The 67093-nt window shown below is 53.7% G+C and overlaps 9 protein-coding genes across 9 annotated transcripts in view; 5 read left to right on the forward strand and 4 right to left on the reverse strand.

Annotated features, from left to right (window-relative positions):
- Positions 1 to 1403: 1403 nt before the first annotated feature.
- EAH_00010410 (hypothetical protein, conserved) lies at positions 1404 to 3563 on the reverse strand (the record flags this gene model as incomplete). The annotated part of the gene is made up of 1 exon (XM_013395141.1): positions 1404 to 3563. One exon carries the CDS (start codon positions 3561 to 3563, stop codon positions 1404 to 1406), a length of 2160 nt encoding a protein of 719 aa, XP_013250595.1.
- A 1167-nt stretch (positions 3564 to 4730) lies between these two features.
- EAH_00010420 (hypothetical protein, conserved) lies at positions 4731 to 13138 on the forward strand (the record flags this gene model as incomplete). Its single annotated transcript, XM_013395142.1, has 2 exons — positions 4731 to 9418; positions 9700 to 13138. The coding sequence occupies 2 exons, from the start codon at positions 4731 to 4733 to the stop codon at positions 13136 to 13138; spliced, it is 8127 nt and encodes a 2708-aa protein (XP_013250596.1).
- Positions 13139 to 14608: 1470 nt separating this feature from the next.
- On the reverse strand, positions 14609 to 16405 carry EAH_00010430 (hypothetical protein, conserved; the record flags this gene model as incomplete). The annotated part of the gene is made up of 1 exon (XM_013395143.1): positions 14609 to 16405. One exon carries the CDS (start codon positions 16403 to 16405, stop codon positions 14609 to 14611), a length of 1797 nt encoding a protein of 598 aa, XP_013250597.1.
- Positions 16406 to 18791: 2386 nt separating this feature from the next.
- EAH_00010440 (chitinase class I, putative) lies at positions 18792 to 22989 on the reverse strand (the record flags this gene model as incomplete). Its single annotated transcript, XM_013395144.1, has 6 exons — positions 18792 to 20004; positions 20358 to 20500; positions 20915 to 20984; positions 21398 to 21515; positions 22234 to 22414; positions 22843 to 22989. 6 exons carry the CDS (start codon positions 22987 to 22989, stop codon positions 18792 to 18794), a joined length of 1872 nt encoding a protein of 623 aa, XP_013250598.1.
- Positions 22990 to 27584: 4595 nt separating this feature from the next.
- EAH_00010450 (phospholipase A2 activating protein, putative) lies at positions 27585 to 36216 on the forward strand (the record flags this gene model as incomplete). The annotated part of the gene is made up of 17 exons (XM_013395145.1): positions 27585 to 27599; positions 27860 to 27956; positions 28337 to 28488; positions 28843 to 28981; positions 29182 to 29280; positions 29661 to 29846; positions 30758 to 30819; positions 31018 to 31073; positions 31344 to 31416; positions 32112 to 32352; positions 32781 to 32889; positions 33391 to 33709; positions 33900 to 33985; positions 34497 to 34634; positions 34919 to 35013; positions 35840 to 35856; positions 35983 to 36216. 17 exons carry the CDS (start codon positions 27585 to 27587, stop codon positions 36214 to 36216), a joined length of 2118 nt encoding a protein of 705 aa, XP_013250599.1.
- Positions 36217 to 36767: 551 nt separating this feature from the next.
- EAH_00010460 (hypothetical protein, conserved) lies at positions 36768 to 43795 on the reverse strand (the record flags this gene model as incomplete). The annotated part of the gene is made up of 11 exons (XM_013395146.1): positions 36768 to 36866; positions 37887 to 38319; positions 38844 to 38897; positions 39090 to 39177; positions 39460 to 39556; positions 39924 to 40315; positions 40483 to 41969; positions 42349 to 42442; positions 42913 to 42994; positions 43229 to 43379; positions 43728 to 43795. 11 exons carry the CDS (start codon positions 43793 to 43795, stop codon positions 36768 to 36770), a joined length of 3045 nt encoding a protein of 1014 aa, XP_013250600.1.
- A 1412-nt stretch (positions 43796 to 45207) lies between these two features.
- On the forward strand, positions 45208 to 52883 carry EAH_00010470 (hypothetical protein; the record flags this gene model as incomplete). The annotated part of the gene is made up of 6 exons (XM_013395147.1): positions 45208 to 45718; positions 45930 to 46134; positions 46561 to 46756; positions 47136 to 49634; positions 49998 to 50646; positions 50881 to 52883. The coding sequence occupies 6 exons, from the start codon at positions 45208 to 45210 to the stop codon at positions 52881 to 52883; spliced, it is 6063 nt and encodes a 2020-aa protein (XP_013250601.1).
- A 1801-nt stretch (positions 52884 to 54684) lies between these two features.
- Positions 54685 to 58203, forward strand: EAH_00010480 (hypothetical protein, conserved; the record flags this gene model as incomplete). Its single annotated transcript, XM_013395148.1, has 8 exons — positions 54685 to 55163; positions 55284 to 55420; positions 55549 to 55826; positions 56049 to 56258; positions 56597 to 56678; positions 57031 to 57150; positions 57424 to 57896; positions 58138 to 58203. The coding sequence occupies 8 exons, from the start codon at positions 54685 to 54687 to the stop codon at positions 58201 to 58203; spliced, it is 1845 nt and encodes a 614-aa protein (XP_013250602.1).
- Positions 58204 to 64800: 6597 nt separating this feature from the next.
- The window catches only part of EAH_00010490 (hypothetical protein, conserved), a gene marked incomplete at both ends in the record, with an annotated part of 3365 nt that continues 1072 nt past the window's right edge, over positions 64801 to 67093 (forward strand). Inside the window, 5 exons of the mRNA XM_013395149.1 lie at positions 64801 to 65472; positions 65775 to 65818; positions 66068 to 66452; positions 66718 to 66885; positions 67044 to 67093. The exon at positions 67044 to 67093 is cut by the window's right edge and continues 17 nt beyond it. Of these exons, the coding sequence (XP_013250603.1) occupies positions 64801 to 65472; positions 65775 to 65818; positions 66068 to 66452; positions 66718 to 66885; positions 67044 to 67093 (1319 nt within the window). The remainder of the gene's footprint in view (positions 65473 to 65774; positions 65819 to 66067; positions 66453 to 66717; positions 66886 to 67043) is intronic.

The raw sequence follows: 67093 nt of genomic DNA on the forward strand, positions 1-67093 counted from the left end.
AGCGATTAGCTACCTAGCCAGCTAGCTAACTACTCCCTCCCGCTAGCTAGCTAGCTAACTAGCTAGCTAGCTAGCTACTCCCTCTGGCTAGCTAGTTAGCTAGCTAGTTAGCTAGCTACTCCCTCTGGCCAGCTAGCTAGCTAACTAGCTAGCTAACTATTCCCTCTAGCTAGCTAGCTAGCTAGCTAACCATTAGGCGGGGGCGTTGTTGTGGGGTTTGCGCACAGAGAGGTGAAGGCTGTGGTGGATGACTTAGAGGCGCAGCTGTCAGCAGCAATAATGCTGCGTGTAAGTGTCTCCTCTGCTGCTGTCTCCTTTCTTCTGTCTCCTCTGCTGCTGTCTCCTCTGCTGCTGCCTCCTCTCCTGCTGTCTCCTCTGCTGCTGTCTCCGCTGCTGCTGTCTCCTCTGCTGCTGCCTCCTCTGCTGCTGCCTCCTCTGCTGCTGTCTCCTTTCTTCTTTATCTTTGTCTCATTTTCTTCTCTCTCCTTTCTTGTGTCTCTTTGTCTCCTTTCTTCTTTATCTTTTTTTTCTGTCTCTTTACCCCCTTTTCTTCTGTCTCCTTTTCATTTTATTTTGTTTGTTTATCTCTTTTTGTTTGTTTTGTTTGTCTGTCTCCAATCGAACGTTAAGAAGCTGTTGTTATTTCTGCTTCTGCTGCTGCTGCTGTTGCTGCTGCTGCTGCTGCTGTTGCTGCTGCTGCTGCTGCTGTTGCTGCTGCTGCTGCTGCAGGATGTGGGGGAGGCTAGGGCCTTAATAAAGCGGCTGCGTTTATACTGCCGCGTGCTGCATAGGATGACGGATGCAGATTTTGCTGCTGCATGATTTGCTGCTGCATGATTTGCTGCTCTTTGTTATTTGTGTAATCTGCTTCTTCTTTCTGTTTGTCTCTTCTTTTCGTCTGTCTGTCTCCTTCGCTTCCTTCCTCTACTTTAACTCCATTTGCCTCCTGTAGCTGTCTCCTCTGAGCGAATGGCTGCGCTGCAGCAGGTGCAGCAGCAGCAGCAGCAGCAAGAGTAGTAGCAGCTGCTGCAGCAGCAAAAACGTTCGCTGGCTGTCCGAAAGAGGAAACGGAGACAGTCCCTCTCCCTTACAGATGCAGTAGCAGCACCACCAGCAGCTGCACCACCACCAGCTACAGCAGCAGCAGCTGCAGCAGCAGCTGCAGCAGAAGCTGCAGCAGCAAATGAGTACCCTTACTTGCGGCAGCGAAGAATTAAATTTCTGTTTTTTTCTTACATTGAAAATGAAGAAGTTGCTGCTAAGGTGCCTATACACCCCAATGTGCTACAACACGAGCCCCAGTCTATCACGCTGTTCTGCAGCAGCAACTGCAGCAGCAACTGCAGCAGCAAATGGAGCTGCTCCTTGTGGGTTAAAACGACACGATAGCAACAGCTAGCTTCTCACCTGTTACTGCTGCTGTTGCTAGCGTTGCTGCTGCTGTTGCTGCTGCTGCTGCTGTTGCTGCTGTTGCTGCTGCTGCTGCTGCTGCAGAGACAGCGGATGGTGTCTTCTAGGAAGAGGGTCTCGTCAGGCTCTCCATCAACAGCCTGCAGCAGCTTCTCCCTAATGCTGCGATAAGATATATACCTGCTATCTGCCTGCTGCTGCTGTTGCTGCTGCTGCTGCTGCTGCTGCGGCTGCGGGTGGGCTAGCCAATCGAAGAAGTCGTTGATTGCAGCCGCTACGGCAGGGCACATGGTGTTGCTGCAGTCTGCTGCTGCTGCTGCTGCACCCGGAGCAGCAGCAGCAGCAGCAGCAGGTGCCGTCTCTAGTAGGAGCTCCATTTCAAATGCTGCATTGAGTTGCTGCAGCCAAACAGTTTGCCAGTCTCCGAAGCGCGACGGTGCTGCTGCTGCAGTTGCTGCTGCTGCTGCTGCTGCTGCTGCTGCTGCTGTGAATGTTGCTTCATGGGCCGCGCTAGTGCTGCTGCTGCTGAGCAGCAGCTGCTGTCGGACGCGTAAGTGCTGGTGCAGGTGCAGCAGCGGGAGGGAGATGGGGGGCGTTGCTTGCAGCAGCAGTCGCTGCTGCTGCTGCTGCTGTTGCTGCTCCTGCTGCTGCTGCAGCGCTGCAGCATCAACCCACGGGAGGAACACCCTATCTGTCTGCTTTGTTGCTGTTGTGGCTTCATCAGCCGCAGCTGCTGCAGCATCAGGTGCCGCTGCTGCTGCTGGTGCTTGTCCCAGCCGCAGCTGCTGCTGCTGCTGCACTGCAGCAGCAGCAAGAGCAGCAAATGCAGTCGATCTTCCGAGAGTCTGTACAGCTAGCTGCATGGTGCTGGGGTTGTGTTTTGCTGCAGCTGCAGCAGCTGCAGCTGCTGCATCTGCGTCTGCGAGAGCTGCAGCAGCAGCAGCAGCAGCTGCTGCTGCTGCTGCAGCACCAGAAAGAGACACGAAAGCACTTCTTTCTGAAGAGGTAAGCTGACTCTCCACCGCCTCAAAGGGACAGCAGAACGGCAGCAGCGGCAGCAGCAGCACCCACTCTTGTCTATACACCCGAACTTGTTGCAGCTGCTGCTGCAGCAGCAACTCGCTGCGCCGCCACAGCCGCCTGTCTTTTGCTGCTGCTGCAGCCTGCTCCCGCGCCTGCTGCTGCTGCTGCTGCAGCTGCTGCTCCGTTGGGGGCGAGTCCAGGCCACACAGTGCTTGCAGCTGCTGCTGCAGCGCAGCAGGAGAAGTGCTGCACCGCAAGACAGCAGCAGCAGCGTGCAGCAGCCACTGGGGGATCAGAGAGAAGTCCAGCTGCTGCTGCTGCTGCTGCTGCTGCTGTCTCCTTTGGCGCTGCAGCAGGGCTGCCTTCAGCAGCAGCAAACCATACCAGGGAGTCCTACACTTTCTGTCTCTGCTGCCCCACGCAGCAGCACTTCCCGTCGTTGCTACTGCTGTCTCTGTCTTCGCTGCTGCTGCTGCTGCTGCTGCGCCAGCAGGAGCACCTGCAGCAGCAGCAGCAGCAGACCCCACAGCAAAATGATGAGAAGCAGCAAGGCCCCAGCTTTGCTGCGCTGCCTGTTCTGCTAGGCGACCAAATACCCCTACAAGTGTTCGGGTGTACATACACCGTGCTGCTGCTGCTGCTGTTGTTGTTGCTGCTGCTGCTGGGACAGCAGCCGCACCGCTGCACCTGCCGTCAGCAGCAAAAGAAACGGAAGGCACTAGCAGCAGCTGCAACGCTCCGCTGCTGCTGCTGCTGCTGAACAAGCTAGAGCGACCCCACGAGGCAAGGCGCTCACGCTGCTGCTGCTCTGGCTGCAGCTGTTGCTGCTGCTGCTCTGGCTGCTGCGGCTGTTGCTGCTGCTGCTGCTCAGATGCACAGGGCTGCCGATTACGAGTTGCTGCTGCTGACAGCAAGTACCTGCTGCTGCTGCTGCTGCTGCTGCGAGAAGCAGCAGGAAGGAATGCTGCGGCTCGGGCGAGCCCATAGTAACGAGCCCCTTCAATACTCCTGCTGCTGCTGCTACTGCTGTTGCTGCAGCGGGCAGCAACGTCTTGGGGTGCTGCAAGAAGAACAAGCCCACCTGCTGCAGGCTGCAGCAACTGTAGCAGCAGCAGCAGCAGCAGCAGCATCTCTGCCAGACGCCTTCTGGGCTGTGCCTATCACAGCAGCCCTGCTGCAGCGACAAAAGAAGGAGCGGCGGTGTATGCATGCAGCAGCAGCATCAGCAGCAGCTGCAGCAGCAGCAGCAGAAGCTGTCTTCTGCTGGTTTGCTGTTGTGCGTTCTTAGTCCTCCGACTGCTTGCTACTTGCATGCTTGTCCCTGCTGCTGCTGCTGCGGCTGCTGCAGTTGTCTTCGGTGTTTGCTGCCGCGTGCTGCTCGCTAATAGCCATTGTCTCCTGCTGCTGCTGCTGCAGTTCTGGTGAACATGCTGTTGCTGCAGTTGCTGCTGCTGCTGCTGCTCCCGCCAGTGTTATTTGTGCAGCCTCTTCTTTCTGCCTTTTTTATTATTCTGTGAGTTCTTACCCCAGGGCCTCTGCTGCTGCTGCTGCTGCTGCTGCTACAGCTGCTGTTTCTGCTGCTGCTATTGCTGCTGCTGCTGCAGTCGCTGCAGATGGCCGCCTTGCTGCTTCTTCTGGACCCGCTCTTGCTGCTGCTGCTGCTGCTACTGCTGCTGCTGCAGGGGATCGTTGGGATCGAACAAAGGGCCCCACACTCGGGCCCCCCTGGCAGCAGCAGCAGCAAGAGCACCTGCGTCAGCAGCAGCAGCAGCAACGGCAGAAGTGTTGCTGCTCATCTATGAATGCGCAGCAAAGAAGTGGTATTATGCAGCATCTTAGTGTTATATTTCTGAAAGGCGCGCCTCCCTTTTTGCATGCGCTGCTGCTGCTGCTGCTGCTGCTGCAGGCCGCTGCCGACAGTCAGCAGCAGCAGCAGGAGGAGCTACTGCTGCTGGTGCTGCAAGACACAAAGAAGCCGAAGGAGTTATCCTTCTCAAGTTTATATCTTTCCTCTCTCCTCACGTAGAAGTTTTGCGCCTCCTGGCAGCAGCAGCAGCAGCAGCAGCAGCCTCAACGGCAGCAGCAACTGCAGCAGCAACAGCAGCAGCAACAGCAAAGATAACAGCAACCCTGTTCGCCCGTTGGGTTGCAACTGCTGCAGTCTAGAAGGGCTCCTTTTAAGTAGCTTCCAGCAGTAAGGAAATGTAACGCCCAGCAGCAGCAGCAGCAGCAGCGGCAGCAGCAGCAGCAGCAGCGGCAGCAGCAGCGACAAGAACAACGGAAGCGCGGCAGGAGGAATGGCGCTGCAGGAAGAGCAGCAACACGAAGAGAAAGAGCAGCAACAGCAGCAGCAGCAACAGCAGCAGCAACAACAGAAGCAAGTGCACGGGAGCAGCAGCAGTCCTAACAGTGGAGACAGCAGCGATGAAGAGGCTGTCGGAGCAACAGCTGCTGCAGCAGATGCTGCTTCAGCAGGTGTTGCAGCAGATGCAGCAGCAGCAGCAGCTTTGCTGTTGCCGCCTGAAGGAGCACTGATGGAAGGAGAGGAGAGCAGCACTAATCCCCCCGTGCTTCCTGCTGCTGCACTAACAGCACCCACCGCAGCAGCAGCACCTGCAGCAGCAGCACCTGCAGCAGCAGCATCTGCAGCAGTAGCACAAGCCGCAGCTCCAGGAGCAGCAGCAAAAGCAGCACAAGCAGCAGCAACAGCAGCATCACCTGCAGCAGGAGCAGCACCTGCAACGGCGGGAGCAGCAACACCTGCAGCAGCAGCACCAGCAGAATCAGCATCAGCAGCAGCAGAAGCAGCAGCAGGGCGCGCAACAGCAGCAGCAGCATCAGCAGTGGCATCAGCGGAGAGTCGCCTCCTTCCTGTTCCCTCAGCGAGCGGCGTTACCCCTCTCTCCAGCAGCAGCAGCAGCAACAGCAGCAGCAGCAGCAGCAGCAGCAACAGCAGCAACTTATTGTTCTTGAGAGCAGGCTGGCTGCAGCGGCAAACCAGACACACAAAGCGCTTTGCTAATCGCTTTCTTTTGCTGCGGGGGTCTATCCTTTACTCTTTTAAAAGACTTCCCTTTCTGCGTTGCTGCCCCCTCAGCAGCAGCAGCAGCAGCAGCAGCAGCAGCAGCAGCAGTTGGGGGGTAGTAAAGGATGAGGACTTGGCTTCGTGGGTAGACTTTGCTGCTGCTACTTGCTGCTGGCAGCTGCGCAGCAGCAAAGTAGCTTGGTTTTGTTATGATAAAGCAACAGCAACTTTTAGGTGGACCCTTATTGCACCCAACTTGCTGCTGCTGCAGCGCATGCAGCAGCAGCAGCAGCAGCAGCAGAAGGGGCAGCACCAAAACGCAGCAACCAAGGCAGGGCTCAGGGGACGCCCCACACCGGGGCTAACCAAACGCCAGAAGCAGCAGCAGCAGCAGCAGCAGCAGCAGCAGAGAAATGGGACTGCTGCTGTCTCCTCGTCGCAGTCATCAGCTGCTGCTGCAGCAGCAGCAGGATGTACAGACACGAGTGAGGATGAGGAGGCTTCATTGTTGACCTTTGCAGCAGCAGCAGAAGCAGCAGAGGCAGCAGCAGAGACGGCTGCAGCAGCAGAGAGTGCGGCAGCAGCAGCAGCAGCAGCAGCAGCAGCGGAGCGAGAGACAGCAGAAGCCCTAGCCGCATGCACTGAAGAGGTAGTGTTTGCTGCTGCTGCTGCAACAACAGCATACGACTGGATGAGGTTAATGGATAGCTGCTGCTACTTAGGAGACGCATCTGAGGTGTACATACACCGCAGCTTATCTACACCATTTGCGCTGTCTCCTCTTGATGGTTTACCTTCTTGGTTGTTTGCTGCAGGCTGGTTGTATCTTGCTGCTGCTCGCCGCAGGTACGAACAGCAAACAGCAGCAGCAGCAGCAAGAGAGGCGGAGGCGGCAGCGGACCAGCAACGGCAGCACCAGCAGCTGCTGCAGCTGCAGCAGCAGCACAGCGAGAGGCTGCAGAAGTGCTCTCAGCAGCAATCCCTGCTGCCTTCCGCTGCCTGGCAGGCTCCTGCACCTGCTGCAGCAGCCACTGCAGCAGCAGCAGCAACAACGGCAGCAGCAGCACCACTACCACCACCCACAGGAGACAGATTGTTTGTGTCTCTACGTCTGCTAGCCCTTCATGATTTGCTGCTGCCGGATGGCTACGGGGTGTATTGTCTCCTTGAGTATCAGTCTTCTGTCTCTTTCTTTTCTGTATTTGGGGGCCCCTCTGCTGCTGCTGCTGCTGCTGCTGCAGCACCGCCTTCAGGGGCGAGGCCGTGGGCAGCCACTCTGCAGCAGCAACAGCAGCAACAGCAGCAACAACAACAGCAGCAGCAGCAGCATGGTTTTGTTGCTTCTCCATCACTCTTTCAGAAATGGTTTAAGAGGGCAAAGGGCTCAGCTGCTGTCTCCTTCTGTCGGCGTTTGCTGCTGCTGCTGCCTCCTTGCTGCGTCTCTCTCCCCGTCTTCTATCCGAGGCCGCAGGAAGATCTGCTGCTGCACTTCGTTGCAGCTCCCTTGGAGCAGCAGCAACATCAGCAGCAGCAGCAGGTGAGGGCAGCCAGTGGGCGCGACCGGGGCAGCAGCAGCAGCAGCAGCAGCAGCACACTGGCAGCGGCAGATACCACAGCTGCGCTTTCATCTGCTGCTGCTGCTGCCGCAGCTGCTGCTGCACCTGCAGACCTTCATTCGTCTGAGGCCGCGTTAGTAGCAGCAGCAGCAGCAGCACCTCCGGTACTGCGGGAACCAACAGCCACCGCAGCAGCAGCAGCAGCAGCAGCAGCAGCAAACGAGCCAACTGCGAGTTCGTTATCCCTTCGTATTGGAGCCGGACAAGATTATTATCTCTGCAGCTTTAGGCTGCAGCAGCAGCAGCTGGGGTGTGGGGCCCCTCGTTTGCTGCAGCTGAAGGGGTTTTGTGTCTCCTTAGCGAAGCACCCGTTGCTAGAGAAGTGCAAGACCATCCCTTCTGCTGCTGCTGCAGCAGCAGCTGCTGCTGCTGCTGCTGCTGCAGCAAGGAGGAGCGGCATTGTGTCGCCGCGTGTTGCAGCAGCAGCAGCAAAGCAGTTTGTGACGCAGCAGCAGCAGCAGCAACAGCAGCAGCAGAACGAGCTGGAGGAGCAGGAGGAGGCGGCCGGCGATGAAGAGAGCGTGTGTGTGCACGAAGCAGCAGCAGCAGCAGCAGGAGCAGGGGCCGCATGCAGCAGCAGCACACTGGTTCTTGAGGCCCTTCTAGGGGGCTCTTCTTGGCTGCAGCTGCTGCAGTACCGGCCGGAAGCATTTGATTCTCCACAGCCTTTTTCTCAGTTTTGTCTAGAAGAAGGAGAAGGAGCAGCAGCAGATGCAGGGACATTAACACCAATACAGCTTGTGGGGTTGCAGCTAAAGCGGCTGCAGCGGCTGCAGCGACGCTTTGCTGCTGCAAGGAGACAGTTGGGGTGTCTCTTCGAGTTCAGCAGCTGTTTTGTCTCTTTTGCTGCTTTCCTTTACCTTATGGCTGTCGTCAGCAGCGGCCCTGCAACCTCCCTTGTGCTGCTGTTGCTGCTGCTGCTCCTGCTGCTCCTGCTGCTGCACCCGCGAGCCGCGCAAAAGGCCCTTGCTGCAACACAAGAGCTCCCGCTGCTGCTGCTGTTGCTGCCGCAAGAGGTGCTGCCGCTGCTGCTCTTTAAATGCCCAGCAGAACAAGCTGCTGCTGCTGACGTGGCGAGGCAAACGGCATTAGCTTCTGCTGCTGCTGCAGCAGCTGCTGCTGCTGCTGGAGGAGGAGGATCCGCAGCAGCAGCAGCTGGTGCAGCAACAAAAACAGCAGAGATACTCAAGCAAGGCCCGTCGCCCTCAGCAGCGGCAAGTGCTGCTGCTGTTGCTGCAGCCTTGCTCATGCTGCACCGGCACCAGCATCTGCTGCTGCTGCAGCCCACCGCAGCAGCAACAGCAGCAGGACACTCCGAGGAGGCCAGCACTAACTGCAACTGCAGTAACAGCAACAGCTGCTGCAGCTGCAGCAGCCTGCTGCCTGTTGAGGGAAAAGATGTGGAGCAGCAGCCACTACAGCTGCAGCAGCAGAAGCAGCAGCAGCAGCGAGACGCGAAGCAGCAACAGGAGGAGCAAGGTCAGCAGCAGCTGCTTTGGTGCTGCTGCTGCAGCATCAGTTGCCAAGGGGGGGAGGCAATGAAGGTGCTGTCTCCGTTGCTGCAGTCTGTGCAGCAGCGGAAACAGCAGGAGCAGCAGCAGCGCTGCAGCAACAGGGGTCTGCTAAGCCGCTGCTTCTGGGGCTTACTCGTTAAAGGATTGCTGCTGCTGCACCGTATGCAGCTGCTGCTGCTGCTGTCAGCAGCAGGAGGCTGCCCTGGGCCTCTCACTGTGCAGCTCCTATCAGCCACAGCGAAACGCTGCAGCTGCCACAACGCCTTGCAGCAGCAGCAGCAGCAGCAGCAGAGGCAGCAGCGAGAGGGACAAGCAGCACAGCAGCAGAAGCAGGCGCAGCTGCAGCTACAGCAGCAGCAGGACCGGAACCTCCCCCAGCTGCTGCTGCTAGACCCCCCAAAAGAGCAGCAGCGAGGGACCCCCGGCTTTGCTGCAACAGGTGCAGCCACTGCAGCAGCTGAAGCAGCAGCACCAGCAACAGCAGCAGCAACAGCAGCAGCAACAGCAGCTGGCAGCGACGACAGCAGCAGCAGCAGCAGACGTGCTGCCTTCTGCCTTGTTGAGGCCCAGTACAGGGGCTCTGGGGGAGAGTTTAAGGGAGGCTGCTTCTTCCGTATGGCTTTAGACACGCCACAGCAGCAGCAGCAGCAGCAGCAGCAGCAGCAGCAGATGGAGCAGCCGCAGCCTCAGACGGAAGCAGCAGCTGCAGCAGCAGGGTTTGTTGTTGCAGTGTCTGCAGAGACAGATGAATTCGGCTGGGCCTACGGAGACAGCTTAGAAGGCCCCTGGGGGAAAAAGGAGACACCTACAACTGACGTACGCAGGCGCCGGTAAGCTGCTGCTGCTGCTGCTGTTGCTGCTGCTGCTGCTGCTGCTGTCTGTGCTGCTGTGCTGCTGCTTTCTCTGTGGCTGAAGCTGTGTATGCTGTCGCTGGAGATTTGTTGCTGCTGCTGTTCTCCTTGGCATCGAGGCTTTGCTGTAGGTTCCGTTATTTTTGCTGCTGCGGCTGCTGCTCCTGTTGCTGCTGGTGCTGCTATATCTTTGTTCCTGCTGCTGCTCTAGACAGCAGCATTGTGTGCTGCTGCTTGTTGCTGTCTCCTTTTCGCTTCAGCTGGCTGCCGCCAGGAACTGTAATGCGCGGCCGCATAGCGGGGGGCACTATGCAGCTGCAGCAGCAGCAGCAGCAGCAGCAGCAACAGCAGCAGAAGGCATTCACACCACATCAGAAGCAACTAGCGGAGGGGCCCCATGTGGGTGTACAGCAGCAACCACAGCAGCAGCAGCAGCAAGTGTTGCGTCGGCAGAGCGTGGAGGGTGGATGTTGCCCAAGCGAAGCTAGCTGCAGCAGCAGCAGGAGCAGCAGCAGCAGCCGCCGCAGCAGCAGCAGCAGCAAGAACAAAAAGGCTGTCCTCAGTGAAGCAGCAAGAATGGCGTCTTCGTGGTTAGGAAAAAAGCTGCGGGCGCACACTGCACAGCGCCCCCGAGGGGCTGCTGCTGTTGCTGCGCAACAGCAGCAGCAGCAACAACAACAGCAGCACCAGCAGCAGCAGGTACAGCCCACCGTGTGGAGCCTTCCTGCATGTGTTGAAGACGATTACTTCTCAGCCGCAAGCACAGCAGCACAAGGCACTGCAGCAGCAGCAGCAGCAGCAGCAGCTTCAGCAGCAAGTGCAGCAACCCCACCAGCCCCCACGCACAGCGGCAGTGAGAGCAGCAGGGGTTGCTTGGATGCACAACAACCTGCTGCTGCATCTGCTGCTGCTGCAGCAGAGTCTCTTTCGGATGCGGGTTCAGTAAGCTGCGCTGCAGCAGCATCGGAGGCAGCAGCAGCTCTAGCAGCAGAAGCTACTGCTACTAATGCTGCTGCTGCTGCTGTATCAGAAGCGGTGCCCGCTGCTGCAGTGAAAGATGCGCCTGACTCCGAGACAGAGGCAGCAGCAGCAGCAGCGGAAGATGCTCGTACAGCAGCAGCAGCAGCAGATGCTCCAACCGCAGCAGCAGCAGATGCTGGTCCGCCTGCAGAAAAGCAAGGCCAAGCAGCAGGAGATGAGGAGACGGAGGCAGCAGCAGCCACAGCACTGCCGCACGCAGCAGCGACGAAAGAAGGAGCGCAGCCTGCTGCAGCAGCAGGTGATGCAGCAGCAGAGGTAGCAGCAGCAGCAGAAGACGCGAGAGGGGCAGCAACGGAAGGGCCGTCAGGAGAAGCAGCAGCAGCAGCAATAGAAAGAGAGGAGCAGAGCGGAGGCACTGAAGAGCTTGAGCCCTGTGCTGCATCTGCCGCAGCAGCAGCAGCAAACGCAGAATCAGCACAAAATGCTGCAGCAAAAGAAGCAGCAGAAGCAGCAGAAGCAGAAGCAGCAGCGACTGCTGCAGCAACAGAAACAGCAGAGGCCGCAAAATCAGGGTCTGCAACACCAGCAGCAGCAGGAGAAGCAAAGTTACCAGAGCCTGCTGCAGCAGGAGACGGAGCAGCAGCAGAAGCAGCAGCAGCAGCTTCTGCAGCAGCAGCAGTTGAAACACCGCATGAAACAACAGCAGCAAAGGAAGGAGCTGCTTCGGACACAGCTGAGGGCACCAGGGATCTTTCGTCGGTCGCTCCAGCAGCAGCACAAGGTGCAGTGCCTTCAACAACCGCAGCAGCACCTCCTGCTGCTGCTGCAGACGGCAGCAGCGGAGGTGGGCTGCGAGGCTTTTGGTTTGAGTTGCTGGGGGTCCCCGAGATGAAGGGGCCCTTCTCCTCGGCCTCCTTGGCAGAGCAGCAGCAGCAGCAGCAGCAGCAGGCGCGAGAGCAGCAGCAGCCACAACAGCAACAGCAGCAGCAACAACAACAGCAGCAACAAGGCACTAGAGGAGGGAGGAGGCTGTCATTATCGTTTTATCGAGATAGAAAGCCTGAGCAGCAGCAGCAACAACAAAAACTACAGCAACAGCAGCAGCAGCAACAGCAGCAGCAGCAGCAGCAACAGCAGCAGCAGCAGCAACAGCAGCAGCAGCAGCAACAGCAGCAGCAGCAGCAGCAACAGCAGCAGCAGTTGCTACAGGACGTGCACCCCCTGCAGGAGATCGGCCCATCCGCTGCTGCTTTGTTGGTGCTGCAGCGAGAGCAGCAGCAAATGACTCCGCAGCAGCAGCAGCAGCAGCAAACTGAGCGAGCAGTATGCCGGCTACACCGGGCTGAAGAGGCTCTGTGGCTGCAGCAGCAGCTGCAGCAGCAGCAGCAGCAGCGGGGGTGGTGGCCTTGCCCTAGGCTTCCCCTTTGGGCTGTTCCTCCTCCTGTATCTTTCTGCTGTCTCTGTGGTGCGGATCTATCATCGCGTGCATTGAGAGAAGCAGCAGCAGCAACAGCAGCAGCAGCAGCAGCAACAGCAGCAGCACAAGCAGCAGCAGCAGCAGAGGACAGCGCTTCGGTTGAATCGGCCTTTCTGCATGGATCCCTCAGCAACACCCTCAATGCTGCAGCAGCAGCAGCAGCAGCAGCAAAAATGCCCAGCATTCCTTGTGCTGCTTCCCTGCTGCACCAGATGCTGCAGGGCCGCTGCACTCCTTCCTCTCCAGGTGTACAGGCAGATGCTGCTGCTGCTGCTGGTAACTACCCCACAGCTTTGTGTGCTGCTTGCTACACTCGGGTACTAAGAGGGCGTGCAGCAGCAGCAGCAGCAGCAGCTGCTGCTGCTGCTGCCAACGCACTCCGAGGGCATGGCCTCACAGGAGGTCGCACTCATCCAATACACTGCAAGGACTCATCTGCAGCAGCAGCAGCAGATGCTGCTGCTGCTGCTGCTGCTGCAGGCAAAAGTGCTGTAGTGGGCGAGACGGCTGCAAATGCAGCAGCAGCAGCAGCAGCAGCAGCAGAAGGCTGCTGCGAGTTGCGCCATTCCCCGGAGAACAACGAGCAGAGCAGCAGCACGAGCAAACCTATCATCAGCAGCAGCAGCAGCAGCAGCAGCTTGGATGTGTTTGCTGCGTATAGAGAACTAAGAGGAGCAGCAGAAAGGCTGCTTGATTGCGTCTGGCATGCTGCTGCTGCTCTTGAGAGGGCTGTGAATTTGTTTTGCTGGGGGAGCGAGGACGTAACGTGGCTGCTGCTACTGCTGCTGCTGCTGCTGCTGCCCGTGCTTCTGCTGCTGCCCCTCAGCCTGCTGGGGGGTTTCTTTATCTTTGATCTCTTCTATACGGGCCTCAAGCGAGGCATCTGGAAGCGTCATGCTACTGCTGCGCTGCAGCAGCACCTGGCAGCAGCACTTGCTGCAGTAGCGGGGGGACCTATAACGTTTTGGTGCTTCAAGCTGCGGCAGCAGCAGCAGCAGCAACAGCAGCAGGAGCGACAGTGGAAACAGCTGCAACAAGAGCTGCTGCAGCGCACCGGGGTGTATGTCCCTGTGTCTGTGTTTGCTGCTAGCTACAGTGAAGCAGCTCTAATAGAAGAAATAAGAAGGCTGTCTCCTTTTGCTGCTCCTCTCGTAGAGCCCAACCCCTGGTGGCTGCTGGGGCTGCTGCAGCACTCCCCCACAGATGTTACACACGACACAGCGGAGCAGCTGCTACTCTAGTAGTCTGCTGCTGCTGTTGCTGCTGCTGCTGCTCATGCTGCTGTTCATAGTTCTGCTGATTTTGCTGCTGATGCTTTTGCTGCTGCTGCTCCTCACACGGAGCTGCAGCGGCGGTGCTCTGCTTGCGCACTGGCGTGGGCAGCAGCAACAGCAGCAGCAGCAGCAGCAACAGCAACAGCCACAGCAACAGCAGCAGCAACGGCATAATAGAGCAACAGCAGCAACAAGCACGCAGCGCGAGCTGAAGCAGCAACAGTAACATGCTGCTGCTCCAGCAGCAACAGCATCTGCTGCTGTTGCTGCTGTATCAGGTTATTTGTTGGTTGTATTTGCTGCTGTTGGAGACACAAAAAGAGACAGCAGAGAAATGTTAGTGTTTGCCTAGCGGATTTCAGCCGTGTGCTGCACCGGGTCTCCAACTGGTGCTGCTGCTGCTGCTGTTGCTGCTGTAGCATCTGTTGCTGCTGCTGTAGCTGCTTCTGCACCGTGGCAGCATAGACAGAAGGAGACAGATAGGCAGAAGCAGCGGGATACAGAGACAGACACACGTTAACAACGACAGAAGCAGCAAGAGTAGCAGCAACAACACCTGCAGCAGCAGCAACAATACCAGCAGCAGCAGCAGCAAAAACAGCTGCATCAGCAACACCAGCAGCGCCCCCAGTATCAGCAACAGCACCGCCAGCATCAGCAGCAGCACTATCAGAATCTGCAGCAGCAGCAACAGTAGCAGCAGCACTATCAGAATCTGCAGCAGCAGCAACGGCAGCAGCAAGACAAGCAGCAAGTGATAAGAAGCAGGAGATAAGAGTTGTAGTATTAAGAAAGGGACCCTGTAAGGACCTGTTTGTTAATAGCCAGCAAAACAAACAAAACCCCAAAATCAAATGGTGCAGCAACGCTTAAAGCAGCAAGGCTCGTTGCCTCTGCTGCTGCTGCTGCAGTGCTGCTGCTGCTGCTGCTTTTGCTTCTCGGAACAATGGCTAGTGCAGCAGCAGATCAACCTAAAACAACCCCATAAAGAAGGGGAGACACTTCGAGACAGGAAAAACTGGAATGATAGTGCTGCAGCAAACGCATGCAGCAGCAGCAGCAGCAGCAGCAGCTTACCTGCTGCTGTTGCTGCTGCTGCTGCTGCCTCTGTATCCTCAACACTGCAGGGGAAGACTACAATACCTAAACGAAACCTCTGCACATGCAACTGGTTCCGTTACATGCATGTTGCTGCTGCTGTATCTGCTGCTGCTGCAGTTGTTTCTGCTGCCGCATCTGTTGCAGCTGTTGCTGCTGCTGCTGCTGCAGTTGCGGTTCCTGTATGTTTTAGAAGGCACACCGAAGATTGAAGACGCTACAGCGCCATGCTAATACCTGAAAAGTGCGCTGCCGCATTTGCTGCTGCTGCTGCTGCATTTGTTGCGGCCGCTGCTGCTGCTGCTGCTGCTGCCGCTGCTGCTGCTGCATGAGTAATAATCAAGCATAGAGGGCATTGCCTCTTGCTAGAAGCTGCACAGCTGAAGCAAGAAGAACATCTTCTTCTTTAAGAAAATCAAAGAACTCTTTATAGCTGAGGCTGCTGTCCCCATTTGTATCTGCTGCAGTAAAGATAAATGAAGCAGCAAACGGCAGCAGGTGCTGCTGCAGCGGTGCTGCTTCCAGCCATCCAGCCCCCAACTCCCCTGCCCATGGGGTGTCAAGCACAGCAGCAGTAGCTCGGACGCTGCCTGCTGCTGCTGCTAGCTGCAGCAGCTGCTGCACGTGTAGCTGCTGCAGCAGCAGCAAACATAAGAACTCCGCTGCATCCAAAGTATTGCTGCTGTCTTTATCAGAGATAGCAAACAAAAATGAAGCTTCAGTGTGCTGCACAAGAGACACCAAAAGCCCCTCAAGCACCTCCACACGCAACGCGTTGCTGCTGTTGCTGCTGCTGCTGCTGCTGATGCTGTTGCTGTTGTCTTTAAGGGCAGCAGCAACAAAGTTGGGCAGCATCTTCCCCATGCGGACAGTTGCTCTCGCATGAACTATCGCAGGACTCAGCACCGCAGCGTGTTGCTGCTGCTGCTGCTGCTGTTGCTGCTGCTGCTGTTGCTGCTGCTGTTGCTGCTGCTGTTGCTGCTTTTGCAGCTCCTGCAGCTGCAGCAGCATCTTGTCTCTAAGGTGGGTGCTGCTAGCCTGCAGCGCGAAGAGGTAAGGGGTCCCCTCAGCATAGAAGAGAGTTGCTTCTTCAATATACTCGGAGGTAAGTGTCTCCAAATTGCTTTTCATTGCTGCTGCTGCTGCTGATGCCTGCTGCTTGCTGCTGCTGCCAGCAAGTGTCTCCCCCAAAAGAAAGGAGACAGCATCAGTAGCAATAATACCATCAAGAGCAGCAGATGTAACTGTTTGCTGCCCGGCGAGGATCTGCAGCAGGCGCAGCACCTGAGGCAAAGCCAGCCCCTCCTCCTCTTGCTGCTGCTGCTGCTGCTGCTGCTGCTTCTGCTGTTTGATTGGTGTGAGAGGGGTGTTAAGGGAGTTCAGCAGCTGTTTTAAGTAGGAGACAGTTAGAGGCTGAGCTAGTGCTTCTCCTGCTGCTGCTCTCAGCAGCTTTGCTGCTTCTTTGAGAGTAAGATAAGGTGTAAAGCTGTCTCCTTTGTCTGCACTGTCTCCTTTCTTTCTTCTCCCTTGCTGCAGCTTCTTTATTGTTTTTATATAAGGGCTTAGCGGCTCAATACGCACACCTTCAGGTGTGCTGAAGATTCGCCTGCGGCCTGCAGGTATAACTGCTGCTATTAAACTCCATTGTTCTGCTGCTGCTGCTGCTGCTGCTGCTGCTTCTGCTGCTGCTTCTGCTGCTGCTGCTGCTGATGATGATGCTGATGATGATGATGATGATGGTGATGATAATGATGATGATGGAGATGTTGTTGCTGACCGTGCTGCTGCTGCTGTTGCTGCTGCAGCTGCTGCTGAGGTAGACGGTGAGGGGCGAGCGGGACAGGAGACATCATCCCTGCTTGCTGCTTCCACTTCATCACAGTGAAGCTGCTGCTGCTGCTGCTCCTGCTGCTGCTGCTCCTGCTGCTGCTCCTGCTGCTGCAGCTCTTCAGCCCCTATCAACGGCCCTAAGGGCTGTGCATGGGCGGCAGCTAGCACGCTAGTACTTCTGCTGCTGCTGCCGATGCTGCTGCTGCTGCTGCTGTGGACGGCGAGTTGCTGCTGTGTAAAGGGACAAAACAGCAGCAGCAGCAACAGCAGCAGCAGCATCTGGTTCCCCTTCAGATTAAGAAACATTGCTAAAAGGGGGGGGAGGAATGAACGAGATTGACAGTGGAAGCCAACTTCTGCTGCCTTCTTGCTGCTGCTTCTGCTGCACCAAGCACAAGAAGCAGCAGCAGCAGCAGCAGCAGCAGCAGCAGCAAGAAGGCAGCAACTGGCTTGAACCCAACAGCAGCTGCCCCTGCTGCTGAAACAAGAGTAATGGGAGCGACGGACGGAGCAAAGGCAAGGATTAGAGCCAGCTGCAAAAACCTGCTTCTGGTGCTGCCACTGCTGCTGCTGCTGCTGCTGTTGCTGCTGACGCTGGCGCTTGTGCTGTCGACAGTGCTGCTGCTGCTGCGGTGTAGCTGCTGCTTCTGCTGCAGTTGCCACTGTTGACTGCAGCAGCAAAACAAACTGACAGCAGGTGGATAGAGCTGGGGATCTGAGGGGGGAGAAGCTGCTTTGGAGACACTGTAGCTGCAGCAGGAGGATAACGAGCAACAATAGCAATAGCAGCAGCAGCAGCAGCAACGCCAGCAGCAGCAGCAGCAACAGCAGCAGCAGCAGCGAGTGAAGCGGCGACAAATAGATGAAAAGGATGAAAAGTAAATAAGCAACAAAGGAGAAAACCCCAGACAGTCGGCCGTCGAGGAAAAACGTGCAGCTGATATCTTTTGCTGAGTCGGCAGCAGCACTGCAGCACCAGCAGCAGCACCAGCAGCAGCAGCAACAGCAGCAGCAGCAGCTGCAGCACCACTGCTTTGTACTGCAATCTCTGCTTGTTTGCCTCTGTATGAAGAAAATACTAAGGATATTTCAGGTGTATGTACACTGCAAATTCAAATGAAGAAGAACAGCCCTCTCAGACTCTGCCGCTGACCGAACCGGCGGGATGAGTTAGGGTTTAGGGTTTAGGGTTTAGGGTTTAGGGTTTGTGTTTTGGGGGGAGGAGAGTGTGTAAAACGGCCAATAAATAATAATGAAGACATTTAAACGCCAGAAGGAAGGCTTTTAATTCGGGGGTTTGCTTCAAGGGTTTAGGGTTTAGGGTTTAAGGTTTAGGGTTAGCGGGCTGCGGACATCGTCGATAGCACGGCAGCAGCAGCAGCAGCAGCAGCAGCAGCAGCAGCTGGTTGAGGTGTATGTACACCTCACCAAAGCAACACAAATCAATATAAATAAATACGTAGTTTGTTTTGGAGTCTAAAAAGCCCCAACCCCAGCACACAAATGACTCAAACCCTAAACCCTAAACCCTAAACCCTAAACCCTAAACCCTAAAGGCGTGCTTTCAAGGATAATGTGCGCCTCTCCCTACTGAAGTCCCAACAAACAGTCCTCGATATAATCTACACAACTCAGACTTGTCCTAGGGTTTAGTATGGTTTAAAAGGGTTTAGGGTTTACAAGGGTTTAGGGTTTGAAAAGGTTTTGGGTTTGAAAGGGTTTAGCAGGGCTTAACAAGGTTTTGTACCGTTTAAAAAGGGTGTAGGGTTTGAAAGGGTTTAGGGTTTGAAGGAGTTGAGGGTTTAGAAGGGTTTTGCAGGGTTTAGGGTTTAGGGTTTAAGGGTTTTATTCGTTTCAAAAGTGTTTAGGGTTTAAAAGGAGTTGGTGGGGCTTAATATAGCTAAGTACGCCTGTAAAGATGCTCTAGTAAGGTTTAAAAGGGTTTAGGGTTTAAGAGGGTTTAGGGCTTGAAGAGATTTAGGGTTTAGGGTTTAATGCGGTTTAAAAGGGTTTTAGGATTTAAAAGGGTTTAGTAAGGCGTATAAGGATTTAAAGGAACAAGATAGTTCTTATTAGGGTTTAAGAGGGTTTAGGGCTTATTAGGGTTTAATAGCACTTAAAAGGGTTTAGGGTTTAGTAGAATGTAAAAGGGTTTGAGGCCTTCAAGGGTTTAGAACGCCTTAAAAGGGTCAATGGATTAAAAGGGTTTAGGGTTTAGGGTTTAGGGTTTATGGAGAGCACCGCTTCTCCTGTCGCCGTTTTAGGGTTTAGGGTTTGCGTGCACCGCTGTTGATGCATCCCTCCAGAGCAGCAGCAGCAGCAGCAGCAGCAAGAGCTGCAGCAGCAATAGCAGCAACTGTCTCGCCTGCTGTTTCCTGCTGCGTCATCCGCTTCCACTTAGAGCGTATACAGAGGCTAGCTGCTTTGAAATGCGGAGACACTGCAGAAGCAGCAGCAGCAGCAGCTGCAGCTGCTGCTGCCGCTGCTTCTGCTGCAAATGCAGCTGCTGCTGCAGCTGCAGCTGCTGCAGCTGCATTTTATTCTTGCTGCAGCAGCTTCCTCAGCAGCTACAGCAAGACAAAAGAAGCTTCCATCTGCTCAGCAGAAGTTGCTGCTCAGGATCGGCATTTGCCTCCCTGTATCTCCCTTTGCTGGTGCTGCTGTTGCTGCTGCTGCTGCTTTAACTGTCTCCTTAGGGACAAACAAAGCCGCAAAAGATTCCATCTTTGCTGAGGTAGCTGCTCCGGTCTTGCAAGAGGCCGAACCCAGCAGCAGGAGCAGGAGAAGCAGCAGCAGCAGGAGCAGCATTAGGAGCAGCAGCTGCCTGTCCGGCGGCATTCTGCATGGGGTAGCAGCGGAAGCTGCACTCTAATGTGTCTGCTGCAAACTGTCTCCTTTCTTCTTCTGTCTCCTCTCTGGGGTCTCCATTTGCTGCTGCAGCGGCGCTCCCTCTGCCGCTGAGAGCAGGACAGCCGCGAACAAGAGAGAGACAGAAGAGCCTGAATGCTGCTCCTGCTGCTGTTGCATCTGCTTCTGCTGCTGCTGCTTCTGCTGCTGCTTCGGGTGTCTCTGCAGCTTGCAGCTGCAGAGACACCAGGCTGCAGTCTGCCCCTCCTGGTAGCGGCAGCGCCGTTATCTGTGGGGTGGGAGCCTCAGGCAAAGCAATATTTTCTTGTTCACTGTCTGCTGTCTCCTCTTGTGTCTCTCCTGCTGCAGCAGGGGGACGGGAAGGCAGCAAAAACGCCAGCATCGAGAGAAACAAACCCTCAAATGCTGCAGCAGATAAAGGAGACATATCAGATTCACCAGCTGTCTCCTTTGGCCAATCAGGCAGCAGCAGCACTGGTGTGCTGCTGGAGACAGAAGGATACAGTCCCCCGGAGGCCCCTCCTGCTGCTGCTCCTGCTGCTGCTGATGCAGTTGACTGCTGCTGCAGGAGCGCAGGTGGGGCGTTGCCAGACATAATAGCATCAAATCGCTTGAGCTTCTCAGCAGTAGAAGATGTGGGAGGAAGTGTGCCGTTCTGAGTTTGCTGCTGCTGCTGCTGCTGCTGCTGTTGCTGCTGCTGGGCTGCGGGAAACGGGGAAGTGTTTTGCTGCTGATGGGGGGAGATAGGTTGCTGCCTGATTAAGGAAGAAGTGTCTCCTTGGAAGCTCTTTCTTTTGTCTCCTAGTGCAGCAGGACAGCATGCTGATTCCCCCAAGAGCAGCACGAGTGCCTGCCCCAGGCCTCCAAAGGGGTTTGCTGCTGCAGCAAGCGCAGCAGTATCCGCCGGGCTGTCTTGTGCTGCCTGCAGCAAAGGAGGCACCTCAGCCCCAGCCTCTACACTATCCCACCGCTGCAGCGCAGCATGAGGAGACACCAGGCCCCGACCCAAAGGCCAGCGGATGCATTCGTCCCCGTACCTACAGCAGCAACAGCAGCAGCAGCAAAGAAGGCGCGTAGCAACAGCAGCAGCAGTAGCAAGGGAAATGCGCAGCAGCACCAGCAGCGATGGAAACACAAAACAGCAGCAGCAGCAGCAGCAGTGCAGACCCATAGCAGCAGCTGCAGCAACAGCAACAGCAGCAATGGAGACACAGCTGCCGCAGCACCAGTGGGAACACAGCTGCAGCAGCACCAAAGTGACATATAGCCGCAGCAGCAGCAACAGCAACAGCAACAGCAACAGCAACAGCAGCAGCAGGAGTGCGCAAGGGGCGAATCGTTAGCAAGAAGGAGAAACATTTAGAGACAGTTGGTTTGCTGTTTTGTTTACGTTTTCTCCTGTGTCCACAGCCAAAGAGCTGCTACCCAATCTGCTACATCTTGTCTACCCAGCAAATCAGGTTGCTGCAGCAGCTTGCTGCTGTCTCCAACAGCAAAAGCCCCAAACGCTGCATATGCTGAATTCCCTCTTATCTGCATGCACAGCAGCACCAACACAAAACTATAAAAACTAATAAATTATAGGTCTTCAACAGCAAACCTATATAATATATATATATATATATATATATAGCTGCGCATCTACATTTAGAAATATGTTTTTACATATATATTTATATAGAGACAGCTACAGGTAAATACAGAGACAGAGACAAAAATAAGGTAGAGAGAAGCGCAGATAAAGAGATAGAGAGACAGACAAAGACAAACAGAGACAGAGACACGAAAAGAAACAAATAAAGAGACGGAGACAAAAAGAAAGACAGACTAAGACAGACACAAACAAACAAACAAACAAACAAAGAGACAGACAGAGACAGAGACAGAGACAGAGACAGATAAAAAGAGACAGATAAAGAGACAAATAAATAAAATCTTCCCCCTTACTCCAAATGGCCCGCGAGCCCCATAGGAGACACCCGGTGCGCATGGGGCCTCCTCTGTCTCCGTGCAGTGTCTGTACACCCCAATAAAACAAAAAAATACAAATACAAATAAACGTCATTCAACAAAACTCAGATAATTCGAATAACCTTATGTACATGTATACATATGTATGTATATATGTATATATATATATATATATATGTATATATATGCATATACGCATATCAATATATATGTATGTATATGTATATCAGAATATATATATATATATACATCTATGATTATATAGACTTATGCAATATGCATACATGCATATATATATACGTATATTAATTTATTCATTTTAAAGGCCTACTGCATGCAGATAAGCAAATAACAAACGCATGCAAACGGATCCAAGTGAAGAATATCTGCATGCAAGTTGAAACGCATGCAGTGCATGGAGCTGTGTGGGGTGTATCTCCATCTGAGGTGTATGTACACCTGAGAGATGTCTCCTCCCTAAAGGAAGTAAAGAAGTTTGTCTTCAGCAGAGCATAACTCAAAAAAGCAACAAACTCCTGAAGCGCCGTAAACAAACCCTTTCCATGAGGGCTCCTCCCTGCAACAGAGCAGCAGCAGCAGCAGCAGCAGCAGAAGAAGAAGAAGATACGGCAGCAGACGCATCAGCAGTAAGCACAGTAGCAGCAGCACCACATACACATAACAACTCCAAAATCCTACGCAAGCAGACCGCTACAGAATGCGTGCAGAAGAAGCGCCTGCTGCTGCTGCTGCCACTGCTGCTGCTGCTGCTGCTGCTGTTGCATGAACAGGGTTGCAGCACCCTGCTTCTCCTGCCTCGGTGACTGGCCTGTGGCTAGCTAGCTAGCCACCCCCTCCTGCCCCTCAACAGCTAGCTAGCTAGAGCTTGGGAGTTCTTCTGCTATATGCAGGAGCAAACGCATCAAGCTAGGTAGCTAGCTACCTATATGACTGGCTAGCTGTATGAGAGCGTGGCTAGCTGCGTATACACCTGGCTAGATGCTGATCTGTCGGACAAGGATGCTGCCTCTTCGCCCAAGCAGCTTCACGGCTAGCTAGTGGCTAGCTGGTGGATAAAGGGTGGCTAGCTGGTGGCTAGCTGATGGCCAGCTGGTGGCTAGCTGGTGGCTAGCTTGCGGGCTCGCTCTCAGTAGACTCACCAGCAGAGTGCGAGTGCAGCTACCTGCCCAGGAGCCCTACTAGCTGCTCCTTTACCTAGCTAGCTAGCTAAAGGTATCCGTGTATCTATATATCTAGCTAGCTAGCTAGCTAGGTATATAGCTAGCTCTGCCCACCTTGACCCGAGAAGACAGGTTTGAAGTCCTCATGCTGCTGCAGCGCACAAGCGATGTCTTTATGCAGCAGTGCTGCTGCTGTCTCTCCCTTCATGTTGCTTCCGCCTAAAGGAATGCCTCTATAAGAACCCCCACCAGGGAGACGCCTAAAGGCCTCCTCCAAGCCAGAGACAGAGACCGCCTGCAGAAGCAGCAGCAGAAACAGCAGCAACATAAGACGCAGAAGCAGCAGCAACAACAACAGCAGCAGCAGGGGCGGCTCCATTAGCAGCAGCGCCTGCTTGTCCTTCTGTCTACGCAAGCAAGAAACATCACCCACTGTGGCAGAAAGGTACCGCAGCAGCCGATGAAGCAACTGGAATGCTGCTGCACCAGCTGCTGCTGCAGCTGCTGCAGCAGCATATGCAGCAGCAGCAGCATATGCAGCAGCAGCTGCCGTAGCAGCTGCAGCAACAGATGCAGAAACGTACAACAAGTGCTACCGAAGGGCACACAGCCCCACAGGAATCGCATGCACAACCACAGGTAAAAACAGCCGTAGAACGAGAAGCAGAAACAGCAGCAGCAACAGCAGCAGCAGCAGCAGCAGCAGCAACAGCAGGAAATCACCTGCTCAAACTCGGAATCTGGATTTGGATAGGGAGGACATTTGTCCTCGGGAAACAAAGTGTCTGCGTCTTCTGCCTCTGCTGCTGCTGCTGCTGCACTTGCACCTGCAGTTGCTGCTAGTCTCTCTGACAGCTGCAAGCCAGCCATGGTCTCTGCCGGCGTCCCTGCAGCAACAGCAGCAGTTGCTGCAGTTGCTGCAGAGCAGGCAGCAGCTGCTGCTGCTGCAGCAATTCGACCGGAAAGCCTCATCGCTGTAAACTGGTGTTGCTGGTGGCACTGCTGTTGTTGCTGCTGCTGCCGCTGATGCTGCAGCTTGTGCTGCTGTCGTACCTCACCAACCTTCTCCTACGCTCCTTCTTTCTTAATAACGAGCCTCAGTGCTGCTGTCTAAAGCGCCTCTGCTCTTCCCCTTTGTCCCAGCAGTAGCTGCAGCAGCCGCGGCAGTTGCAGCGCCACCAGCAGCAGCAGTTGCTGCTGCAGCAGCAGCAATGACGGCAGCTGGAGAGCCGGTGCAGGAGAGGAGGAGACAACCCCTCTTGCCTCTCCTGGGAGACGTGCCTCTAAAGGGGGAGAGGATCGTGTAGCCAGCAGCTGCTGTCTGCTGCTGCTGGTGCCGCTGCTGCTGCTGTTGCTGCTGCTGCTGTTGCTGCTGCTGCTGCTGCTGCTGATGGCGTTGAAGGCGCTGCACGCTGTGAAGCGAAGCAAGGGGACAAAGTTTTAGAGATGAGGATTTTTCAACTGGGGAATTAACTATGACAGTTTAAAAGGGATAACAAACAAAAGAAGTTAAGGGCGGCCCTCTGCTGCTGCTGCTGCTGCTGCTGCAGCTGCATCGGGGCAGTAGGGGGGATGCTAGCTTTGCTGCAGCGACGGAAAGCAGCACAAATTTCAGTTTAATTAAATTATATATCACTAAAGGGAATTAATAAAAGCTGTATTCAGCTCCTCACCTGCCTATACACCGCAGATCTGAGGTCTAGTGCCGCTGCTGCGGCGAGGGCTGTAGCTGCAGCAGCGGCTGCAGCAGCAAAGGACTCTTCCCTGCAATATATTTCTTTATTTCTTCTTTTTATTTGTTTGCATAAATCTATTTTTATATACAAACAACAAAAATTATTTTAAATCCGCAACTCCAACACTTGGGAGGGGCATGCGGAGCTTCGATGCTGCGTGCACAGTCGGAGGCGCCCTTGATTCTTTTTTGTTTGTTTGTAATATTTATAAGAATAATAAACAAAACGAAATTATTCAATGTTATTAGACTTAATATTATATTCGGTTTTAATTTCAGAAGAAGAGGCAACATAGAGCGCCCCCTTTACCTGGTTATGACTTCAGTATTGCTGTACACCATTGGTCACCTGTTAGCCTTATCGCTGCAGCACCCCACAACAGAGGCAGCAGCTTCTCTACATGATTGTATGGGGAGTATAGAAAGTAGAGAATTTATTGCAGCGGGGCTTGAGGGGCCTCCATGGCTTCTAAGAGCCCCCAGGGCACCTGGGAGCGCCATTAGGGATACTCTGAAGGTATAGAGGGGGCTTAGGAGGGGCTCAGGAGCTTGCAGAGTGTCTGCACATCACACGTTGTGCTTTATACATGGATATGCTCTCAGGCAGCATAGTTTGCGAGCCTCAAGAGAGACCCTGAAGGCCCCTTAATTGCTGCAGTCGTCACTTCGCACTTTTGTTGGGGGCAGCGCGCGAACAAAGGAGCAGAAGAAAGACAAAAGCCCTGTTAAGATAAAAAGTAAAACTCAGTCCGCATACCAAGTGTTTGAGTTGTACGGCATCCATGTACATGAACGAGGATGAGCGGAGACCAAGGGAAGGCGCCGAGGGTCACTCGTCTGCCAGCCAAGCTCAGCGGCTTGATATGTTCTTTCTCTTGCCTGTGAGCCTTTTATGTTTATGGTGATTCGTTTATCTTTCCGGCTGTAAACTGGGTTTCTTTATTCAAATAGACTTCCTCCACAAGCCTTTTCCCGCGTGGTGGAAGAACTTACGCAAAACGTGCAAAACAGTGAACGGCTGGTCCTGCTGCTGCCGCTGCAGTTGTTGTTGTTGTTGGTGCTGCCACTGTTGTTGCTTTGGTACAGCTTCCGCGTTCACAAATGTCTTTCTGTCTGCAGTAGTTACAGGTGTCGGTTTCTGCCGTTGATGTTGCGCCCTATGAGTGCAGCTCCCACTCTGTATTAACCATAGCTAGCAATGGCCAGCCCCACGCTAAGCGGGGCCCTACAGTAGTCCAGAAGCCCTCATCTAGGCCTATTACACCCCTAGCGCTCCCCCAAAAGCAACTGAAGCTGCGATAACTGACGCTGTTGCGTTGCTGGTGCTCCTTCGCTCTCTGTCCTGCTGCAGGTGAATGAGGGGTCAATGGATTGGCCAGTGGATTTGCGCCGATAAAAGGTAATGATAGTAGGCGAAACAGCAGCAGTAGAATGAGTCGATGCCTTCGCTGAAATGGTGGTGGGGCATTTCTTGCCAATATGCGTCTTGAAGGTAGAAATATACGGGTCGTGCAGCAGCAGCAACAGCTGCAACAGTTATAGCATGCTCTGTATGAAGCAACGACGTGCGACTTTACTTGCATGCAGCTTATCCACTGAAGAGAAGTACCATTGAAAAGTTGGTGCGTATATAACAAAGGTTCAAATTGCGTCTGCCCCATAGAAAAGGGCACCGTGGGGGAGGATGAAGAAAAAGCATATGTAGACCGTATGGATATTCAGACTGTGCAAACACCTCCTGTCGTCACAAGAGCATAGGGTAGGAGTCAGCGGATTCACACTCAAAAGTCTAGGGGGCGTGGAGAGCGGCGCATCCGCCAATTTAACAACCAACAGTGTCATGCACTTCGAAACTGCCGGGGGAAAAGCAGGAACCCCAATGCACATAGAGGGGTCAATAAACCCTCAGGAGAAGCCTCTGGCCCCCATGCACGGCCCACCGAAGTGATGGGGCCACAAGAGGTCACAGGGGCACCAAATGATCCTTCAAAGCTCAAGTATGTGCCTATTATCCAAGATAGTATTAATATTCAGGAGTTGCTAGCGCTACTTGAGACAGAGTATGAGGCGGATCCGATGTCTTCAGCGACGACGAGGGTTTGCAACCTCCACGTCTTTTCTTTGTTGCAATTCATGAGACTATTAACCCGATGGCAGACAGGAGAGGAAGACCGATGAAAATATGGGTGCAGCATTTGAACTTAAGTCTAAAATGAGTCATGCGACAATAGTTCACCACTTATGCATTTTACTGGCTCACTACGACCCAATCCTACAAGTAGTATAATTGACTCAATGGATGACGCGTGTATAGCTTCCAGTAGACCCTATGAAGGTATACGTGAAGGAATTCATTAAAGTATTGACGCAGAGAAGCAATAAGACACGTAGCTTACAACCCCACTGCACCTCTGAGTTCTCGCAGCAGCATGTGTATCCTCTATTGTAAGAGGGGTGGAGGCTGTAGATTAAGCAAAAAAGAGTAATGACGCCCCAATGCAGTGCAGAGTTTCTGCCGGGAATGATGGAGAAATGCATGCATATCGTCATAATGTTTTCGCGAAGGCTGCATCCCAAGTGGATTTAGTCAACATCCGATGAACGCCACAAGTGGGTGCAGCTGAAGGTAGAATTTTTGTTCGTATTAAATAACAAGGAGCTTTCGCCCGCTGGAAGCCCGTTGCTGGATGGCGAGTGCATGCAGTTGAACTCACTCACTAAGCAGTCTCAAGCTTTGTCTCCCCAGGCTACGCCATGCTCTTCATATCTTTTTCGTTGTCCTTTTGCTCTTTTGGGTTGGGGGCTCCAGCTGGTCGCGACTTCCTTCCCTCCCCTTTAAGTGCACGCATTTCTTGTTCGGAGGCATGGCCAACAGATAAAGAAAGGGGAGGTGTAGCATATGTAGAAGTTCTGCTTGAAGCTAACGTATATATTTCTAATTGCATGCAGGCTGCGTTTTAGTGGGCACGAATGTGTTTAGCAGCTGTCCAAGGTGTTAGTTTATCTGTCAAAAAGAGGCTTGGCTCTCCTGGCATCTGGGGTTGCCCTGTAGCTGCAGTTGCAGCAAGACAGTGTCGGTACTCAGGAGAAGCTGCCTTCTGTTAATAACAGCTCCAGGTCCTTTCGCAGCTAGCTGTTCCCAGGATGGCAGTGTATCGGAGAGGGGGGTCAGCTGCTTTTTACTGGGTTTTAATCTGCATTGTCTTTACTCTGTTGCAGCACATGAGGGTCCTCTATTAAGATCAAGAACTCTCGTAACAGCAGCAGATTTACAGCAACTTTCTCCTTCCTTACCCCCCTCCCTCCCCTCCTCCCTCTTCTAACACGCAGCTTACTGCAGTAAGCAGCGAGCTATAGCTAGCTTGGCCTCAAGTTGGCTAGCTGCCGCTGGTGCTGCAGGGTAGTACCAGCCACTTAGTTGTTTGGTTTCTACTGCATCTCGTAATCGTTCGTTAGTGATGTTTGCTGCTGTGGTTGCTGGCGTTGCTTTTGCTGCTGCTGCTGCTGCTGCCGCTGTTAATGCTGCTGCTATCATAGTATCGAATGAAACAGCAGCACTAGCCGAAGCCGAAGCACTCCCAGAAGCAGTAGCACTTTTGCTGCTGTTGCTGCTGTTAGTGCTGCTGCAGTTGCTAAGGTACTAGAAGAACTGCTGCTCCAAGACAGGCTCACAGTATTGCAGCTGCGGTGTTTATACACCGCACCATCCGTAGACATATTTATCTTTGAAATGTATTTCATTATAGTATATTAATTTAATTGCTTGGCTAATGTAAAATACTTCCTAGAAGACTGCCCTGTGTTCACCGTTGTCCCAGTGTAAACAAAATGCTGCAGCAGCAGCAGCAGCAGCTGCAGGAGCAGCAGCAGCAATAGCAGCAACAAGAGCCACAGCAGCAGCAAGATGCAATCAGTTGTGTGTTATTTCTAAACCAAGAATTTATAATAAAACCTCACAAACATAAGCAGACAAAGCCAGAGGGCGCTGCCTACTCCCTGCTGCAGATCCTGGAGAAGCAGCAGCAGCAGCAGCCGCAGCAGCAGCGGCAGCGGCGTCGGCAGCAAGTTCTTACTGCAGCCTACAAAGCAGCAGGCCTCCTTTGTAACCTGTAGCAACAGCAGCAACAACAATAGCAGCAATAGCAGCAACAACAGCAGCAGGAGCAGCGCAGGCTCTCCTCCCTTTATTATTTATTTTTCTTTTCCTCGCCGACGGTTAGGGAGAGCCTCCTGGGCAGCAGCAGGTGTACTTCTGAGTTGCTGTACGTACACCTGAAGCTGCAGCAGCAGCAGCAATAACAGCAGCAGCGGCAGCGCAACCATCAGCAGAAGCAGCAACAACAGCAACAGCAGCAGCAGCAGCAGCAGCAGCTGAAGGGAGCAGCATGGATCCTTCCCCCTTTCAGCTGGCCTTTCAAGGCCGCGCTCATTCTGCTGCTGTGCGTTGCTGCTGCTTGCTGCCTAATGGATTGCTGCTGACAGGGTCCCTAGACTCCACAGTGGTTGTCTGGCAGCAGGAGCAGCAGGAGCAGCAGCAGCAGGACGAGCAGCAGGCGCACGCGAACAACAACAACGGGACGGTTGGCAGCAACAGCAACAGCAGCAGCAGCAGCAGGAACGGCAGCAGGGCTGTGGTCGGCAGCTCGTTGGGGTGTATGTACACCCCGCATAAAGCGCTGAGGCATCACTCTGATTTTGTTTTATGTCTCTCTCCCTCTCTCTCTCATCCAGGGCAGTTCTTCTCTGGAAGCAAAGACCAAACCCTCTGCAGAGTATCTGCAGAAACAGGGGTTGTAGAGATGCATTACCTTGTAAACCCTAAACCCTAAACCCTAAACCCTAAACCCTAGCACCGTGGTCAGCCCCAGCTCACCACCCTAAAACATAGCTTCCCTATGCTGTTCAAGGCACCTAGGGGCTGCTGCCGTGGCTCCAAGGCAAGGGTTTAGGGTTTAGGGTTTAGAGTTTAGGGTTTAGGGTTTGTTCAGGGACACAAGAGTGCGGTCTGCTCCGTGGCGGAGCACCGAGGGTTTTTAGCTTCAGGAGATTGGGGAGGAGAGGCGAGGGTTTGGCGTCGTGATGATGGAGTCTTGCTGCATGTTTTGAAGCAAAACCACGCCTTTGCAGGTCTAAACCCTAAACCCTAAACCCTAAACCCTGAGCTTTGATCCCTGCATGGCAGCCCCTAAACCCTAAACCCTTACAGAGTGCAAAGAGCGGCTTACAGCTGCTTGTTCTTCCCCTAGCGACCTCTGTACTAGGGCCTATTACAGCCTAGGGTTTAGGGTTTAGGGTTTAGGGTTTAGGGTTTGGGTGGTGTTTTGCAGTGTGCTTGTGCTGGCTGGGCGAGGAGTTAGTGACGGGGTCTCAAGCAAAAAGTATTTGCTTCTGGACTGAAGAGGGGCAGCTTAAGAAGTGCATTGAGGGTGAGATTTCACGCTGCTGCAAACCCTAAACCCTAAACCCTAATCGGCCTTGGGTGAGAGGCGCAGCAGCCGCAGGGACGGAGGCACCACTCTTTAGAACACGCAACTGCAGCAGCAGCAGAAGCAACAACAGCAACATAATAGAAGGAGAGACAGGGCACAATGACAGCAGCAAAGCATAAGACCTAGGATTTAGAAACAGAGACAGAAGCAGATGTTTGAGACAGTCTGGGAACAGCAAGAAGCATGCAGGAGGAGACAGAAATATAAATAAACTCTTCTTCAGTATATGCAGTTATGCAGAGACAAAAAGAGACAGAAAAGGAGACAGAAGAGGAGACAGTTAGAACACTGCGCTGTGTCTCTTCTCTGCCTTGCAGCTGCTCACGAGGACATCATACGCTCTCTCGCCGCCCTTCCCCCTGCCTCCAGCAGCAGCAGCAGCAGCAGCAGCAGCAGCAGCAGCAGGTTTGTGAGTGTATCTAACGACCGGTGCATCAAGCTGTGGGGAGGAGACGGCCAATGCCTTGCAACGAAGCAGGACGCCCACGAGGCCTTTATCTTCGGTGAGTCTTCCGTCCCCTTTTGTCTCCTTTGCTTGTCTCTTTTATTTGTCTCCTTTTATTTGTCTCTCCTATTTGTCTCTTATTTGTCTCTTTTGCTTGTCCCCTTTGTTTGTTTCTTATATATATATATATATATTTTTGCTTAATTGTCTCCTTCATTTGCCTCCTCTTTCTCCTTTCGCTTTCTTTTTGTGTCTCCTTTTGTCTGCTTCTTTTGTCTCCTTCTGTCTCCTCCATCTGCCTGCTACTGTCTCGTTGTTTCTCGTTTATTGTCTCTTTTTGTCTTTTTTTGTCTCCTTTGATCTCTCTTTGTCTCCTCTTTCACCTTGCTTTTGCTGCTCGTCTGTCTTATCTTCTCTCTGAGCTCCTGTCTCCTTCGCATCTGTCTGTAGCTGTCTCCTTTTGTCTCTTTGTCTCTTTCCTGGGCTGTTTTGTCTTGTTCTTTCTTTTTGTCTCTCATCTGTCTTTAGCTGCTGTCTTTTCCTTGCTTCGTCTCCTTCCGTCTCTGTCTCTTTTTTCTTTGCTTTATTATTATTATGCATATTAATATATATATATTACATTATATTATTATATGTGGGTCTACGTTTGTTTATTTTTTGTAGAGCGCGACTGTCTCCCCCTGTCGCTGTGTCTGCTGTGCTGTGTCTGTTGTCTCTTCCTGTCCCCTTTATTAAGACATGCCTTTCTCTCTCTGTCTCTTTGTCTCTCTTTGTCTCCTCCACCTTATGCCTGTCTCCTTGTATCGATTAAACAGTGAGCCAATGCTTCTCTCGTTCTCATTCCTGCTGTTGCTGCTGCTGCTGCTGCTGCTGTTGCTGCTGCTGCAGATTGCTGCGTCTCAGCCTGTCATCCGGGGTGTATGTACACCGCAGGGGACGATGGTCTCTGCTGCCTTTGGAGAATTTCAGAGGCTGCAGGTCCCTCTGTCTCTCTGCTGCAGCAGCTGCAGCACCCAGCTACTGTCTGGCAGGTCCGTTGCAGCTAATGCTGCTCTCGCTGCTGCTGATGCTGATGCTCGTGGCGGTGCTGCTGCTACGTGCTGGTGTGGCCTCTGCTCCTGCTGCTTCTGTCGCTGCTGCGTCTGCTGTAACTGCTGCATCAGTTGTTCCACTTGCTGCTGCTGCTCGTGCGGTCCCTGCTGCTGCTGCTGCTGCTGCTGCTTCTGCAGGTAGTGGAGTTGCCCACAGGCGACGTGGCGACGGCGTGTGAAGACGGAGCACTGCGGTGAATTGTGTCTCCTTACTTTCTTCACGTGTCTCCTTTTCTTTGTCTTGTGTCTCCTTGTCTTTGCCATGTGTCTCCTTGTCTTTATCTTCGTCTTTTGCTCCCTTTTCTTTACGTTTGTCTCTTGTCTCTTTTTCGTTTTATTTTGTCTCCTTTGTTATGCGTGAATTCCCTCCCGTTGCAGCTCGGCCTGTCTCTTCCTGTCTCTGCTGCGGTTGTTTGATATTGCTGCTGCTGCTGCTGCTGCTGCTGCTGCTGCTGGTGTTTCAGTGTATGGACAGCAGATGAAGCGCGGGCGCTTCCGGCTGACGTCGTTGCTGCAGCAAGAGCAGAGGCCGATGCTGTGAGTCCCTACGCCCAGTAGCAGCAGCAACAGCAACAACAACAGCAGCAGCAGCAACCGAAGCAGCAGCAGCAATAGCAGCAACAGCAACAGGTGCAGCAGGGACAAAAGAGGATCCTTGCCTCCTGCCCGGCAGATAACGCTTCTATGTGGCAGACAGCAGCAGCAAGTGCTGCAACGCCACCAGGAGTAGCAACACCACCAACGGCAGCAGCAGCAGCAGCAGGTTGCGTTCTGTGCTGCAGGGGAAAGAGACAGAAGAGAGGGGCGAAGAGTTGGACCTGCAGCAACTGCCAACTGAAGAAGAACTCAAAGTAAAATAGAACAACGGCCTGTCTCCTTTTGTCTGTCTCCTTTTGTCTGTCTCCTCTTGTTTCTCTCTCCTTTTGTCTGTGTCGCCTTTTGTCTCTGGTTGCTGCAGCCGCTGCTGCTGCTGCTGCTCTGTTGTGTTGCCTCTCTTGTTGCTGCTGCTGCTGCTCTGTTGCGTCGCCTCTTGCTGCTGCTTTTGCTGCTGCCCTCTTCGGTTTGCTGTTGCTTTGTTTGCTGTGTCCAGTTCCCTCTGCTGCTCTCCTTTTGCTGCTCTCTGGGTTTCCCTCACTGCTGCTGCATTGGGCGTCCTCAAGATTGCTGCTGCAGCGCCGGAAGCAGCAGCAGCAGCAACAGGTGTTTCTAGCTGTCTCCTGTTGTGAATGCAGAGACGCATCGGTGCAAAGGATGGCGAATTGGTGGTACGTTCAGCAGCTGCAGCAGCAGCAACAGCAGCTGCAGTTAAGGCAAAAGCAGCAGCAGCGGCAGCAGCGAAGGGAACAAGAGCAGCAGCAGGCGCAGAAAAAGAAACAGAAACGGCAGGAGCTGCAGCAGAGAGAGCAGCTGCAGCAGGGGCAGCAGCTGCAGCAGCAATAGCAACAGCGAGGGGCGCACTGCTTGTGTGTTTAGGTATGTAGAAGGGGCGATGAAGCGGTTGTCTTCGGCTGGCAGCAGCAGCAGCAGCAATGGGAGTTCGTGGGGATGGCTCTGAACCCTATCAAAAACAAAAAGAAACAAAACAGAGACAAGACGTACTTCGCAGGAGACAAGGTCAGCCTCTTGCTGCTGCTGCTAGTACTAATGCTCCTGCTGCTGCTGCTGCTAAGGCCAACGCTAGTACTGGTGGCAGTGCGGCTGCTGTTGCAAGAGCAGCAGCTTTTTGCTGAGGCTGCTGCCGTTGCTGTTGCTGCTGCTGCTGCTGCTGCGTGCGGGATTATGTGGTATTGACATCGCCTTTAATGAGAGGAGGCGACGAGAGTAAGAAAGAGAGGGGTCTGCAACACAGGCTCTGCTGCTGTTGCTGTTGCTGCTGCTGCTGCTGCAGTTCTTTGCTGCAGGGGACTATGACTTTGTGTTTAATGTCGAGATTGGAGAGGAAGGCTCCTACAAGAAATTTCCGTACAAGTACGCAGTGGTTGGCTGTTACTCTCTTCAGCTAGCGAGCCGGTGCTGTAGCTAGCTGTGCAGCTAGCTAGCTATCTAGCTATCTAGCTAGCTAGCTAGATAGATAGCTAGATTATCAGCCCGGACGTAGTCTGGTTTTCGTGGGTTTGCTGGGCAGCAAGGCAGCTAGTTCGCAGCTAGCTAGCTGCTTAGGAAGCCGGCTAGCCAGCCAGCTACGTAGGCATTCACGCCACTAGAGCTAACGCAGCTACCCATTGCTGAGTTGCTGAGACACGTAGTCAGCTGGCTAGCTAGCTAGCTAGCTAGCTAAACAGGAACCTCTCGCTCCACTTCTTCGAGGCAGCAAGATCGCTGCGTTGCAGCTAACCTGCAGGAGGGAGCTAGCTAGCTCGCTAGCTAGGTCGCCACCTGTTGCAGCTAGCTCTAGCTCCCTATATATCTAGCTAGCTAGCCACCTGCTGCATCATCTAGCAAGTTACCTAGTTAGCTAGCTAGCTAGCTAGCCAGGATGGCCTGAGGCATGCTGCTGTGGGTTGTACGCAGCCGAGGCGAGAACCCGTTGGTGGTAGCTGAGAAGTTTATAGCTAGGGAGAATTTGCATAAGACCTACTTGCAGCAAATTGTCTCCTTTATTATCGCTAACAGCGGCGGGGCTGCAGGAGCTGTCTCCTCGGGGGCTGCCCCGTCCAGTGCAGCAGCAGCAGCAACTGCAGCAGCAGGTAGCAGCAGCAGCAGCAGCGGAGACAGCGTGCAGAAACGCTTCCCCGTGCTGGAGTGTGTCTCCTTTGTTAAAGCTAACATGGAAGGACTTAAGAAGGGACTGCTGGAGGCTCAGCAGAAACTCAAAGAACAATCAAACCAGGTCTGTTGTTTCTGCTGCTGCTGCTGCTGCTGAATGCGCTGCTGTCGTTGCTGCTGCTGAATGGGCTACTGCTGCCGCAGAATGTGCTGCTGCAGCAGTAAAAAGTGCCGCTGCTGCTCTTGCTGCCTGATGTACGGATCTTGAAGCGCGCATGCGGCTGTGGCTGTCGCTGCTGCTGCTGCTGCTGCAGGCCCAGCTGTCTGCACTGGATGAAACGTATCTTGTTGCTGCTCTCGACAAGCTGCGCAGCAGCAATTTTCTGAAGGAGAACTTCAGGTGCTGCTGCTATTTTTGTCTCTCTTTTCTTGTGTCTCCTTTTTCTTTGTCTTTGTTTATCTCTTTTCCTTGCCTCCTTCGTCGTTGCTTCTGTCTCCATTGCGTAGGTGTCTCCTGTCTCCGTTTATACTTCTGTTTGCATGCACACTTGCTGCAGCTGTCTCCTGTCTGAGCTGTCTCTGTAGGAAGGTGTCTCTCTTAGGGTTCTGTCTCCTCTTTTGTCTCTGTCCAGTTTGTTTCTTCTCTGTCTCCTCTCTCTGTGTTTTGTTCTGTCTCTCTTTTTTTTTCTCCTCCTTTGTCTCTTCCATGTCTACTCTGTTTGAATTGGGCTCCTCAGTTGTCTGCTGTCTCTCTGCGTTTGTGTCTGTCTCCTCGCTATCTTCTCCTTTTCTCTGTCTCCTCTGTGTCTCTGTTTCCTTCGTTGTTATGCCTCAACTTAGCGATATATATATTATATATATGTTTATCTGTCTCCTTGCTGCTGTCCTCTCTGCTGCTGCTGCTGCTGCAGGGCGAGCGAAGTGCACGTGATGATGCAGCAGCTGTCTCTTTTCCCTGCTGTCTTTCAATTGCCTGTCTTTGATTTGTGGCGTCTCTTCTGTCTCCATCCTCAGTACTCTATGGGCTGCAAGAATACTACAAACAACGGGTGAGTGCAGCTGCCAGCTGTCTGTACACCGCAACGTGTCTACTTTCTCCTGTCTCCTTTTATAGCACCTCCCCTTCCCACCTTCAGGCTGTCTCCTTCGTCTCCCTCACCCTCTACCCTGGACACGGCAGGCAATGCGGGCACATGCTGCTGCTTTTGCTATTGCAGCAGCAGCAGCAGTTGCTGCTGCTGCTGCTGCTGCTGCTTTGCTGTTACTGCGTAACCACTGTAGGGCTCTGCTATCCATTCTGCGGGTCATTTGCTCGTCTTGGCGTTTGCTGCAGATGGGACTTTGTGCAGCTGGCGCTGCAGCGCATCAAGGAGACATGTGCTGCAGCACAGCAGCAGCAGCAGCAGCAGCAGCAGGTGCAGGGAGCGGGTTTGTTTTTGTGTTGCCTGCGTTTCTTGTCGAACCTTCTTGTGCTTCCTACCAACAGGGCAGTGCTGCTGCAGCACGCGCAGCAGGTTTGTTATCCCTTTTCTTCTTGCGTCTCTGGCTAGCTGTTTGTCTCCTCCCTCTAGTGTAGCTAGCTGTCTCTCTCCGTGTCGCTGCGTGTGGCTAGCTGACTGTCTCCCTCGCTCTGTTTGTCTCTATTTGCATGGCTAGCTGGGGGTGTATGCCTGTCCTTGCCTGGCTAGCTACCAAGGCACCTGTGTCTCCTCAGCTAGCTAGCTAGCTAGCTAGCTGTCTGCCTCAGCGTGTCTCCTCTGCTGCTGCTTCGGTTTTTGTTTGTAGCCTCCGTTTTATCAGCGTGGCGTCCCTTTTTCTTTCCGCACAGACACAAATAGCTGCAGCAGGCTTCTGCTGCTGCTGCAGTTAAGCTACAGCAGCAGCGGCAGTCAGGAGCAGCAGCAGCAGCAGAAATCTGCTCCTTTCTGGGGAGGTGTGCGTGTGTGCTGCAGCTGCTCAGCACATTGAAAACAGCTGTCTCCTCACTGTCTCTCTTTAACTCGCGACCCTGCCGCCAGGCCTTCTGTTGTCTCCTTTTAAATTTGGCTGTCTCCTGCAACGCGCTTGGCCCCAACTCTTTGTCAAGGGAACACAAAGTAGAGGTCTGCTGCTGCTACTCCTACTGCTCTGCATGCTGCTGCTGCTCTGCGTGCTGCTCTGCATGCTGCTGCTGCTCTGCGTGCTGCTCTGCATGCTGCTGCTGCTCTGCATGCGTCTGCTGCTCTGCATGGTGCTGCTCTGCATGCTGCTGCAGCTGATGTTGAGCTTGCGGTATGCATCTGGGCACAGATGCTTGGGATGTTGCTATTGCTGCTGCTTCTGCCGCCGCTATTGCTGCTGTTGCTGCCGCCGCTATTGCTGTTGTTGCTGCTGTTGCTGCTGTTGCTGCTGCTTCAGTTGTGCGAGTTGATGATGGAGGTGATGAACACAGAGACAGACCCACAGCTCTTTTATCATTGTGTTGCGGGGGCGGGTACCCTGCTGTCTGATAGCGTGACACGGCAGCAGCTGCAGCAGCAGCAGCAGCTGTTGCAGCAGCTGCAGCAGCTGCTGCCTCCCCTCAACGAACGCGTCCACCCTGATCTACCTCTTGGTGAGGCAACACAAGAGCTCCTCAATCTCATTGCATGAGCATGAATGCATGCATACAACAAATCTGCATGCAGCCCCAACGCATGCAGCCCCAATTGTTTGTTTTGCTCATTCTCTCGTCTCCCATTGGCTGCCCTCCAGTGCCCTCAGCCTTTTAACTCTTCTAACGCCTCATGGGCTGGAATTTGCCTCGCCTTTCGGGCTAGCTAGCTAGCTAGCTAGCTGGGCGTGGCTAGTTAGTCAGGTAGCTGGGCATGGCTACCTAGCTGGCAACCTAGGCATGGCGGGCTAGCTAGCTAGCTAGCTAGCTAGCTAGCCAGCTAGCTTGCTGGGCCGTGCTATAGATTCGTGGCTGAGAGGATCTGCTCAGCCTCAGTTTAAATATGAGACAGAGGGGGGGGGTTGCCCTAAAACAGCATTCGCAGCAGCTGCAAAGTCGTTGCTGCAGCGTCTTCAGCAGCAGCACCAGCAGCAGCAGCAGGATTCGCTGCTGGGGCGTGCTGCTGTTGACAGGTAACTATTGTGTCTGCTGCGATGCTACGGTGGTTGCCGCTGCTGCTGCTGCTGCAGTTGCTCCATCTACGCAGCACTTAGCCTGTTGCAGATGCGTGCAGTGTACGTTCAGCTGCTTCTTCACCCGCTACAGCAGCAGGGACCTCAGGGAGACAGTCTAGGGCCTTTGCTAAACCCTAAACAACCCGAAACCCTTAAAATAAAGGCTATTAACCTGAGTGCCTCCGCATGCGCTCCTGCATGCATGCACCCTTGCATGCATGCATCCTTGCATGCATTCACCCTTGCGTGCATGCAGCTGCCTTGGGGGAGCAAGTGAAGACATTTTATTAAAGGCGAAGCATGTGGTGTTTTTAGAGACAAATTTTCGGCTCTTCTGTCAATGCGGTGGCGGCCAAAGGACTCTCTTGAAAACTTTAAAAGAGGCGTATCTCATGCATGCATACATACATGCATGCATGCATGCACGCATGCATGCAGATGGGGCCTGCAGACCGCTTGTTTGTTGCTGCGTCTGTATAGCGTCTATTGCAGCTGCGTCTGCTGCTGCAGTGTTGGTTATTCCTCTCCCTTTGTGTGCATATGGTCAAGGCAATTGTGTCTGAAGCTGCATTTGGCTGTCTCCATTTGAAGCGTTTAAGGGGAGTGTCTCCTTTAACGAAAGGACCTTCGCTTCCCTCTCTTCTCCCCAGGCTGCTGCATGCAAGGCGCTCGCGCTGCCGCGCAGTTCAGAGCAGCAGCAGAGCCTGCAGCACACAGCCCCCACAGGCAACGGCTTGGCTAGTTAGCTAGCTAGGTAGATAGATATCTAGCTAGCCAGTTAGTTAGCTAGCTAGCTGGCTAGCTCGGTACAGGGGGGACGTACTCGAAGGGGGCACCTCGCCGCTTGCTAGCTGCTGTCTCCTCTCTTGGCGGTATCTCCGCAGGAGGGCCTGGGAGCGCATGCATGCAGCCCCAACAGCAAACTGCAGCTTTATTGTGGCCCCCTGCTACTGCCTGTATACACCCCGTGAAGCTGCTTCGGGTGTACATACAGACAGACGACAGGTAAATGTTTTGCACCCCTGCTCGCACCCGTGCATGCATGCATGGGGGCTGTTTGCATGCGTGCATGCATGCAGGGCTGTTTGCATGCAGACGGAGGCTTGTGTGCATACAATGCATGCATGCAGCAAAGAAGGATTTATTTGTCTCACCTTGAGCACCAGCATGGCTTCAATCTTAGTGCTGCTGTTAACAGAAAAGGAGACATCGTCTCTAAAAATGCAGCGAAGCGCTTCAAGTACTTCTAGCCTAGCTAGCCAGTGTATGAAGCCCGGAAGGGCCCCGGGGTGTCTGAGGTCTCCGGGGTTTGCTGCTGCTGCTGCAGCAGCAACAGCAAACGTTGCCTCGTCCTCGCCGCCCAAGTTCAGTACCGACTGTTCTTCACCTTCGCTGCATGCACCCGTGTTGTTGTTGCTGTTGTTGTTGTTGTTGTTGCTGCTGCTGCTGTCCTGTGGGCCCTGCCCAGGGGGCCCTAATGATGGCTGTCTGCTGCTGCTAAAGCTGTTGCTGCTGTTAAAGGATATACCTCTCCTCCCACTCCAACGCTCTAAAGACAGAGACACATCGGCACCTCCTTGGCGGTCCCTATAGACACAAAAAGAGACGGAGAAAAAACAGAAACAAACCCGATAGGAAGAGACAGATAAAGAGACAGGTAAAGACACGGAGACAGATAAAGAGACAGACACAGATAAAGAGACAGAGACAGATAAAGAGACAAAGAAACCGACAGAAAGAAACGGGGAGGAAAACAAGACAGAGACAAGCACAGACAGAGACAGAGAGACAAACAAGGAGATAGAGACATAAAAGAGACAGAAAAGAGGCAGAAGGAGAGGCCGAGGAAGCAGAGACCAGGAGAGCAGCAGAGGCTGAGACAGAGACGAAGACAAACAAAGCATGGGGGACAGAGACAGCAACATAAAAGGAGACAGAGATAAAAACAGACAAAGACAAAACGAAGACAAGTGCACGGAAAGGGGCAAGGAGACAGCGGAGGAGAGCGCCAAGCAGAAGAGGTGCAGAGAGAAACACAAGACAGTTAGGGTTTACGGTTTAGGGTTTAGGGTTTGAAATGATTTAACACAAAACAGATTACTGCCCCCTACCCAAAGTCGCCCGGCATCTCCGCCACTCGCTTTCGGAGCTCCAACATGAGGCGCCTGAGGGCCGAAGGAGACAACAGCAGCAGCAGCAGCAGCAGCAACAGGAGACTCAATGTAGCATTCGGAGAGCTCTTGTTCTTGTTGTAGGGAGGGGAAGGCGCGTGCAAACGTTGCAAGATATAGGGTTTAGGGGTTAGGGTTTACGGTTTAGGGTTTAGGGTTTAGGGTTTAGGGTTTAGAAGAGTGCACCGAAGAGCTGCTACGGCATCTGGGGTTTCAGTTTTCTTGCCCCTCTCTGTCTGCTTTTGGCTTGCTGCAGGAGGGGACAGTCCTCGGCCTGAGGCATCATCCACCCACACCAGCAGCAGCAGCAGCAGCAGCAGCAGCACTCCCACATCAACAACAATTGCAGCAGCACCAACGACGTGCATAGCCCCACCTCGGCATGTATGTGCAGTAGCAGAACAGAAGCAAATTGCATGCAGCGGCAACAGAGAAACCGTTATACACTGCGCAGAACGAGCCGCAGATTAAAGGGAGAGGCAATCCAGCAGCAGCAACAGCAACAGCAGCAACAGCAACAACAGAAGCAGCAACAGCAGCTGCAACAGTAGCTCACTGCGGTAGGCAGGCTGGCGGTTAGCTGCTCGGCGAGCACTCGGAGTATGATGCTGCCTCAAGGTGCGGGTTTCTTCTGGGCTTAGCAGTTGTACTTCCTGCAATGCAGCCTAACCCTAAACCCTAAACCGTAAACCCTAAACCCTAAACCCTCATGACGGACCCCATATGCATGAAACGAAAGTTGGCGGGAGCTTTGCACACACGCCAGCGCAGCAATAGTAAAAGCAGCAGCAGCAGCAACAACAACGGCAGCAGCAACAGCAGCAGCAACAGCAGCAAAGATAGTGCAAAAGGAAGCGCAGCAGCAGCACCACCAAAGAAGCAGCTGCTGCTCCAACAGAGGCGCTGCTGCTGCCAGCCGCAGCAGCAAGCGCGTCAGCAACGGAAAACAATCTGGGTGTAGCCTGAACCAGCGTTCAAGGTTGAGGGTTTAGGGTTTAGGGTTTAGGGTTTAGGCTGTACGTGCTGAACACATCGATGCTTCCACTTGATTTGCTTCAGTGCAAACCCTAGCTCTCCGTCTGCTTCCTCTAATGCTTTTCGTGCTGCCATTTTCTGCCTTCGCTCCTTTAGAGGGTCCATCCAGTAGCTGCTGGTGTCTCGTTGCTGCTGCTGCTGCTGCTGCTGCTGCTGCTGCTGCTGCGGCCTCAAGGTTTCTCCCTTCATTGAAAACTCCTCTAAGTCCTCCAGGGAGACGCGAGACCCAAACATCAGGAAGCTGTAATCTTCGCTCAGTCTCTTCTTTCCTAGAGACTCTGATTCTGGTTGCTGCTGCTGCTGCTGCAGCTGTTCCTGCTGCTGCTGCTGCTGCGGCGGCAAAGAGGAAGCCAACCGCATTTCAGCTTCAGCAAGTGCTGCAGCAGCAGTAGCAATAGTACACAAGCAGCAGCAGCAGCAAACAGCAGCAGCAGCAGCAGCAGCAATTCGTCCATTTGGTAGCAGCCAAGCGTGTTGAGGCGTTTTGTGAGTTTGCTGTGCTGCTGGAGATGCAGCGGAAATGAATACTTGCAGGCACCCTCACCTACTGTTGCTTCTTCAGTCGCTGTTTGCTGTTCCTGCTGCTCCTCCTCCTCCTCCTTTATGCGTGGCTCTTCCTTGCTTTTCAGCCCCTGTTTATTCTCCTGCTGACCCCGCTGCTGCTGCTGCTGCACATCCTGCAGCTGCTGCTTTCTCCCATGCTGCTTCTGTTGCTTCTGATGCTGCTTCTTACGCTGCCCGTGCTCATCCTGCTGTTGTGGCTGTTGCTGCAGCTCGCTTTGCTGGTGCTCGTTCTGCTGCTGCTGCTGTTCGTTCTGTTGGTACTCTTTGTGTTTCTGCTGTTTCTGCGTATGTTGCTGCTGTTTCTGCTGCTGCTGCTGCTCCTGGTCCCGGCGTAGGCCGTCGTCTTCTCCTTCGCCTGCTGGCTGATATTCAGCTTCGTGTTGCAGTTTATCCTGCTGCTGCTGTTCTCGCTGCAGCGGGCCTTCTTGCTGCACTTCAATATGTGGTTTCTGCTGCTCTCGCTGCTCCTCGCTCTTTTCGTGCAGTTGCTGCTGTTGCTGAAGCTCGACTACCTCGTCATTTTGATGTTGATGCTGCTGCTGCTGCTGTTCGTCCTGGTGCTGCAGCCGCTTAGGGGTTTGCTGCCGTTCTTCCTGCTGCCCCGCTTGCTCTCCTTCCTGCTGCCGATCCGAGATGTGCTGCTTCTCTGGCTCTTCATCCGTGCTGTGCTGCTGTTCTTGCGACTCTTGTTGCATCTGACCCTCCTGCTGCTCGCGCTGCTGCTGCTCCTCTTGCTGCCCGTGCTGCTCTGGCTGCTGTTGCTGCGCTTGCTGCTCGTGTTGCGATTGCTGCTCATGAAGCCCATCTAAATGATGTTCTTGAGGCTGCTTTTCATCCTGCTCTTCCTGGTGCAGCTGTTGCGCGTGCTGCTGCTGCTCATGCTGCTCCGGCTGCTCTTCCTCGTGCTGCTGCACCAGCTGTTCCTTAGGCTTGTCCTGCTCCTTGTCTTCCTGCTGCTGCAGCTGATGCTCCTGGTCGTCCAGCTGCTGCAAGTGTTCCTCCCGTTCCTGCTGCTGGGGCTGCTGCTGCTGCTGCAGTTCGGTAGGTTCCTGCTGCTGCTGCTGCTGCAGCGCGTTTTGCATCCCCCGTTGTGGCTGGGACTCTCCTTCTGGCTCATGCTGCTCTTTCAGCTGTTTGGCCTCTTCTTCTTCCTGCTGCTGAATCTGCTGCTCCTGCTCTTGCCGCCCCTGCTGCTGCTGCTCGTGCTGTTGTTGCTGCTCATCTTGGCTCTGCTGCTCTTCCTGCTGCTGTGGTTGCGGCTCTTCAAGCTGCTTACTGTTTTCCTCGTGTTGTTGCTTCTCGTGCTGCTCTTCTTGCTGCAACTCTGTGCCCGCCGCTTCCTCAGCCTCCATTTTCCTCCGCCGCTGTTGCCGTTGCTGTTGCTGCTGCTGCTGCTGTCGCTGCTGCTGCTGTTGCTGTTGCTGCTTGTATGGTTTCCATGCGCCAGAGTAATTGCTTTTGTTTACACTGGATGTGAGGTGAGAAAAAGCCCACGGGGTTCGGGGGCGGGATCGAGTAGAGGTGACCTCGATATGGTATTCAAACGTAAACCCTAAACCCTAAACCCTAAACCCTACACTCTAAACAATAAGCCCTAACCTCAGATCTCGGGATAATTGAAGAGATGTTTAAGAACATTTGTATTCCTATTTTAAGCTGATCTATGCGCTTTGCTAGTAAGTGACCTCGTACAGCAAGGGAGGCTTCACAAGGCACAGCTGCAGCGCTGCAGCAGCAGCAGCAGCAGCTGCAGCAGTAACACTCTACTCAACAAAAGTCCTCTCCAGTACAGGATTTCCGGCGACAACCGCCTTCAGGGCCCTGCTACAGCAGCAAGACATTTCACACTTGCTGCAGCGGCTGCTGTAGCCGCTGCTGCTGCTGCTGTTGCTGCTGCTGCTGCTGATGATCGCGCTGCAGTTGCTGCTGCAGCCCCGCACCTGAAACAAAGCTTTTTACAGAGGCCAAAAAACAATTAAGGTGTTTTGGCTTGAGGGCTTATATTTCGAGGTGTTATGCTGCAGCGACCCGAGTAAGAACAACTGCAGCAACGAGCAGCAGCGGCAGCTTGAATAGCAAGTCCTTCTGCTCATGCTGCAGCTGCTTTTCTGTGGATAGATGCACTCGTCCGGCCTTCCATAGAGACACCTGAACAAGGTGCTACGCCTTTTGTTTCTGCTGCTTGTGCTGCTGCTTGTGCTGCTGCTGCTGCTGCTGCTGCTGCTGGAGTTCTCCCTCCTAAGCTCCGTTCCCACCACTCATCTGGGCAGGCCAGCTTCCTAGCTAGCTATCTAGCTAGCTGGGTGGATTGGGGGAGTGGATTCTAATGTAGCGTCGGCCTTGCAATGGGGCCCTTCAACAGAGAAAGCCCTGAGCTGAACCGCAAGCGCAGCAGCAACAGCAACAACACCGACGGCAGAAGCAACAGCAGCGCAGCTAGCATCAGCACAGGCAGCAAACAAGCGGCAGCTGGAGCTCTTCTCTGCAGCAACCTGCAGCATCACAGGCCAACGGGAACAGCATTAGCACACCGGCTGGCGCGATGCTGCAGCGAGCTGTCTGTCTCCTTTTCATAGCGGCAACAGCAACAGGCTTAAAGTGTCTCCTAGGCCATGCATGCATGACAGTCTGCCCCAGCAATATACGCAAGTTCTGTGCCTCAGACGAGAGGCAGGCTCTTATAGATCAGCAGCAACAGAAGTACAGCAACAGCGCAGCACACCAACCTCAGCTGCAGCAAGTGCGGCGGTAGCAGCAGCGTTAGTAGAAGCAGCATCAGTAGCAGCACCACCAGCAGTAACCGAAGGCTCCCTTGCTGGCAAGAGCTGTAGCAGGACCCTATTTTGCGTGGCCAGTGATGAACAATCAACAGCATCCCTGAACAAACCCTAAACCCTAAACCCTAAAACCTAGGAGTCACAAAGAATGCCTTGTTGGCAGCTGAAGGCTGCTGAGCCTCCTTAAATGCATTTAGCTGCATGCAGCTCTCAGGTGTGCATACGCCCTTTGGCAGTGACTGTGCTGCTCGCAGCCTTGTGTTTGTGGGGTCAAGCTTCTGTTCCTGGCTGCTGCTGCTTATGCTGCTGCCGATCCGAGCAGCAGCAGCAGCAGCAGCAGCAGCAGATCCACGCCGGATCGGTCTCCAGGCAGCTCCTGCTGCGGCACATCCACATGAGTCTCTGCTTAAAAGCAACCCCTGCCTCCCGGTCTTTTCTTCCCCTTTACACTTTCTTGTAAGCGCTGCTGTCTCCCTTTTGGTGCAGTTCGCGAGCTCCAAAGCCAAGGAGACACATTGAGAAGAGACGCTTAAAGCCCTTTGAGAGGGCTTCAAGTGCCACTCCCCCTACTGCTCTGAGCCACTCACCGCTGCAGCAAAAGCAGCAGCAAAAAGAAAGCTATACGTGCACTGACAGCCCCAATAGCACAGAAGAAAGAGGGATGCTTCTTCTGTCTCTCTTTCCCTTCAGAGGAGAGGATGTAAGCATAAACATACAGAGTGTCTCCTGTGTCTCCTTCTTAAGAAAGTGGACAAGTTGAAAGCTGGCGGCAACCACAAAGGGCTTCAGCTGCAGCAGCAGCTGCTGCTGCTGCAGATGCAGCAGATTAACTTGCACAACAGCTGCCAGCTGCCAGCAAAGCCATCCAATGGCTGAGCCGCCAAATATATATATATATATATATATATCTAATATACTATATGCAAAATACAATATACTCTGTACTATATTTCCTACTGTTGCAGCTGCTGCTGCTGCTGCTGTTGCTCGCGTTGGTGTCGATCTTGATACTCAAATATATGTTTGCATATATATGCCTTTATTAGAGTATTAACAGATTTATTATTATAAAATCGATAATAAGTACAATAATTGTTATTAAACTATATCAATAATAATTATTATTATTTTTATTACTATATATATAAGTATCCCTCTCTCCGTGAGAGACTCAGCGTGAGCCTCTCGATGCTGTTTTCAAAATGTAGGACCTTCATGAATGCGTGGCTATAATATCTCTTTCTTTTTTATTATTGTTTAATTAGATTAAAATAAGTGTGCATGGGCCCCTAACTGTTTAGGAAGGTTAAATTTCCTAAACAAAAACACCAAGAATGAGATGCAGCAACCCCTGCGGCGTATGTACAGCTATCAAACCTCCTGCAGAAGTGTTTGCTGCAGCATCAAACTTTTTGTTGCTGCAGCAAACACTTTTATTTTTCTAGTCTTATTCTCAGAATGTCTTTAAAAATAAACAAACAGAAGCCCTACTGGAGAGAATACAGCAGAGAACCTAAGCCAACCTATACCAGCTGCCCCAATAAAAGGGAATAAAGGATTAAATGCTTATTTTTAATATAATATATAATATAGTTACAAATTAAATATTTAAATATCAGCACAGAGTCGATGAGAAGAGGAGGAAGACCGCGGCGGTGGGTTTGGGGGGCCCCTGGGGGCCCCTCACCCGTTGAGGCCCCCAACGCCTTCTTTGATTATTTCTCTTTTCTGCATTTATATCTTCTGTTATATTAACAGAATATTCAAAAACACTCAAATAACTCGCAATGATTTCCAAGGAAGGCAGCACTTTGCAGTTGTGAGGGCTCGGCGGCCTAGGGGCCCCGAGGCTGGGATCCGATCCCAGGTTTCTTCTCTTTTGCATGCATATAGAGTTCATATGCCTTCTCTCTTTGTCTCCTGCGGATATGGCTACCGACCCGCAGCAATACTGTTGTTCAGGGGGCCTTAAGGGGGGCCCCAGGGGGCCCCCAGCTGCATGCAGTGGCAGCTGCGAGGATATCTTCGCCGCTAGCCTCAACTCCCACGGTATTCTATGGAGAGGAGTCTTCAGCCGCCCCTCAGGTACAGCAGAAGGCTTCTGTGTGCTGCGCTTGGCCCTCGCTGCAACACTCAATAAGGGGTGTCTGCACAAATTATCCAGCAGCAGGAGCAGCAGCTGCAGCAACTGCAGCAGCACACGAATAGCAGCAGCTGCAGCAGCAGGAGTAGCAGCAGCTGTAGCGGCAGCGGCACGACCACCTTCAGCAGGGACAGCTGCAACAGGAGCAGCTGCAGCAGGAGCAGGAAGAGCGGCATCCCCATGTGGAGCAGCAGCAGTAACAGCAATAGCAGCAGCAGTAACAGCAATAGCAGCAGCAATAGCAGCAGCAGTAGCAACAGCGGGAACAGCAGCGAACGTAAACCTTCGCGCAGTTTGTCTCTTTTCTTTTTGTTGTGCATGCAGCCTTTTGTTCAACTGGAGCATCTCTCTGTCTCTCCAGGGACGGGCGTTTCCTTGCCTTGACGGATGGCTCTTCGCTGCTGCTGCTCGATGCTGCTGCTGCTGCCAATCCCGAGGCCCCAACACCCCACAGGGGTCACTTGTCTTCAACGTCAGGGTTGCTGCGGGTCTCTGACTGTCCAGAAGTCCCTGCGGAGGAACCTTTGGGGGCCCCTGGGGGGCCCCTTAATGAGGCTTCTGGGGGCCCCTCTGGGGGGGCTCCTATGGGGGCCCCTGGGGGGCCCCCGGGTAGCAGCGAGCAAATGCTGATGAATAGCGAGAAGGCTGCTTTGGCTATTTGTTCGGTGCGGCGGATGCTGAGGGCGACGCATGCAAATCCGCAGTTCAGGAGGTGAGGAGGAGACAGAATTTGAGGCTTTGGGATGAAGGGGCCGTGCATGCATTTTTGTTGTTGTTGTTGTTGCTGCTGCTGCTGCTGGTGCTGCAGCTGCTGCTGCAACTGCTGCTGTTGCTGCTGTAGAGGCCGTGAAAAGTGATGTTGGCTGCCTTCAGTCTCCACTGGCATTGCTGCTGCAGATGGGAGGGGCGCGGTGTGTTGCTGCTGCAGCACCAGCTGCTGCCGCTGCAGTCTCTGGTGCTGCTGCTGCAGTTACTGCTGCTGCTGCTGCTGCTTTGACTGTATTTATTTGCTGCTGCTGGCATTCTTTGCGTCGCTGATACGGCATTCAGAAGAAGAGGGGCTCTCTTTGTGGGGTTTGTGTAGCTTTGTTGCAATTGCTGCTGCAGCTGCTGCTGCTTGTGCTGCTGTTGCTTGCAGGTTTCATTGTGTTTGCTGGCTACCGGCGTTCTCTGTCTCTCTGCTGACGCACCCCACAGATGGGGGGCCCTCTGGGGTGTATAGACGGTGTGTGGGGGGCCTACGAGGAGACAGATGTTTATGTTTGGGCCTGACAACAAGGGAGGGCGGGGCCTTCTTATGGTTTCAGAGGGAGAAGGAGGGCCCCATGCCTCAGGTGAGGCGAAGTGGGGAATAGTGCTGCTGCTGCATGCATTTTGTTGGGGGCCACTTGATTGTTTCTGTCTCCTTTTGGTGTCTCCAGAAGAGCGCCGAGCAGGAGACAGTTGAGGGGTGCTGCTATCTTGTGCTGTCCCTCGTTGTCTCTTCTTGCTGTGTCTCTGTTTGTGGCGTTGTCTTTTTATGTCTCTCTTCCGTTATATTTTTGTCTTTCTATCGTCTATATATATATATATATCTGTATATATCTATATTTATATCTATATATATATTTTGTCTATGCCTCGGCATCTTGTCTCTAGCTCTTGCTATCTCTATCTTTGAAGCCTGGTCTGTCTCTCTGTCTCTGCCCGGCTGCGTGTTGTGTCTGCCCACAGCGTCTCTGTCTGGCTGCTGACTTGGGCGCAGAATGGCGCCTCCAGCGCAGCAAAGACAGTCCCCTATTGTCTCCTCCTTCTGTCTTCCTTTGGCAGTTTGCTTGTCAGCAGCCAAACGGAGACAGCAGCCCTTCTGAGCTCCCCCTGGTTGAGGTGTCTAGACACCGCGTGCAACTCAGCCGGTGCAGGTGGATCGGGCCATTCGAAGAGCCTCTCATTGCTGCTCCTGCGTCTCCTATTTGTTTTCCTTGTCCCTTTTCCTCTCCCCAGAGAGAGGGGCTGACGGGGGAGAAGACAGTTGGCGGCGGGCCTTGCAGCACTCCTGAAGGTGCTTTGACCAGCAGCAACAGCAGCAGCAACAGCACCAGCAGCAGCAGCAACAGGCAGATAATGGAGGGGCTCTTCAGCGGCTCCCTTGTTGCTGTGGCTTCCCAGAGCTTCATCGCTCTCTTTCTTGTCAGCGGCTCGCAACTGCGGCACGCCAACTGCAGCAAGGAGTGCAGCAGCAGCAGCAGCAGCAGTAGTAGTAGTAGCACCAAGGACAACAGCAGCAACAGCAACAAGGGTAGTAGTTGGCGTCGTCTCAGCACTGCCGCGGACCCTGCTTCCGCTGTTTCTTCTCCCTCAGGGGCCCGTCGGTCTGCTGCTGCCGCTGCTGCTGCTGCGGCTGCTGCTGCTGCTGCAGCTGCCCCTCTCGGGGAGGAGACGGAGTCCCTGGGTCCGGGGGGGCGTCCCCGCCGCGCTGCAACACGGCGCGTCAGAGCTGCCGTCAGTGCCGCTCTAGCTGGGGAGGCATCTAGCGACGAAGCTGCATCTTTGAGAGGCTCCAGCAGGGCCAAAGGAGACAATAAAGGGCGCACTGCCTCGGGTAGGGGGCTGGGGGGCCCCACAACACGCGGAGCATCTCGGCGCCTTGAAGCGGAGACGGAGACAGACGGAGAGACGGAGCTGCAGATGCGCCAGAGCAACACTAAGAGGGGACAGATGCAGGGAAGGAGAACACCACGTGCAGCAGCAGCAGCAGCTGCTGCTGCTGCTACTCCTGCTGGTGCTCGTAGGGTAAGAGGCCGCAGAGCTGCGGGGGCCTCTGCAGCTAAAGATAAGGCGGCAGAAGAGACAGATTTTGCCTCAGACTCAGCCTCCGCCAGCGTCGTCGCTTCAGAGCCCCCAAGTGACAGCTCAAGCTCCGTAAGCCTTGCGAGCAGCAGCAGCAGCAGCGGCGGCGGGGGCAGCGAGGAAGGCAGTGATGCAGACAGCTTGGCATCTGAAGATAACGCTGCGGGGAGACGAAGAAGTAAAAAGAAAAATAGGTCAAGGCCACAGCAAACGAAAAGCAAGCGAACAGCAGCTGCTGCTGGTTCTGCGGATTGGGATGAGACAGCAGCAGGAGCGCGTGCTGCAGCTATAGAGCAGCAGCAGCAGCAGCAGGAGAAATGGCGCCTCGCTGCTGATGCTGCAGTTGAAGCAGCAGAGGAAGAACGCGCGTTGGCGGCCTCCGGACTGCTGCACCCCTTGTTGCTGACGGTCTTAGTTATCCCCCAGGCCCGCAGCAGCAGCAGCAGCAGCAGCAGCGGTGATGGCTGGGCAGTGCCTCCAATGTCGCTTCAAGACACCATAACTGACATGGCTGTGAGTGATCCGCGATTGTACAGCAGGACGGAGGCTGCGTCACCAAGGGTCCCTTCAGAGGGGCCCCAAGAGGGGGAGCCCTCAGGATGTTCTATAGACAAACAGAGTAAGCAGCAGTCTGTCTGCTGCTCGTTTCAGTTGATAGCTACAGCAGGAAGCGGCGCGGTTTGGCTCTTCAGCTGCTGCTTCTCGATCAGCGTGCAGCAACACGAGGCCAGTGAAATCTGCTGCTGGAGACAATCCCTACCCACCCCAGAACTGCGGCCGAACCCTACACACTTCGTTGTGGGGGAGATAAGTGTTGCTGATCCGCTGCTCGTCTTTGCACCGGGCGCGGGCCCCAGCGGCTGTCTGCAGCTGGCGGATGTCAGTGATGCGTTGCTGCCGCTCAAAGAATCACCTGTGGCAGCAGCAGCAACGCACGCTGATGCTGCACCAACAGCACAGACAGCAGCAGCAGCGGCAGCACCAGCAACAAGTGCACCCCTGGCAGCCAATGCCCAGCACGAAGATCAGCAGTGGCAGCAACAGCAGCAGAAGCTGCAGCACGACGTGGAGCTGCTCAGCTGCTGGCGAGTTGCTGCGTTCGTCTGTGGGTCGCGCTTGCGTGTCGCAGTGATGCGCACTTGCTGCTGTGCTGCTGCTGCTTCTGATGCTGCTGATGTTGCTGCTGCTCGTGCTCGAGTTAGCTGCAGGCAATGCCACTCCGGTTCTCGCTGCTGCAGTAGTCGAGGTGATGTAGGACATACCGAGGCCCCCTCGCCTACCATCTACAGAGCCGAGGCCCCCCTGTTTGCTGCAAGTTCATCGCGCATTATTCACGGGCCCGTTGTCAGTCTCTGTCTGCTCCCAACTACGCCTCTTCAGCTGGTGCGTCTCTTCTTGTGGCTCTTCAGCCGTGCAGTTTCCTCACCCGTTGCTCCAGAGACAGGGCCGGATGCATGAGGCTGCACAGAGACAGATATAGTGCTCAAAGCCACTGCATCCATCGCGTTGTCGTTGTTTGCGGCAAAGGAGACAGCTTAGATACAGCGGCTGAGTTAGCTCTGTCCGGCCAGCTGCAGAGACGCCAAGGGGGCCCCAGCAGAGGCTCTCTGGGGGTTAAATGCTGTGGCGGGGTGATAGAGGAGCTGTGGGGCTCGCAGCACATGCAGGGTATATGCCCGTAGGGTGTTGCTGAGGCTGCATACGAGGGCAATTGTGTTTTTTTTTTCGTTGTTGGTTTCTCCTCAGGCGGCAGCGGCGGCGCAGCAAGTGGCTGCTCTGCAGAAAGGAGACAGGCCCTTCTTGATGCTGTTGGCAGCAGTGAGTAGGGGGGCTCTGCTGCCGTTTGTGCTTTACCCAGATTGCGTCGAGCGGACCGGAAATAGCAGCAACACAAACGGCTGCTGCAGCAGGGAGCAGCTGCAATGGGTGTTGGAGCCTCTGGTCCCTGTGACGTCCATACACCCCACAGGGCGCATAGAGCAGCTGCTCATGCCACGAGCCGCTCACTCGTTTAGAGCCCTTGCCCCGGAGGCCTCAGATGGAGACCTTGCGAAGGCAGCAACAAGAGCAGCGGAAGTAGCAGCAGCGGCTGCAGCAGCAAGCGGACTCACTGCTGCTGCAGCCATCTCTAGGGCTAACGAGTGCCGACCTCCCTCGGAGGAGCAGCATTGGGTTGAAGGGACAGCAGCGGCAGGCCTGCAGCAGCAGCATCTGATGTCCGAGGAGGAGCAGCAGCAGGAGCAGCAGCAGAAGCAGCCTCAGCAGCGTAAGCAGCAGCAGCAGCCATATATGTTGAAGGAGAACTGGAGAGAAGACGGAGACCCGTGGGGCAGTTTGTGTCCCCCGAGTGTAAAGGCCCGCAGATTGAACAGTCTCCTCAGCCGTCGTCTGCTCGGTAGGGCGTGCTGGTGTTTGCATTGCTGTTTTAGCTGCCGTGCGTTGCTGCAGCTGTAGCGGTTCCTTTGCTGCTGAAGTGCCGCGGGATAAGACAGCAGCGCTGCTGAGAAGCATCAGAGACATGAAGCTCCAGGGCTGCATGCATGCCGTCTTCATTTTGGCTTGTTGTGTTTGGCTACCGCAAATACGGAAACTCTTGTGTTGTGCTGTTGTGCTTGCGGTGTCTATGCAGCTCTGCTGCCGTCGCCCTGTGGCTCGCTGCTGTTTACATTGGTGCAACAGAACGAAGTGCACCTCCAGCTAGCAGTGGCTCCTTTGGCAGTCTCTCCTGCTGCAGTATGCTTGCTGTCACTGGAGGCACAGCTCTTAGGGCTGCTGCAGGCGACCCAGGTAGCAGATCCTCCACAAGGAGCACTAACAGCAGCAACAGAAGCAGCAGCAGCGGCAGCAGCGCGTTGCTGCGCTCAAGCCCATGGCCTGTGGGCCCTCCGGTTGGCGCTGCGGGGCCCGTTTCAGCGTCTCCTGCCAGCGCAAACTGTCCCCAAAGGCAGCAGCAAACACCGAAAACGCATGCAGAGAGGTGGGGCTCTAGGAGACAGCGACAGCCGAGATACACAGGGAACAAGAAGGCTCCGTGAAGACGATGAATTTTCTCTCGCTTCCGATTGGGACTCCGACAGCGCCGACACACCTGCTGCAGCAGCAGCAGCAGCAGCAGTAGCTGCTGCTGCTGCTGAGCCGCCTTCCACCCAAACACCGATCGCGGGGGGGACAGCCGAGGAAATAGTTTCTACAGACTCCTCCAGTGAGGTGGTTACCTCGGTGGTGCTGCTGGCTGAAATGCTGAGAGTGCTAAAGGAGATACCTGCTTCTCTTAACCTGCTGCACGGCCCTCTTCCGCAGGCTGCAGCGACAGCCCCAGCACCTGCTACAGCAGCAACCACGACATCAGCAACAGCAACAGTAGCAGCAACAGAATTACCAACGGAAGCGGCAGCAGAGACGGAGACAGAGGCGGAGACAGTGCGAAGTATCCTGCGAGCTATTTGGGGATTGGCGCTGCAGGGAGGTGCGGGAGGAGACAACGCAATTGAGGTGGACTGGGGCAGCCTATGGTCGGCGCTCTTAGAGACAGCAGAGGCCATGAGTCTCCTGCGTTTTGTGGGGCCCAGCCAACCAGCAACAGAAGCTGCAGCAGCACAAAGCAACGGCTCAGGCTGCACAGCAAAGGGATCGCATGCTACGGAGACTCGCTGCAGCAGCACGTGCTGCGGAGGACTACCACCGTCTCTCTATCAAAGGCGTCGAGTTGTTGTTGCTGCTGCCTCGAGACTGTGGTGTATCTTTGCAGCTATTAAGGCGGAGCGTCAGAGAAGGGAGGCGTCGCTGCTGCTGCTGCAGCACATGCATGCACTCATTGCATGCGTTCTCAAGCGCAGCGATGCACCAAACTGCGGGGCGTTCCTCAAGACAATGACGTCCACCAGTCAGCAGCAACGGCTGCCGCTGCTCCTTGTACAGGAACCTCTGCCTATGAGCCATCTGAGTACTAGAAACAGCAGCAGCAGCAGTAACCACAGCAACAGCAGCAGCAGCAGTGAGGCTTTGAGTGGGTCCCAAAGGAAAGAGGGCGGCGGCTGCAGCCCTAACTCCTCCCCGTTTTTTCAGCTGGTGACTGTAAGAGAAGACTGCATGCTGAAGCTCCTTATGCCGTCCTCTGTACTGGGGTTGTCTAGGGGCTCTGCTGCTGCTGCAGCAGTCAAGGCAGGGACAGCGGTGCTGGAGGCCTGCCCCCTCTGTGAGAGTGAAGGCTGCAGCAGCTCGCAGCCATTTCGCTGTTACGTCTGCTCTGCCTACGGCCACCGCTTCCCTGCATGTTTTCAGTGCCTCAGATGTCTGTACACCGAAAGTGAAGGCGCAGCAGGGGCGCCTCTGCCCCGCGGTGAACGCCCGGGACTTGAGCCTGCACGGGAGGAGCCTCAAACTGCTGCCGCTGCTGCTGCTGCTGATGCTGCTGATGCTGCTGATGCCAAGCAGCATAACATTACTTTTTTCTACTGTCTTCTCTGCGGCGCCTTTGTCTGCGGAGGGGAGTGGCCTGAGCCGCATGCACCAGCCGGCTGTGGCCGGGGCACGCAGGACGCGGCGGTCGCCCGCGGCGGCCGCTGTTGCCCTGCCTGTCGTGGGGTTCTTCGCCTCGTCAGCATAGTGCGATGCTGCTCCACGGTCAGCTAGCTAGCTAGTTAGTTAGCTAGCTAGCTAGCTAGCTAGCGAATTGGGGTTTTACAAGTGGCTCTTGCCACTCAGGCAGGGCTTCCACGGTTTTTTCAGCGGGGTTCACCCACATGCAAGCATGCGTACACCTGAAATCCATCTCGTATAATTGCTGATCGAGAGGTGGCGGACAATTCGCAAAATGTAGCAGCAGCAGCAGCAGCGGCGGCGGCGGAGCATACCCAAAAGCGCTTTTGAACTCGGGCCACACCTGGAGCCTTTGAGGACTTTAGCAGCCGCTGATAGGAATTGCGGACGTACCGCTAGCTGTGGTGCAGCAGCTAAGAGGCAGTGTGCATGCATTTTTCTACACTAGGAAGAATAAAAAGAAGCAAGAGAGGGCGACTGCAGGTGTTTGGTTCATAGCAACAGGAGCAGCAGCAGCATGGGCTACTCCATATCAGCAGGTTTTTTCTTCTTTTTTCGCTCTCGCGGATTCCTGTCGCGGATTCCTCACCTCCCTTTATTATTAATGCAAAACAAAACAACCGCCGTTAGTGGGGCAGATATGCGGGGTCTACACGCAGGCATACACTGCGAGGCGTGGGGGCCCCAAACCATTAGCCTGTAAACGCCCGCATATCGCTTGGGCTCGTCTGCCAAGGTCTACTTGAGTTGTCGTTTGTTGCTTTCTCTGCATGCGCTCAGTTCGTCCTAGGCAGCCACATGCACAACAACGTACATTGACGCCTACTTAGCCTTCAGGCCTGGGGAATGCACGAAAGACAACCGCATCCGGGCGTCTCCGCAGCTGCCTGCAGTCATTTGTTATTTAAAGGGATAACTGCAATGAAGGCACGGGGCAAATGAAGCGCGATCACATTGGGGCAGCCCCTCCTACGCATTAATTAATCGTTCTTCAATTGTTCATACTGAACCCGAAGATTCCTAAGGAGGGCTCAAGAAGTTCTCGAGCATCAATGCAACTCAGGAAGAGCCACCACCAGGACTCTGCCACCTTATTTCTTGCCATTTATTGCCAACAGGAGAGGAAATGGTTGGGAGAGTTTTTACTGTCAACCCTAAATAACCGAAGTTTGTCATCTAGGGCTCCCAATTTATCTGTTGTATATATCTATAGTCAACCCTCCCTCAAACCCTGGAGCTGCATATAGTTGTCCCCACTCTTTCGCGAAAAGGGGGTAGCTGTCTTATATGGCGTACAGAACGCGTAGTCTCTTAAGAGCTAGCAGCTCTAGGTACCGACTTCTAGCTGAGCCCGGCATCGTTATGCCCAGCTAGCAACATCTCGCGTCGCTGGACTGAATTAGCTGCGCAGCCAGCTGAACCTAGCCCCACCTGCGTGCAGCTGAAGACGAAGCCAACACCTTGGTGTTCACCTGAAACTAATTCAATAGTGTGACGAACAGAAGGTAAATACAGCTAAATAGCTGCTTCTGTTGCAGTGGCTGCTGCTGCTGCTGCTGCAGTTAGCCAGACAGAATTTCCCTTAGGCAATCTTCACCGAGCTTGTGGGGGCCCCGTGCAGTGCCGGGGGGCCCCCTAGGGGTCTGCGCATTTGCAACCACTAGTGGGTGAGAAGGAAAGGAGCAGGCAGATCTATTCTATTATTATTTTTGAAATAAATGAATAGGGGATCACTATTTGAGGCAGAAGACACCATAGTTGTGTTCCGTTTTACTGCGGGAGGGGGGCCCCCTGCTGCTGCAGTGTGCATGCGTTGTTGCTGTTCTTGCTGCTGCTGCTTGGAGGTGTAGATCTTCAAGCGGTAAAACAATATGAACTGCTCAAGTTCGTTCCTATGATGCATCCTTCTGTGCATGCAGTGAAGCCGCAGCAGCAGCGGCAACAGCAGCAGCAGCGACAAGACAAGCAGAGCGTGAATGCTTCTCTAACGAAACAGGCAGAACAAAGGCCAAAGAGAGCGAGAGGCATCAGCAGAAGCAGCAGGTGCCAGCCCATCGAGCGCAACGACGCGGGTCTACTCCAGCAGCAGCGGCAGCAGCAGCAACTGCCGCCGGAAGGAGATGAGCAGCAACAGAAACACCTGCTGCAGGAGGACCTACAACTAAAGCCCTTACAGCAAAGGCAGAAGGAGAAGCTGTTTTCAAGCAGTACAGAAGGCAGCGAAGGGCCCCCTTCCTTCGCTGCTGCTCCTAGGATGGTAGCCACTTCAAATGCCACGAGCGACAGCAGACGCAGCAGCAGCAGCAACAGCAAAAGCGTTAATGGCATCGGCTGCACTATCATCAGCGAAAGCAACAACGCCATGACCGAAGTGTACGTAAACGCGAGCTCCAGCTGAGCTCCTCCCATGCGACTTGATGCTAGGCTTGCTGCTGAGTGCGGGTGCAGGTGCTACTTATGACGCTGCTTGCGATTCTCCTGCTGCTGCTTCAGGCATCTCCACTCCGTGGTGCTGCTGGCCATCGCGGCTCACGCAGCACGCATCCAAGTTTGGCAGCAGCAGCAGCAGCAACAACAACAGCAGCAGCGCGGGGGCAATCCTGCTGTCGACGTAGTGGGTCTTCTCCTAGGTAGGTAGATGCTGCTGCTCAACATTGCTTGCTGCCTGCAAGAGCTCCCTCTTTAGCAGCAGCAGCAACGACAACATAGCTGCTGCAGCTGTGGTTTGTTCTCTGCTTTCTGTTGCTGTGTGGCACAGGTCCCGCCGCGGAGAAGCCAGATTTTGGGGTCACGTCCATAACGGAGTGCGCAGAACTGCCAGTATCTTTACTGCAGCACGACAGCAGCAGCAGTTGTAGCAGCAGCAGCGGCTGCTGCAGCTGCAGCAGCTGCACAAGCGGCAGAAATGTGATACAAGAGACTGTCTCGCTGCGTCAGGCCTTGGACAAGGCTTTAGTCCCTTTGGGTCTGTATTTCTTCACCAAATCTCCACTGCAGAAGAAGCTGCCGCATGCGCTCACTTCTCTGCTCACGCAGGTATTTGCTCCTACCGGGGGTCTCAGTGCCGCCCTTTCTGCTGCTGCTGCTGCTGTTGCTGCTGATGCTGGTGCTGCTTCTGCTGATGTTGATGCTCGCGCTGGTGCCTCTCGTTGTGCCTGATTCGTTGTAATGACAGCTCAGAAGGGTGTTTTGTCCACGGGCCTAGTATTTTTTAGTGTCTAGGGTTTAGGGTTTGGGGTTTGTGGCTTGTTGCTCCAGACGACGTGGGGTTCTGGCTTTCCACTCTTGGTTGTCTTCGATGCTGGAGCCCTTGGCGCTTCTGGTTTGCATAAGCCCCCCACCCAGTGCTTCCTTTGCATGCCAAGCAGCAGCAGCAGCAGCGGCGGCGGCGGTGGCGACAACAGCAGGGGGAGCACCAGCGACGTTAGCGATCTGCAGCTACGACCTGTGCACTTGAGGATTGAAACGGTGACATCTTCCCCCCCCCCGCTGCCACTGATACTATGATGCTGCTACTGCTGCTGCTGCTGTTGTTGTTGCTGCTGCTGCAATAGAATACAACGGCAGCGAAAGCCGCTGGGAGGCAGTTAAAAGGAGAGAAACGTGGAAAAGGCGCAGAGAGGCGGAGGGACAGCCAAACGAACAGACGCAGATGTCATATCAAGTAGAGGCAGACAAATGCACACGGAGGCAGAGAAAAATAGAACGAAAAAAATGTTTATCTTGGCGCTAAGGCAGCACCGGGCGAGAGGATGTTCAAGAAGCAAAGTCTTCTGCCCTTCTCCTTGCGTTTGTTGTGTTCATAGAGCCTCATGGCTAAAATAGCTGCAGAGGCGGTAGCGAAAAAGACAGAACCAATTGGGGCATTGACGGAGACAAGAGGACAGAGTAAGACAGACGCGTGTGTTGTTGTAGGTGCTGTTCTGCTGCTGCTACCTCTGCCTTTGCTTGGCTTTTTTGTCTTGATCTTCGTCTTTGTCTTAATCACCTTGATTGCTGTTGCTTGTTGTTGCTCGTTGTTGTCCTGCGTCTCCTTGTCTGTCTTAGTGTACATATATTTGTTTGGGCCGTGGGTATTGACATAATCCCTGAGGCTTTTTGTCCTCTACAGGCTGTCTCTTTCTGTCTCATATCTTCAGCTGCGGCAGTTTTGTGCCACTGTTTCCTCCTTGCCTTTCGTGTGCTGCAACTCCGCTACCTGCCTTGTCCTGTCTTTGCATTTGTCTTCTTGTGGCTGTAGCATCAACCGCAGCAGCAGCAGCAGCAGCTCCAGCCAGACTGCAGCAGCAGATCGAGGCATTTGAATGCTGCAGGCGCAATATCCAGCGACTGATCCAGTATTTGGAGGACGTCAAATCAGGTGCGCATGCATGGATTCTTGCTTTCCTATGTGTAAGTGGTAATAATATATTTAGCGGCTGGAGCCTGTACAAGTGGCCAGATGCATGCATATATGAATGGCAGAATACCTGCATTATCCTGCTCTGCCGCCTGTCAGCAAAGCAGATAGTTGCCGTCGCTCTGTGAGCGAAAGGGGCAGCTGGAGCAGTAGCAGCTAGAGTACGTCCTGCAGCAAGAACAGCTTCACCACATGGGGCAACGGAGGTTGCATATGTGCTCCTGGTGTGACTAGGTGCATGCAAACCCAATCCTGCTTTGATGCGTGAGGCCTTGGGTGTGTGCAAGCGACTCTGCCGACCCGAGGCGCCTGAAACCGCGGGAACAAACGACACAGCAGCTGCTGCCGCTGAAGCTGTTGCTGCTGCAGCGGCTGACGACGAGTACTTCGCAGCTCTTGGTGTGGCGGGAGATGCAAGTGGCAGCAGCAGCAGCAGCATCTCATCCAGCGTGAAGACTGTGCGGGTCTTGCAGCAGCTGCTGCAGCAGTTGCTGCCTTTGAGCATGTGGGGCCCGCTTCTACAACAGCAGCAGGGTGCGCAGCAGTCGTCGCAAGCCAAAGAAGCACAGCAGCAACAGCGGCAGACAATTCGTTTGCGGCCAAAGTACTCCTGCTCTGTGAAGGAGCAAGAGACGGAAACTGCAGCTATGGCAATTTTAGGGAAGGCGACGATGGGGCTTGCTGCAGTTCATGCAGCTGCTCTTGAGGTATGGCCTCTCTTGCTGCGTCTATTGCTGCTCCGAATGCTGTTTGCTGCTGCTGGTGGTACTTGCTCTTGTGTATCTTGCCTTGAGGGCCGTTTGTAGTCCATCGGGCACTGCTCACACAGAACCCATAAGCAAAAATGGCACAAGTGGAACAGGCAGCCGCAGCTTTTGCTGCTACTGCACCAGCTGCGACTAATGTATTGAGGAAGTGCTTTGTGTTGTGGGCGTTATGCGGTTGCAGCAGAGAGACGCCGCAGCGGCGCTGAAGGCGATGCAGCAGCTTCTTAGTGCGGAGGCTGACATGTGACTTGTGCTTCTGTAGCATGTGCCTCTTTCAAGTTCCGAACAGGAATACGCCTACCGTTAGCATCAGCTGCAGTAAACGCAGTTGGTGCTGCTGCATGCGAGCTTGATTGGGCAATCTGTGCAGCTGCCGACCAAACGATCTGTTTCTTGTCGCGTCGGCCGGCAACAGAGTTGCCTTCTAATATGCCAAGCAGTGCTTTGACCTTTTCATTCATTGTTTGTGCTGCTGCTACCGCCCCTCCGTGCTTGCCGCTAGCACTTGCGCTGACTCGCTAGTGCTCTTGCTGCTGACCTGTTTTGCAGGCTCGTGCAAACTCTGTGTTCCATTCGGCTCTACCATACTTGCATCATCCACTTAGTGAGCATTCTGCTGCTGGTGAGAGCGGTGTTGCTGTGAGTGTTACTACTAATGTCTTTGTGACAGCCGGATGCATGAAAACCGAGTTTAAAAGTGCTTCAATAGTACTGGTGGAATTGCACCAGGGTCTCTAGCTTCACCGAGTTTCTCGATGGGGGCAGTTCTAGCTGGAGCATTCAGAGGAGACAATTCCTCTGTCACTATACCATGAAGCGAAAATAGGCAGCTGCCCAGCGCTCGCTGTGGGCTGCTGGATGCGGCTACAGCGCCTGCAAAAGCAACTGGAGGCAGGAGTGGCTATACTTGCACGAGCGAGCACTGCTTTTTGTTGGTTGATGGAGGCTTGTACAGCGGAAGCATGGCTTTACAACAGCAGCAATAGCGGCGAGGCACGTTGCCCTTCAATCGTTTGGAAGTTATGCAGGCTGCAGAGGCGCGCACAGTGTGGGTTTTCCTATCTTGACGGATATAACCTCTGCGCTCATGATAATGCAAGTTTGAGTTCTTTTAAAGCATACATATTCAGCGGATTCTACAATAAGATATTGTGAATGTGCCACCATAAGGCAGGGGATCTCCCTTCGTCCTGAGGATGCCTGCACTTGAGCGTGTATGTGCTTTTGCTAAGATATCGTTTGGGGGCTAAATTTGGGAGGCAACTGCTCTTTCTTTCTCTGCAAGTGGATATATTTTTTGGCCAGCTCCGGCATAAAGTATTACCTTTGGTTTTCCATGTCGCCTTATCACTTCCTGCTGTTGACCGAACCGGGGCATGCAAAAGCCAGAGGAAGGCACTCAGCCGAACTTGCGGATCCCCAAATAGTGTCACTATGGGACGTATGCAGGACTACAGCTAAACCTTCCCGTTATGAAGGAGGAGACGCATTTTGGAAGAACAAGATATAAAGAATGTTCGTGTTGGAGCTTTGCCTGCCGACCCCGAAAAGAAAACTAGAAATAGGAACAGGTCATCCGGCAACTCTGGCACTCAGAATTGTTAGGGCGCGTAGTGAGCAGCGCAGCTGCTTTTCTTGTAGAAAGGTGAGTCACATAATTTGGGGTAGGCGCAATAATAAAGCACGGTCTTGCTTTAACAAGCAAGACCTTGAACAGCGCCGGCAGGCGAACCCACAAAGCGCTTGGGGAAACGCCCTCGCCACCACGCATCGCACGGCTCAGTAATGTGGGTGCAAAAGGTGACAACAGCACCTGCAGGTGCCTCTGAAATCTCTTGTGCACTTACCGAACTTTTTATTAGTACTCAGAACCGGGTACCGCTAGTTCACACAGGCTCGAAAATGGATCTGATGTATGTTGCTAGAGGGTGCGACCTATCCTGTTATCAATGGCGCAGCCTCTGCTATTACGTTTTTCTGGCGGCATACAAGAGAGCATATTTGGCATAATTATGGACGTAGAAGTGCTTATAAAAGTGAGCCCTCTTTCCGCGATAGGGTAATTCCGCGATGGGCTAATTCACCACGTCGCGATTCTAGGGATGGCCTGGGTGATTCAGTGGAGGAAGCACATTCGAATTACAAAAGTTACCACTAGGATATCTTTGATACGAAACAGTGAGAATGCAGCTTCCAACTTTCCTAACGGCATCTGCAACCTCTTAGTTTTGACAGATGGAACCAGTGTCCCAAGAAGAACGGAGCGATGGGACTGCAAAGCGATGCAGAGGCGCTACAGGGAATGACGCAGAAATGCATGCATACTGCCGTGATAACCTCACGAAGAAAGCATTTTGGGGCCTAGTCGATCCTGTTGGAGACTGACGAACAGCAGAAGCATGCACAGGAACACAAATCGCTAGTTCCTGCACGAAGTGGCAACGAGCGTCCAGTGGCACTGTATTCCAGCCCCCTACAGAACCAAAGTAAATCCGCTTGCCACTTTGACGATTGAAGGCAAAAATATGGATTGAAGAAAGCGGCTAATCATGGTTTCATTGGCTCAATCAATGAGGACTGGATTGCTGATTAGATGAACGTTAGCGTGTGTACTGCTGGAATACGTAGAAACACCTGCAGCAACTGCTGCGTGTCCTGCAACTGCTACCTGAGAAGCAGTTATTCGCAAAGGGCGATAGAATTCGTCCCTCAGGCAAGAAAAAAGCTTGATAGAGTCTTTTACGTTGAACAATTCCGAAGAGGGTAGCATTCGTTCGAATGTTGGCGCTCCCCTTGTACAGTTGCACAGGCATTCAGTAGCTCCCCGTTATCGTGTCACACTACAGTAGTTTCATCCCTGTTTTCGCCCTAGCCGCTGAGCCAATGGGTCTACTCCAAACGGGCAAGTACCTTATGTGGAAACAGGCTGAAAAAGCGCTGCCTGAAGCCTCATCAGCCACATTTTCGCTGTTCGTTCGTCCGTCGGTTGTATTGGCGTCTCATACCCAGTGGAAACACAATAGCTTGACTTACGTAAAAGTTCTCTACGTAGCGCAGCGGGCACCTCACACTTCGTCTGGTACCGCGAGAGATTGTCATCTATGTTGTGATGCTGACCCCGTTGCCCGTTGGTGAGTTTGGCAAGGGATGCAGCAGCGTATCTATTTTTGTAGTAAGAGGAACGCCGTTTGAAGGGAAAACTAGGGACGGCGAAGATAACCACTGCTGCTGAACAAAGGACCTAACTCGTAGTGTAACGACCACCAATTCGCTTTCCTGAGAGCTGTCGTGAGGAGCAATAAAGCCAGCAAATTTAGGTAAAGGTTTCTCCAAAACACCTGACCTCCCACTCCTCACCGCACCGAGCTGCAACTCATGCTGCAAGGATCTCTCACGTGCTAACACAGTCGGACACCGCGTTGTTGCATGCACTGAAACTGTAGCCAGTTGTTCAACCCATTTTGTTGTCCCTCCGTATCCATTTTGGTTGCAAGTAGAGATGCCCACACTAGCTTCACGCAGAACATGGTAGGGCGGCGGAGAGTGCACCAGCAACCACCGGGTTTATACAAGAGGGCAACAGGCTGCTAGGTGCCTTTGGCGGCCTGGGATGCACTCCTCAGTAGAGGCATATGCTTCAGTTGTCCGGGATCACAGGAGATAGGGCTACGCAACACTCTCAAATACGGACTTTTGCAGAGTCCGCCGATCCCAAAAACGATGTGGAAGAAAATCATTGGGGATTTCATATTGCGTTCACCAGCAGTTGGAGGTTGTGATAGCACCCGTGTCGTCGTGGATAGACGCGGCAGCAATGCCCACTTTATCCCATTCGAGTTCATTCACAGCACAGGGAATGGCGCAAGGCCGCAAGGTCCTCATTTTCCGTCTTCTCAGAGGAAACAGACGTTACTGCAGTGAATTAAGGCGCAAATCATTTGCGCAGCCTATTTTGGTTCAAAACATGACCCTCTCTAACTAGCTGGAGGTAGACGGACTGAACTTTCCAACCACAAGCTTCCACAGTCAGCAAAGTGGCTTGATCTACTCCCTTACGCGGGATGGGTTTATTGTGCAGCAGTGCACTCCTTGATCTGGTGCTATTTGGCTTCCATAGTCTGCACGGAAACAACGTTCTGTGTCGATACCGTGGACTTTGTTTGGCAGCCATCTGCGAACTGCCCCTGCTGCAGACCGCCACACACCGTTTCCAGGAGCTCGGGAGTATGCAAAGAAAACAAGGGAATTCCGTACAGAGAACTACGTCAAGTGGCGTTTGATAGTTACTGTCAACCTTGGATACTTGATTTTGGTGGATGCGCATGACCTGCGAGGCGCCCAACGCATGGTAACTGAAGAAGTTACCATGAGTTGCTCAGGGTCGCATGCTATTCGCTATCGGGTCTCCGTGTTGGAGTTCACTATATAAAGCATCCTCCAAGCTGGCTATCCTGCCACGAAATTAATGCCAGTTTGTTACAACAGCGCGGGGAACCGTGGGAATTTCCTAAAATTCTTCTGTGAAAGAGGCAGCAGCGCCATTGAGGGAGTGAGCAACTGCAGGATACTGATAGACCGGATGCTCTTGTTACGAAGTGCAGAAGCCACACCAAATTAAAATACTAAGTTGCGGGAGCAGGACACTGACACCCCGAGACCCGAGGGGTCTCCTGAGGATTACTTGCTAGTACCCACTTCTCAGTAGCATCTACGTACTCTCCTAATTTCAGCTGCAACGAGTAGATGAGTGCGAATGAACAACATACCGAATGGGCACGAGTAGAACGGAAGAGCCAGAGGGCCCACTGCCTGTATGATCCCTTGGGGTTCTGATACTGCATAGATCAGGAGCTTGGGGTTCTGATAGAAAGGGGATGCGGATTTTGTCTTCCGGTAACTTAATCCCCCTGAAGAGTCCCGGTCGTTTTGGCCAAATATGGATGTATTATCAGATGATCCTACACCGGCTGACCTGGTACGTGGCAGCGGGTTCCTGTTATATCAGCAGTTCACAAGCTAACAACCAGTTTCCCTATTTCAACTGAAACGTGGAGGGTTTCAAATACACCAATGCCAGCGGCACACTGGTGGAGAGGGAGATAGGTACACATATATAACTTGCACTTAATTCGTGTGAAATTGTTTTTGCAGTGCACGCAATTGCTCTTGCCCGTGTGTGAGAACTGTGGATCTGAGAAGGGAGCAGATGGTTGTCAGCCTACGCGAATGTACGAAGGACATATCTAAGTGAGCTGCAGAAACTGTTATATTCTTTTCTCGACAACGCACTTCGTTCGTGTTTCAGCCATGCCAAGGGGCGCCAGAAGGCGACTGTCCCATACTTTCAGATGAGAGGGCTGGGGAAGCCTCAAGAGAGACGCTAGCACGACTTTGCAGTATTTTCCCAGTCGAGCAATATCAGAAAATAGGCCTTGTGCGCAGGGATGAAGGTCTACCGCCATTAGGGATTCGCGTTTGCAGCGGTGGGTCTCGTTAGAGCTGCGAGCCAGCCGCTCCACCAGCCTCGCGAGCTACCTCTCTCGAAGTTCAAGAATTTGTTGGCGCTTCGTGGAAACATTTTGTAAAGAGTGTTCTTAGCCTTAGCCTAGGACAGTGATGGGCTATAATAGAGTTCCTTCAGCCAAAAGACCACAGACAAGGGCGCGTAAACCTACTCCCTACCGGCCTTGGTGCGCACCTCAGCAAACGATATGGTTATCCTCTTGCCTCCTGTTTTTCCTGAAGGTTCTTGGGATTTGTTGGTAGCTGTAATGCAGAATGCACGGCGGGTTGCTGGGTCTCTGCATAAGTGACTGGCGTGAAGTACTGTCGGTGGGCGCCGTGGGGAGGGCTGGGAATCCTGTAGGGCCTGTAGATGGGGAGTTGCAGGACCCTCTAGAGCTGTATGGTCTTCCATGAAGCCCATGATAAAGTAGAAGTAACGCCTGAGGCGAGTGTCTGTCTTCTTCGGCGGTCGCCGGTTAGTTCGCGTTCAGTGGCCCATGGCTGACGCCGTGGCCTGGTAGTTAGATTAGCTGTAACTGGGGGGCATTAGAGTGCAAACATACTGCAAGCATGAGGAGTGAATTGCATGGGGGTATAATGGGGAAATATTGGTTTCTGTCGGTATTCGTCTTGCCCGGCCTTGCGTATCGATGGAAGCAGCTGGCCAGCAGTGGCGCCTGTGTGCGCCGTCTTCCTTTGAGGGTTACGGTTTCATTGCCTTTGTTGCAGTTCTCTGAGTTGTTGAAGCAAATTATGATTTCTTGTTCTAAAGAAAATCTAAATCGCTTTCTTCATCGAGGCGACTCTCGGGCCCAGGCCTTGTCCGCTGCAGGCGGAGCACCAGTGGCGTGGGCTGTCCAATTCTTGCAGACTGTTGTCGTAAGCCTTCTACGCCCAATATTCTAATGGCGAAGCTGCATGCATGTTTCTGTAGATGAGCATTTCACTCATTTCTTAGATATTGTTTCCATTTTACGGACTCTGGGCTCACTGCCTGTCCCAGGGACGAACATACGCCACGGTCAGGCCTAAGGCACCTTAGCCAGCTGTCCCCCGAGAGGCTGCACATCTACATTGCCCGGCACTTCTTCCTGTGCCACTTCAACTGCTTGTGTAGATAAAACCTCTGAGAAGAATGAGACCTTCAAGCCGAAGTACCCGCAACGCAAGTGGCCATTCACCCAACGCAAGCCCTGGTCCTTTGCCCAACGCACAGAGCGGCAGGAGCGGCAGCAGCGACAGTGGAGGTCATGTGCCACAACTAGATCTAGCGCATGCAGCGGAGATTGCAGCAGCTCGGCAATGGGCTCAGTCAGCCCAGGGTCCCCTTGCCAGCGCCATGGACACCACCCGCAGCCAGCAATGTGCTAACTGCAGCGATTGCATGCTTCCCTGCAGGGTCTTCTTGGGTCTCAGCTCGCCAAAAGCCCTTAACCCTCCGACAAAAAAACCCACGGCTTTGAAACAATCATGTGTCCCCTTGAGACCCTTCGGGCAGGAAGCATCAGTTGCCCCCAGATCAGGCCGCAGCATCTCCAGTGGTCAGCTTCCTGGCCGCACCGCCACCAGTCTACAAAGAGAGCCAGGCGCTATTAGGCCCGTGCCTCATGTTGTTTCTTCACCAGCAGTCTCCCGTGTTCAGGAGCGCGGTCGGACGCTAGACAGCCATGCGACGGCTGCTGGTGCTGCGCAGACATCTTTCATGCAGACGCAGCAGGCGAATCCTTCTCCTCAGTACCCGCTGGTTAGAGCTGCAATAGTTCCCTTGAACAGGCCAGGAGAAGGCCCAGTCATGGCACCAGTTTACAGAGGACAACTTTCCAATCCAGTGATCACCACCGCGCAATCTGTGCATGGAGTTTCCCATTCAAGCCAATTCCCCACGTACATCGTACCGGTTCTATCTGCAGGAGCACAGGCAGAAATTGGAGTAGGAACAGGAACAGTGGCAGGAACTGCTGCAGCTGCTCGACCTGCAGCAACATACACATCGTTCGCAGAGCAGAACAGCGTGAGTATACCACGGAGCCGCTACCTTTCGCTGCACCAGCGAGATAAACAGCCTCGCCAGAGCTCTCATTCGCATCATCAGTGCATCAACTGAAACGCTTGGTCACAGAAGCCCTGCTGCTTCCTGCTGCAGGAGGTGCCTCTCTGGCAACAACTGCGTGCTGACGCTTCCGTCGATTTTCCATTTGCATGGCTGCTCTCTAGTTTTCAACTTTTGTATAGGGGCTAACTTTATTCATGTCTCTCCAAAGCAGATAACTAAGGCATGGTTTTACAGGCTCTGTGGGGTGTACGTTGTTGCAGGGTGAAGGGCAAGTGGCCTGTTTCGTAGGCCCTAATGGAGAGTTGTGAGTCTTTATTATTTTGGTCCTTTGGTTCAGCCTCCCAGGTTCAGTCCAATGCCGTGTTCTGTCTCTTGCTCTGCATCCGGATGGACTCCGTTCGCGGCTAGACGCTTCCCAGCATTTGGGGCACCTCCTTGAGCTCTGCTTGTGACTTTCTTTGTTGCATTTGGTCGTCGCGAATTGCGTGTTTTCTTTATTGCTGCCTTTCGCCGATTGAGTTGCCGGTGCGCCGCTGCTGATGATTTCCTGCAGATACGTGAGGTCAAACGTTGCCAGCAGTGCGGGGAGTGCGACCCCGCTTTCCCAGCAGCAGATGAACGCATGCAGGTCCCCGTCGTCTGCCGCAAGAAGTCTCTCAGGAAGCGTCACTCGGGCGCCGGTGCCTGTGTTAGTCGTGCAGGGGCGATCCCAGAGCGTGGCACCGCCTCTGCCTCGAGTGTATGCAGCACCTGCTTCGGAACCTCTCGGGGTGTACGATGAAACAGGCATGTCGGTCCAAGAGGTCAAGACTCCAGCAAAGGATGGTGGATATTCCATGGAGAAGCCAGTGCCCATCGAGCTGGACCCTTCGTTGCGCGACGTCCTCGACGGGCAGATGCTGTCTTCTCGCTCACGAGTCTTGGCTATGGAGCTCAAGGTGAGAATACCAAAGGCATCTGCGGATTGCTACGCTAACCAATCTCCAAAAGAAAGCCTTTGTATGTGGATCAGCTGTGCTTCCGGCATGTGCACGTGGGAATGCGAAGGACGACTTCCTGTCTGCTCAGGCCGCAAGGGAACATTGTAGAGCCATTCAGGAAGGCTTTCAGGAAGAAACCAAGCATCTGAAGCAAGAGAACGAGAGGTAAAGAGATGACATGCAGCTTAAAGGGAGCTTGCGATGTTTTCTTCTGCGGGCAAAGAATGCTCTTTATGCTGCTGGTTCGCGGTTGAAAGCTGGTTTTCGACCAGTGGTGTATGAACAGGCTTTCTTTCTCGAGCTTGTTTGTGTATTTAGACTTTTATCAATCGTTGAGTCAATAGAAAAAAGGATAGAGGACTTACAGATTCAGTTGTCTGGCTCGAAAAAGGTGCGTCGTGCCAGAACTTTGGCGGTCCTTTGAGGATACACTCTGTCAGATCCATAGGGCAGACGACCCGGAAAGGCATCTAACTCCTGAGTTACCTGTGCTGTTCTTTGCCAGTACAACTCGTGTCTACTGGTAGCTGTGGGACCTGTTGTTTGCAGGAGCCAGTCAGCGTTGACGGTCGCGTGGACATAGGTTCTGGTCTGATGTC

The sequence above is a fragment of the Eimeria acervulina genome, genomic scaffold (genome assembly GCF_000499425.1).
Source record: "Eimeria acervulina Houghton genomic scaffold, Eah_scaff53, whole genome shotgun sequence".
NCBI classification, from domain to species: Eukaryota; Apicomplexa; class Conoidasida; order Eucoccidiorida; family Eimeriidae; genus Eimeria; species Eimeria acervulina.